Source organism: Euleptes europaea, chromosome 6 (genome assembly GCF_029931775.1).
Source record: "Euleptes europaea isolate rEulEur1 chromosome 6, rEulEur1.hap1, whole genome shotgun sequence".
Classification (NCBI taxonomy): Eukaryota; Metazoa; Chordata; class Lepidosauria; order Squamata; family Sphaerodactylidae; genus Euleptes; species Euleptes europaea.
The window spans coordinates 102,610,743-102,665,099 of NC_079317.1; the positions used below are offsets into that span (position 1 = coordinate 102,610,743).

Genomic DNA, 54,357 nt, shown 5'->3' on the forward strand with positions numbered 1-54,357 from the left:
AGGGTCTTTTGTCCGGCCTCTGGTCTGGCTTCTCCCAGTACAGAAGGCGTCCCAGATGGAGCCACCCATTGTTTTCCGGTCATTTCATTTGCGACCCGTGCGGTTTCCACTCCCAGCTTGATCCCGGGAGAGTATTTGCAACATGGACCCTTTTGGCAAGGCCTCATCCACTGGTCCCCCACCGGGGGTCCACGGACCCCCAGGGGTCCGCGAGAACTAAATTAAGGTCCGCGAAACAAAGGTATATATTTTTTTTGAAAATTTTATTGGTTTTTATAATATACATTTTCCATGTTAACAAACAACAATAAAAGTAATATAAAAAACTAAATCATAAGTAATGTTGTTATAGTTATTTAAGTGCTAAATAAAAATAAAAAATAAAGGAAAATTTATTGACTTCCCCATCACCTCCGTCCGCCTCTTAATAAAGTATTCTATCCCATCGTGATAGGGTCTGATCTCGCGAAACAAAGTTATAAACCCATAATAAATTAATGTTTTCAATTAAAAGTTCTCTATTATAAAAATGTATATTCAAATATTATTCTAAGTTTAATGTTTAACTCACAGTTCTGATTCAAGTTTATTTTCAAATTCTCGGGATTTTTATTTTGAACCTTGGGGTCCCTGCACCGAACAAAAAAGTCCTAGTGGTCCCTGGTCAAAAAAAGGTTGGGAACCACTGGCCTAATCTGTAGTGGCGCATACCCCAGGTGTCTGTTTCTTTGCTCAGACAATTTAAAAGAAGCCAGGCTAGCAAGCTACCCCCAAACCTGCCTCTACAGCACTTCCCCCCTCTTTAGCTCAAAACAGCTAATGCTAAAGTTGTGTGGTGGAAAGAGTCCCAGACTAGACTCTAGGAAGCCTGGGGATCGATCCTAGATAGGCCTACTCAGAAGGAAATCCCATATTATTCAATGAGGTTTACTCCCAGGAAAGGGATATTAAGATTGCAGCCTACGATTCTAATCTCTACTTTGCTACAGAAACTCACTGGGTGACCACAGACTCTCAGCCTAGCTGACCTTGACAGGGTGGTCATATGAGGATAAAGTGAAGGATGGGAGAATGATGCAAGCTACTTTAGGTCCCCGTTGGAGAGGAAAATGGGGTATAAATACTAAAATAAATATATAAATGTTCTGTGTAATTCTAAAGCTTGGTTGACTAAAAGACATTGTTGCACATTCCTCTGGGAGGAATAAAAATAAGCTCTAACTATATACTTCAAGGTTGTCTGTGTGGTGCTCCTTACTATACAGATACAACCACACAATGTCTGCTACTTCAGAAACTATCCCTACAGATAAATGATGTGTCCCATTATCTCTAATCTACTCTTTCTTGGCAAATTGATTGAGAGAGCGGTAGCAGTCCAACTCCAAGGTCAGTTATACATGGCCAGTTTGTCTTGCGATTCTCCTGCAAAAGTCCTGATTCTCTGTGAGGATTATGCACGACGTTCCTCTCCCTTGGGACTCAGCTCGCTTCTACATTGCGATTTCCCTGGGTTTTCCAATCCATGTTTTTATCCCGACATTAAGTTTACTTCTGTGTCATTCGCGATTCTTTTGTAGGTGCATAGTTCGGCCATGGGTCGATCTTTCCTTGGCCCAACACACCCTCATTCTAGTTTCCCCCCCCTCCTCTTCTTTCTCCCATTTCCCCTCCTTCCATGATCTTGAAAAAAATTCCGCCATATTCCCCCATTACTCGCCCACCATGTCCGGTTTCAAATTTGTTTTTAATTCCGTTGGTATATTGTATTTCAACCCTTCGTTGGGATAAGAGATCCTTTCTTGCTCTCCCGCCCCCGCCACTCCAGCGTTCATCTAAAACACCAAATAACGCACAAAAGTATCAACTATCCGGTCACTCATGCCCCCCTTTTCCTTAGTTCCATCCTTGCTATTCCGATCACCTATTCTTAATGTGAGCATTTACAGCTGTTATGACAGACTTGTCAGCAAAACAATTCTGTTCTGTTGTGCTGTTTTTGGAGAATTGTATACAATTCATCAGAGCGTAAACACAATTGGTGTGAACTGTAAGTACGTCTCTGGTGCTTTCATTTTGTGCTTTCACTGTTAAATTTCATGGTTTAGGGGGCAAGGGTAGCCAGATTTTGATTTTTAGTCAGCCTTTTTTTCCCTCCTGAAATGGTGTCCGAGAGCACTGCCATTTTTTGAGCCTTCACACGCCTGGAACGCCATCGGTATCTGTGCCATGGAAACAGCCATGGGCCTTCTTGTGGACAGTCTTGCTTGAGATTCTTGGCTCAGCCTTGCTCTGTGCGTAGTGAAAATGGATGCTTGGTAAATATAAAATAAAATCAAAGATTCCTGCTGTAATGCTCATGGGGATGGCCTGTGACAACACTCAAATTACACAGAACGGTGTAGCCAATCTAATCCAATCTGTTGAGTCAAGGGTCACTGCAGAGATGGCGATAATTCAGCTATTTTTCATTTTCAAGTTTTTTTAGTGAAATTATAATGCAACAGCATTGCAGTATACCAACAAGCAGGGAAAAAATAGAAAAAAACCAAAAACCCGGTGTACCCGCTTGGCATTTAGCCCACCCTGTCACCAACAACAGCCAATAACAATGGGGAGACAAAAAAGGTGGGGGTGGGCAAAAGGCCAACCATTCCCAGCCTAACTCGTGAGGACATTTCTCCCTGTTCCATTGCGTGATTAAAGCAGGAAAGGGATCACCATGCATAAGGTTTTCAGATATCGGGATATAATCATGTGAGCCATGAGAGGGATGAACCAGGGACATCCAACCCATGCATCAGCAGCTCAAGCCTTCTTGGATAACTCGTCTGCTAGACCCTTTTCACTCTGGCTTCAGGCCAGGCTATGGGACAGAGACAGGTCTGCTAACTTTAGCTGACAACCTGCATCTATGTGTAGACAAAGGCCATTCCTTTTTGTTGCCATTGGATTTATCTGCAGCCTTTTATACAGTAGATCATGCCATCTTGTTGAGGCACCTGAAGGCAGAAGTAGGTATCACATGACGTGCATTGAAACTGTTCAAATCATTCCTCATGGATCAGACACAAAGGGCTGCTGTGGGAGACCAGTTCTCATCAGATGCAACCATCAGTGCAATCCTATCCCCATGCTTTTCTACACTGAGGGAGGAGTACATCTTCATCAGCGGGTTTTGTCGTTCCTATGCTCAGGGAGGCAGGATCCAAAAAACCTTTGCTTCCTGTCACATGTGCTAGGACCGCCCTCTGATATCCAGTTCGAGGACTTCCATAGCAGAATTTTTAAAAACAGAAAGACAGACATGCACCCAAAAGAACAAGGAGCAGCCACTACAAAAAACACAGCTTAAAACCAAATACTTTATTCTACTTCCCCTTATTTATTATTCCTATATATAACGTATTGTTTTCCCATTTTTAAAAAAAAATTAAATTCAGCTTTATCTGGACATGTGACATTCTTCATCTTGATCCATTCTTCACCCTGGGCGGGCAAGATGTACTCCTCCCTCAGTATAGAAGGAACCTTCACAGGTAAGCCAAGGTTCCGTTCTCCCACTGAGTTCGGAGTACATCTTCATCAGCGGGATCTTCAAAAGCTGATGTTCACTGGGAGGGAGTCTTCATTGATCATTTGATACATTCTGGAGGACTCTCCTGCCGAATGCCGCGTCGGATGAAGAATACGCATTTATCTTGTAGTGTCTTATGAACGTAGAAGGGCTTGACCAGGTCGCATCCTTACAGATTTCTTCCATGGATGCATGGCCATCAAATGCTGCTGAAGTAGCGGCGCTGCGGACTGAGTAATTCCTAATGGCACTGGTATGTTGCTAAGTTGATAGCACAGCTGGTTACACTGTTTGATGCACTTGCTGATAGCTGCCTTTGACATTTTGCAACCTTTATTGGGTGATGAAATAAAAATGAATAAAGACTCTGAGCGCCGGAAAGGTTCCGTCCTTCTCAAAAGATGCATAAAGCTCTTTTCACGTCCAGAGTGTGCCAGTTCTTCTCCTTTGGATGAGAAGGGTGAGGGCAAAAGGATGGAAGATGGAGTTCCTGTTGCCTATGGAACTTAGAATTTACCTTTGGGATAAAGGCCAGATCTGGACATAGTACTACTTTATCTGCGTGGAAGACGCAGAGGCTTTTTCTAGATGACAAAACCGCCAGTTCCGATACCCTTTTAGCTGACGTAACAGTAGTGAGGAAGAGAACTTTCATCCTAAGGTGACCCAGGGAAGCCTCCCATAAGGGTTCAAATGGGTGTCGAGTCAGAGCCTGGAGTACCATGTGAAGTCTCCAAGTCGGAAATCTATGAATTGTCGGAGGAGAGATGGCCGAGGCTCCTTCCAAGAAAGTGACTATGTGGGGATGCCTTGACGTTGGGTAGCCATCCAGTTGGGGAACAACCGTCGCTATCGCCGTCACCTGTCGTTTGAGAGTAGATGCCTTCAGCCCTTGAGCTAATCCCTCCTGGAGAAAGTAAAGCAAGTTGCCAGTGGAAATGGTCACTGGATCAGTATGTTTTCTCCCGCACCATCTAGCGAAGGCCTTCCAGTAAAAATCGTATAAGCACCTGGTAGTTTGTTTCCTGGCTTCCAACATGGTGTCGATGATCTCTGAAGTCATCTAGCAACCTTGACCTTTCAAGAGCCAGGTGGTCAGCTTTAACCAGGCCGGATCTGGGTGTACTAAGGGGCCCTGTTGGAGAAGGTCCTGGACTGGAGGTAGGGACCATGGCTCCTGGATCGATAGCTCTCTCAGTGTCGCGAACCAAGGTCGTCAGGGCCATCGAGGGGCTATGAAGATGACCAGTCCCCTCTCTTGTCTGATTTTTCGTACAGCTTTGGAGATCACTGGTAGAGGTGGAAATGCATAAAGTAGACCCCGTGGCCATGGGGACAACAGTGCATCTATTCCCTCTGCCCTTGGATGCATAAATCTTGACAGGAACCTTGGGAGCTGGTGATTTTTGCCTGTTGCGATGAGGTCCATGATGGGTCTTCCGAATTTCTCCTTTATTTGAAAGAAGGTCTCTCTCTTCAAGGACCACTCCCCCTCGTCCACCTGCTGTCGTCTGAGCCAATCTGCCTGTTTGTTTAGTACTCCTTTTATATGCTCTGCCCTGATGGATGCCAAGTGAGCCTCTGCCCAATTCAGAATTGTTATGGCTTCTGTGCGAAGGGAGGAGGAACGAGACCCGCCTTGCTTGTTTATGTAAGCTTTTGCTGAGACATTGTCCGTTCTCAGCAGGACGTGACTGTTCTCGATTCTTGGCTGAAACTCTATCAAGGCTTTCCGGATTTACTGCAACTCCAGCCGATTTATGTGGAGGTGACTGCTGCAGAATCGCCCCCCAGCCTTCCAAGCTGGCATCTGTGAAAATCTAGATTGGGAGATAGTTCTGGCCCTTGGCTAGGTTGTGGGACCTGGTCCACCACCTTAAGCTGTCCTTCACTTGTCTCGGGACGGTGAGGCGTGGGTTCCTTTTTTGAAATGCAGTTGAAATGGCTTAAGAAACCATTGCAGGTCCCTCATGTGGAGGCGAGCCCATGGCACAATCCCTATGCATGCCACCATTTTCCCCTGCAGTCTGACTAAGGACGACAGGCTGGAGGATTTGGAAAGAATCACTGTCCTTGTCAACTTGACAATGGAGGAAATCTTGTCTGGCAGAAGGAAGACTGCATTCTGGTTCGTGTCTATGAACACCTCCAGGTGATGGATGAACTGGGACGGAGAGAGGGTGCTCTTGATTTGGTTTACCAGGAAACCGTGGAGTTCTAGAGCCCAGAGGACGGTCTCTGTGTGCTGTAAGGACGGTTGTTCTGAAGGAGCGCTCATCAGGATATCGTCTAAATATGGGAAGACGTGGATCCTTACCTCTCTTAGGTGAGCCACCAATGTCACCAGGACCTTGGTAAGACCCTCGGGGCCAATGAGAGACCAAATGGGAGGGCCCAAAACTGATAGGGATCGAGGTTGTACACAAAGCGGAGAAACGTTCGGTGCTCGGGGTACATGGGGATGTGTAAATACGCTTCCATCAGGTCTGTCAACATCAGAAACACTTGGAGACAGACAGAGTGGTAAAGAAAATGGAGTATACCCCGGAGCACCGTTCTGTCTGGGGGACTGGTTCGATTGCCCTGATTTGAAGCAGGTGGTCTATGGCTGCTTGATTGCGGGCTATCTTGTCTGGTTTGGAAGAGGAGGGGGAGAGAAAGAAGTGGTTTGGGGGGATTTGCATAGTTCTAGGCTGTATCTCTCGTGAATAATCTTCTGCACCCAAGTGTCTGGGTGAAGGGAGTCCCAGGTATTGGCAAAAAGCTGGAGTCTTCCCCCCACCAGACTGTCCCAGCAGTCATTGTTTCCTGGGTTTCTCACTAAATCTGTTGGACTTGTTCAAGTGTTGTTGTGGCTGGAATCCCTTGTTAAGCCTGGGGCCCTTGCGAAAGGATTCCCTTCCAGAATTCCAGTTGTCTGACGATGCAGTTCTCCTGTCCCGCACAAGAATTGGTTTGAAAAGGTCTTTGCAAACTTTTTCTGAGTACTGCTCTAGGGAAGGTCTTAAAATAAACCATTAAATCTAAGGTTATGATCTTCACTAAGAGGAGAAAAATACCTCTTTTTCGCTGGGTATTAGATGGCTTTGAGGTTGACCAAGTCAAGGAGTTTGTTTACCTTGGCATTCTGTTTCCCCATAACCTAAATTGGAATGCCCATCAAAAAGCAGTGTCCAACAAAATTAAACCTGGGGTTGGTGCTATTGTCAACTTTTTTCACACCAAAGGTGGCAAATATATTCCAGGGGCTATTCCGGTTTCTAACCTGAAAATTACCCCAATTATCCTCTTTGGTGTTGCCATCTGGATAACAGTCATCAATGAATCTATAGATCGTCCACTGCTTCAGTTCTTACGAAAACTCCTAAATGCCCCTCGATGTGTTGCTGGCGTTACTCTTCGTTCCGAGTTTGGCCAAATGTCACTTGAAGCTAGGGCGTGGTTGGCTGCCTTTAAACTACACCTTAAACTGTGCTTTAGCACTGAGGGGTTCCTAGCTTCTCTGAAGCATGACCCTTTTAAATCCTCAGGACAAAAAATCTTAGATGAGAAACTGTCGTTGTTGGGCTTCTCGCAGGATAGGTTTTTAGATCTTGGGGAAACTGAAGCTTTTACCAAAATTAAAAAGCGCATTAAAGAGCTCGATTATAACAGCATTACTTTTCGTGTTCGTCGCGTCTGTTCATCCCAGTTCTTCGGAATACCCCCTCCACGTGGTCTGCCTGCCTATACATATTATCTATAAACTGGAGGTGTACTGATATAAGGTTAATAAATCCCTAAGGAAATAATCTCAGTACACAGCCACTAATTTTCTTTAACATATGCACCTTTACTGATATACTACTGCAATATGCACACTGTATATGCTTAACACTATATAACTAAGTTCTAAACTACAAACAGCCTGAAATCAATGTCAAATAATATACATATTATCTGACAACTCCTCGTCTCTGTAGAGCTTTTTGCTTGGCTAGATTGAATGCTAACACTTCTATGGTAATGCAGGGCAGAATTCTGAATATACCATACTCAGACAGGATCGGCCCTTGCTCTTCTGGCTCTATTGACTCATTAGCCCATGCCCTTTTGGAATGCCGCTTTTATGAGGAACTTCGATCGCACTATATTTCCCCCCTTTTAATATACAAATCCAATGTCTCTGTGACTGACATAATGCCTTTTTTACTAAGCGATAGGGACCCCAAGGCTACACTGTCAGTGGCAAGATTTGTTTCAATCCTTATATCCCTCCAACACTAGATATATGCTGCTCAAGATCAATTGATCAAGGAGCTTCTAAGGGATAAAAGGAAAGAATTCCAGTTGTTCCTTCTGTTGTCTGCTGCGCCCCTTGCCAGGGTGTGAGAGGTTCGGAAGGGACTAAAGGAAGAAGAGTAAGAGGTCTTCTTTCCTTATGTATTTTGGCAAGGCCTTTTTCTTGTCTTTCGTCTCGACTAGTATGTCCTCTAGTTTAGAGCTGAAGAGCCGATCACCCTCGAATGGGTATCCCAACAAGATGGATTTGGAACCAAAGTCAGCTGACCAGGACCGGAGCCAAAGTGCCCTCCTAGAAATAGAGGAAACTGCCAGTGCCCTGGCCAACATAGTCATGGAATCAAGAGTGGCATCTGCCATAAAATTTACTGCTTTCAGAACTCTGTTAAGATCACTCAGCACCCTTTTATTGTCTTGCGAGTCAGGTCAATTATTTTTCTGATCCACATGATGGATGCCCGAGCCACCAATGCTGCCGTAGCCGATGCTTGTATGGATACGGCCGAAACCTCATGGGCCTTTTTGATAGCATAACCAGCTTTTCTATCTAGAGGGTCCCTGACGTTGCCAGCCCCTTTCTCAGAAAGTAAGCTGGTAGATTGCAGAGTGACGACTGGTGCTTCAACTAAGGGAACCTGAAGGTTAGAAGATCGGGACTCTAGATTATACATTCTTCTAACAGCAGTGGGGAGCTGTCTGTTAAGAGAGGCTTCTCCCATTCATTTTTCAGAAATCCTCAAAGTATTCAGGAAAAGGCACAGCCCGGGTATGGGTCCTTAGTCTGGTGAAGAATTCCTTCATGCCTCTAAACTTAGCCTTACTTTTGGAGGCCTCTGAGTCCTCATCCTCATGAAGATCTAAGGCTGCCAATACCTTGCTCAGGAACGCCTGATAATCTTCCCCGGCAAATAATCGGGATCGTTGTTCCTGATTTTGAGTCTCCTTCCCCTCCTCGTCTTCTCCTGAGGAGAACTCGCCCTCTTCTCTATCGCTAGAAGAGGGAGAAGGGGACCTGTTCCTGCTGGAAGAGAACAATGGTGCCTTCCTTGCTGTCTTAGTTGGCCAGGAATGGCGCATGTCGCTGGAGCATTCCCCACGTTCTGACTCAGTGGATGGAAGCCCTGGAACCCGGGGATGAGGCTCTGGATCTTGTGATGTCCCACAAGATTGGTCGCTAATTTGGGCAAACTCCTCTCTCAATGCCTGTTGCGTTAAATTTATCAGACTTAAGTTGCCCTTCCCCCCTTCCGCAATTAAAAAATGAACCTTTTCAACATTACCCGGGGTAGTCCCAGTTGCATGAACTCCAGAGGAGCCAGCATCACTGGGATCAAGTTCGCCCTCGTAACCTCTAGAGGCTGAACGGGGAGTTGCGGCAGCCATCTTGTCCTTGCGCGTCTTTTTCACACCGTTTTGAATGTCTCCCGGCTGGAGGCTCCGTTTTGTGCCGCCGCCTGCAATCAGGCTGATTCGCCCGTTTTTCCCCTTCGTGGCTCTTGGACGCCACTAGGGAAAGCTGTCGGGGGGGAAGGAGTCCTTCAACTTGCTCCTTATCTCCTGCCATTAATTCCTCTGAAGCCCTATCTCCACTCTCAGACCAGTGCCGGATTTACATATAAGCTAAACAAGCTATAGCTTAGGGTCCCACTTTCTTGGGCCCCCCAAAAAAATTTAAAGGAAAAAAAAACTGGATGTACATTTCCAAAATATAAGATAAAAAACAAATAAAATAAAACCTACATACAGCAACAGTGTTTTGTGTTGTGTAGGCTCCTATGATGTAAGTAATGGGCCCCGCCTGCTAGCCTGCTCCCTAAAATATCACTGGTTTGCTCATTTCTTATACATAAATTACCATATAGCATATATTCAACACAAAAAACAGCGACAATTAGGACTAAGAAAAAACACAGAAATAAAGTTAAACAGGAATAATTATTGAAGTGCAAAGGCTAGGAAAGAAGGTTTGCTACAGAGCTAACCACAAATGCTGCTTCTCCCTCTAAGGCAGGAAGAGAACTGGATATCAGAGGGAGGTCCTAGTACATGTGACAGGAAGCAAAGGTTTTTTGGATCCTGCCTTCCTGAGCATAGGAACGACAAAACCCGCTGATGAAGATGTACTCCGAACTCAGTGGGAGAACAAGCCCTTCATGGCCTTGGACCTTCCTATCTGCGAGACCACCTCTCCCCCTATTCTCTGCCACAACAGCTTAGCTCATCAGAGTGGGGTATTCTGCAGGTGCCAACCTGCAAACAGGCAAAATCAACAACAGCCTGTACATGTACTTTCTCCACTGTTACCCCACCTCATGGAACAGCCAGCCTGGGGAGGTCAGGAAGGCTCCCACACTCATGGCTTTCCACAAACAATGCAAAATTGAATGATTCAAGAGGGCTTTTCTATGCAGGCAATAGAGTTGCACAATATTAAATGAGACAAAAAGTTACTTCAAAAAATTATTAGGGACTGTAGTCTATACTACTGTGTATAGCTTGCTGAAACTAAGATCCTATTATGGAATTTTGCATCATTTAATGAGTTGAGTTAATACTTATGCTTTGCCTCAGTTACGTTTTTAGACTTCTGGTTGGCTCTGCAACCCTAATCCTATTGCATTGTTTATTAATGTCCCATCCATCAATTGTATAGACACACTCACTGTAATCCACCTGGAGTCTAAGTGTGAAAGGCGGACTATAAACATAGTAATTAGTTTTCACTAACTTTGTGATGAAACCAGAAGGTCCCTGTATCCCAACTACCTTAAAAATCACTCTATTGACCAACATTTTGAGTACAAACCAAGAAAGGATGCTATGACAGGATCTTCAGTAGCTAAGACCCCAATTCAACATCTACTGTTTTTGTTAATTAAGATGTCAGTCTGTTACAAACTGGTCATTCTGCCCTCACCCCATATGAGAGGATACTGAGCAGGGTGCTACTACCCTCACATATCCTTTCTCATACACTCAGCAGCAGGAATGTGGTATCTTCCTTCAGCCTTGAACATTCTTGCCCAGCTTTAAAAAGCTGCGCAGGTATAGGTAAATTCACTTCAGGCTCTTGGTTTCTGAAGTTGCAGGGTGAAACAATGTAGGAAGTCAACAGCAGTGTGAGTAGATTCTTATTTTTGGTTGAATAAATGTTACGTGTATTGCCGCTAAGGTTTTGCTGGCAGAATCAGAACTACGGTGACCAGTCCAGCCTAATTTGTGTCACTGGTTAAAACATTTCATGAAATACCTGGGGTCTAGAAAGGCAGGTTTGTATGTGTGTGTGCCGTCAAGTCACTGCTGAGTTATGGCAACCCCATAGAGCTTTCAAGGCAAAAGACGTTCAGAGGTGGTTTGCCATTGCCTGCCTCCAAGTCATGCCCCTGATATTCCTTGGAGCCAGGTGTGGTGGCGTGCGCCTGTAATCCCGGCTGCCAGGGAAACTGAGGCTGGGCTGCAGCGGGCTACACCGATCGAGTGTCATGCCCTTGGTATTCCTGGGTGGCTGCCAATCCAAACACTAACCAGGGCCGACTCTGCTTAGCTTCTGAGATTTGACGAGATCAGGCCAGTCTAGAGCTATCCAATTCAGGAAGGCAGAATACCTAACATATTTGGATCACTTTTGTAAGAGAGAACAGCCATTCAAGTTGCAAAATTACGCATATTCTTAATCACATCTGAACAGTTAATGATTTATGCTTACCGAAACATTTTTATTCTATTGCCAACTCCCAATCCTCTTCTCTTATCACAGAATTCATGTCATTCTCATTCTTCTTTGAAACCAATTTGCTTTGATAAAGCATGTATTTGAAACAGTAGACTATCGTCAGTTGGATCTTATGAACTGCAATCTTTCTTTATCTTTCTTTCTTACAGGAGTACCAATACCCTGAAAAGTCAATAATAGGGAACAGGAAAACATCACGGACAAAATGTCCATGAAGTACAAAAATTCCAGTGAGAAGGGTAGTCAGAAAAAATGTTCCCACCCTACTACTGGGTGCATAGTGATTCAAGATTTCCACTGATGCAAAATGACGATTTTGGCCAATCTCCCCTTCCAAACACTGTAGTCCCTGTGCCTCATGGCATTTTTTCCATGAGGCTCCCACAACCTCCAGCTTTGGCTTTTAGGTGGTCTTGAAGGACTGGTAGGGAAAGATAAGGAACAACAAATGCTTTTTGCATACAGTTCATATGACCAAACACACTGGGCTCCAATTTGATTAATCCAGATCACATGAAGCTGCCTTATACAACTCAGACCATTGGTCTACCAAAGACAGTTATCTTCTCTAACTGGCAACAGCTCTCCATGGTTTCAGGCAGAGGTTTTTCACATCACCTACAACTTGATCCTTTTATGTGAAGATGGAGATTGAACCTGGGACCTTCTGCATGCAAAGAAGATGTTCCATCACTGAGCCATGGCACCTCCCTCCAACTGTATACAGAAACAAGTGTGGAGTAATGGTTAGTGTTGGATGGGAGATCCAGCTTCAAATCCCCTCTCTGACACAAAGCCTGCTGGTTGACTTTGGTCAGTCATTCTCGTTCAACCTAACCTACCTCATAGGGCTGTTGTGAAGACAAAGTGGAGGAGACCCTTGTATACCATCCTGAGCTCCTTAGAGGAAGGGTGGGATGAAAAAGTACTAGGCAGATAGATGACATAACATTTTGCCGCCACTGAATATTTTACATGTCTTAACTAGTTTAAGAAAGACAAGAGATGAAAAACAGAGTATCCCTTTTTATTATTTTATTTATTTCTGTATACACAACCCTTTATCAACATGGACTTAACACGGCCCTTCCCCCCCAGCTCCCCTCCCCAGGTATCCACCATCACTGTGTGGAAAACTGTATGCAACAAGGCTTTTAAGCAATCAAAGACTTGTCAATTCCACCATCCCTTTGCTTTACACTAAAAAATAGGGGTGTGCCACAATGCAACACAGCTCTGTTGCCACCCAGTGGCTACTACTTCAGGTAGTTCTGCTATCAATCGCAAATCCTGGCCCCTATCCTCTGGTAGGATTCACAATGCAAGTGCAGTTTGCCCCTAGTTCTTCACCATCACCTTGGAAAGTGCTACCAAGGATTTAAAAAATCTCCCCTTTTCCTTCCCACAGTCTTCAGTGTTGTGCCATTTTTCAAAAACCACAGCAGTGAAGCATCTAAATCAGATGGACCATTCTTCATACATTATGCTAGCCTTTGCAAAACTCCTGAGATTCCTGTTCTCACCAATTCTGTTCTATTGCCATTTGGGTGAAATGCTGGAGAGAATCCCCATTCATCCAAATAAGAAACAAGCTTGTCTCTGCTCGTTAAAAAGGGGATGCACACCTTCTCTAACACGAACAGGAAAGGGATCAAATGTTTACCATTCGAAGAGTTTACAGATAAGACAAGACTATGGAACTGCATTTGCAGTGGGTGAGTGTCAGATTAGTTACTGGAAACTACCCCATATTGAAGGAAAGAGATTATATAGCTTCAGCTCCCAGCACCATGCTTCCTTCCCAGAGGAAAAAAGCTTAATAGAAGAAAATACAAATAACTTATTGCAATTACAATAATTAATTGAAGCAAAACTGCATGCGTATGGTGGGAGACACATACAGTGGAAACTGTAAGAAAGTTTTGTATCAGGAACCAATTGGTTCAGTTCATAAATCCAGAGTGGAAGCTGTAATGGTCTTATCTACACTGGAGTGCAAGGGGCTGTTCTTATTAAATACAAACAAGACCGTTACTTTCATACATACACCCACAGGAAAGCAACAGAATTGTCTAGAAAGGGCAGCTAAGAGACTGATGGGTAACTCAAGCAGAGCGAGGAAGTATTTCAAATGGATCACCTACGAACCATCTGCAGCATCTGTCTCCTGTAAAGCTTCTGCAAGCTGAAAACACTTTACATGGTGATTTCTCTTGGTTACAGTGTACTGACAGTCTTCCTCAGCAGTGCACAAGACAAGCTTTCAACCTACCTTTCCGGTGTTAACTTTATGAGAGAATGCATGTCAGCCTGTGCAACAAGCAGCTGCAAGGCTGCATGCAGTACATCACAGAAGAGGTTTATAAAGCCTCTGGTCGTGCTGCATATGAGCAGGGTAAGCTAAAACCCCTGCTATGCTGCAGCACATGTGCAGGACTGACCCTGGCTGACTCACTTTAGCGCTTCGCGTAATACCCTGGTGATGCTTAGCTTCCAACTAGCTATAAGAAACAGCATTGAGGCTCTTCTCCAGATAACAAGGCCTACAAAAAGGTGTGGCTAGAGATGAGTAGGTATCGCCAGGGAGGTGCTACAACGGGGTTTAGAGCCATGTGAGGTAGAGTGCTAGACCAAAGGCCATTTTGTCTCTTAAGTATCAAAACACTGCTCTAACACAAATGGGCAACACAACTGTTTGATTATAATAATGCTCAAGACAAATCCTCAGCTCAGTCCTTGGACTTGTGAACACACTGTTATTTTAAAAAACCTCTAGAACTGCAAAAAATATTGTGCCACAAGCTCTTAGATAACAGTCAAGAACTGCCACGAATGATATCTTAAGAAACGTTTAATGTCACAGTTGCCTTTCTAATTTCCCCACACAATACTAAACTCATTTCATTCTCTGGTGCTACTCCGCTAAGTTTCACAGAAACAAAAAGATGTGCATCTAAGTGAGAAGACTGGGGCCTTTTATACCTGGCTGTTTCCCTCACGGTCACCTCTCCAACGACTTCAGGTCTTTGTTTTGATTAGGCGTACCGTTTCCAAGCATTAGGGATCACCTCGCTCTCCCCCTGCGTTTTGCGTTTTTAAATTCGAGATAAAACGGGTTTCTGATAACACAGGCAAAACGCGTGAAAACACAGAGGGAAAGCGAGGCAACCTCTGATTGTTGGAAACGGCATGCATAATCAAAACAAAGACCTGAAGTCATCAGAGGGGTGACAGCAAGGGAATGAGCCATACATAAAAGGCCTAGATGTATGGCTGAGGAAAGATGGAGATTCCACCACCCGTTGTTAGTTTTGATTCAAAATAGATTTGAGAAGACAGGGGTCAAAATGTCTAAGAGGGAGAGTATGTTAGAAGACTAGCCACAAAGCTGTCCAGCAGTTAGTACAACCTCAAGACAAGCCTTACTGCTCTTCCTGGTATTTGCCCATCCAAGCTACAGGGAAAGTCAAAGCAAACAATGCCACATAGTGAGGAGGTTAAGGAAGTTGAAAGGATTAATGACTACAGTGCCATGAAGCAGCCATTGCTCCTCCTCAACCAGATCCTTCCCCCTCTACAAACAATGTTGAAGCAAACAGGCTCCTTACTCTTTACCAGAACGGGCAATGAGACCTACTCGGTGACACAAGCACTTTTTCCCCTTAGGAAAAAGGAACAATCCCTAAACACGGTTTGCTGCTTCCGCTGTATATCACTTAAAAGGGATTTGAGTTTTGGAAGGAAAAAAGCTTCCCTCAACAGCAACTAAAACAGCCCTTAAAAAAACAATAAATAAGGAATCTTGTTATTCCCAACTTAAAAAACAAAACAAAACCAAGACATGTTCAAAGTGCAAATTTACTTTTACCAGCCTAGCACACATTCTCACTGCCTCTCCCACACACACTGTTGCAGCCAGAGCAATTGTACAAAAAGGATGGCACCCCTCAATAAGAAAGCAGGCACCATCAGAGTGCTGGTATCCCCTCTTTCCTTACAGAAGCAGAAGGGAAGGATGAGAGAAAGAGATATTTGCTGTTTTACAGTTCATCCTGCCGAGGGGGTCCTAAAGTGCCAAGCTATATTCCCAAACCCTAGAAGGAAAAGTAACAGCCTGCAAGGGCCAAAGTGTAATAATGCATAGACCAGGATGAGTGACTGCAAAAACAAAAGAGGATTCCAAGATTCAGATACTTGTCCACAGCACAAACACCTTCAAACTTGCAACGTGGTCAAGAAGCAGGAAGTTTGCTTACTTTGAGAGGGCAGGGAGAGGGATAGGCTCTGGCTGCTTCCCTTCACTGCATTGTAAGAATTCCTTTGTCAGACTGTCTGGGTAAAGGCAACATTCCTCTCCAAGGGACTCTGAAAGAATGTGCAGTGATCCACTCAGGAGGGGGTGGGTGAGAGGGGGAGCAGGCCCTTTTGTTATTTGACTAGTAATTTTAATTTGTTTAGCTTCTCTATGTTGAATAATGTTTTTTTCCTTTTATTCTTTTAAATACAAGTTCGAGTTGTCCCAACACCCATGTGCTCTTTTCCCACTAAGGTCCCGTAGAATCAGAATCTTCAATTAGAACTTCAGTGGTGGCTCCAAGGATCTCTGTGTTCATGACCAGTCCTTCCGTACTCTCACTGCTACTGCCGCCCACAAAGATTTTTCCATCTGCCATCAAACTGACACGGTCACCCCCACTGCAGTATGCCTTAGGCATCTCATCAGGGTTCAGCAGCAGACACTCTCCAGGAGTGGCGTTTCCAAGGGGATCTGGAAGAAGGGGAAGGCCCTGGCCATCTGTGGCCGGGGCAATTGACTCTGCATTGGTGCCCAAGATGTCAGTGCTGGTGATGAGGGCGCCTGCATTGGCCGCCAGCGCTTCAGCAATAAGCACCTCTGGGTGGCTCTTTGCCTTATGTGCTACAACGCTGTCCTTTTTCTCAAACTTCTTTCCACAGATATTGCATGAGAACTGGTAAAAGGTATCCGCATCATGCTTTTTCATGTGCCAGTTCAATGACGCCTTCTGCCGGCAGGTGAATCCACATATCTCACATCTAGAGAAAATGGGGGGGGGGGGTAGGTTATAGTTTTCAAGGTAAAATCTGCTGTTCACAGAAGGAATACAACTAGAATATGAAGAGGCAGCCTAAGAGAATAAGCAGCCATTACAAAGACAACACTTGGAGCAATCCCACAGGAAAACAGTGAGCAAGGCAACATGACACTACTCACTGTAGTGGCTTCTCGCCCGTGTGGATCATTCGGTGAACTGCCAGATTATGAGAACTCTTGAAAGCACGAGCACAATATTCACAGATATAATCCCTTTGATCTGTAAAACAGCACACAGTACCTTAGATTGAGGTTTGCTTCTCAAACAGATCCACATTTCTCCATTTGGAAATGGCCTTGTGCCCCCTTCACAATACTACTAAAGCTTTCACATATTTTCCCTTTAAGAATGAGATTTCCCCTCCCCCCCCCAAAAAAATGATGGGGAACTATTTCTCACTTGCTAATTTAAATGCATGTAGGAGCAGATAAAGTGTAAATACCCCATCCTCATTCACACAAAATGCATTTATCCATTCCAATTTAATTCTCTTATACAAAGGCTCCAGTAAAGGATGTAGGCAGTCAAAGTCCAACACTGGGGATGTGAAAGATCTGCACTATTCCTTTCTGTGCAGATTGCAGGCAGAGAAGATTCTTTGCATTGGGTAATATTCCCCAGTGGTGATGCTTATGGCTGGCATGCCACCACCCTCTCTACCATATATTAACAGACACAGAGGCATATATGTACAAACTCCTTCAGAAACTTCATCTCTAGCTACCTAGAGAGGTGATTTGGGTTAGACCAAAAGCAAGGCAAAGCAGTATTTCACAGAGAAGGCATTGGAAAGGGCAGGGGAGGGGGAGGTCTGATAATGCTGAAAAGGTCAGAGACACTCCCCCTTTGGCTTAGACAGAACCGATTTCTCCAAATCAAAACTCTTAACGGAATAGTGATGATTAGCAAAAGTTATTCAGATTAAATTACAGGTTTGTGCCTACTATCCTGTTTTTCCTTATTCACACAATTTGCGAACTCCAAGTGTTACATAATGGCTCTCATTATGGTATAAAGGTCAGTATAAAAGACAATGTAATTTGACTTCTTACTCTTTCAGACAGAAGAGGCTATGGTAAGGGAAAAAAGCACAATATTTTACAGCCTCCTAACTTTAATTGCATCCCTCAACATATAATGTGTGCGTGTGTATATATAATGAATTTTCTGCTCTCAGCACAACTCTAGTGCAAGTAGAAAAAGGCAAACTTTAAACTTGTATGTTGCAGTGAATAAAATTTGGAAAATGTCAGAATCTACATGTGAATGCTGACAATCTTAAGAAAAATTCTGTGAATGTTCAAAAGTGTACATACATACACCACTGAACATAAACTGGTCTAAACATGATTACCAGTGTTCACTGATGTATGCTTGAAAAATAGAGAACCTATTCAGATGTTCAGAAAATATGTCTGGGAATGTCAATATTTGCATGTGAACACAAATATTTACCAATTTTTGAGTATAAACTAGCTAAGTATACAATTCCACATTTTGTTGATTAACACTGGTATATTTGGGCATGTGGGCTGGTGAAATTCTGTAGGCTGGTAAATTCTGAAGATTCATTTTAAAACTGGTTGAGAGTACAACTCATCAGTGCAGTCCTGGCCAAAGCCCTGCAGGAAACAGGTGTGGACAAAGGAATTGACTAAATGCCCTTCTAACAGGACTGAAAACAGCAGACTACATAGTGTATCTGGAAGGCAAAGCAATAACCCATACACAGAACTGATTACACTACATGGAGAGCATGGATTTGCAACAAGAAAATATTGAAAGTGGCTTAAAAAAAGCTGCAGGCTTTGAACACTGAAGCCTTTACTATATTTCAAAATGCACTCTGATTTGTCACCAATACACATATACTCCACACTCTCTGCTTTAAACAGAACACTAGAATAATAGGACACATGAAAACCACATAAAAAATATTTTCTGACAAAAGCCCTAATCCTGGTATATTGCCACTGTAAACTGGAAAGAAATGTGAACAGGGATCTTAAAATGTAACACCAGAGTGACCCTTACAAACAGAGCAACTTTAAGCTGGTGTCTGAGATTTTCTTCTCCCATGCTCTATAACAAATATTTCCATGCTTGGATTAAAGTTTCTCATGCTCAAGAAGAAGACTGACACTTTTCTATCTTTGCTAAGTTGCAAAGGATAATTGTGGCCTCATTACCTGTGTGGTGTTTGGCATGCCGCAAAAGTTGCTTCTGGAGTCGAAAGAGCCGCCCACAGGAGGGATGGGGACAGACATATTTCTTTTTCAGCAAGTGCTGATACTTGATGTGATGCTGAGGTCAAGGGAAATTTTAAAGGTTTATCAGCAATAGGGAAAAACGTCAAACAAAGTGTTCTACATATGGGTAACTAGTCTTGATATTTCACTATAGATGACTGAAGGCCAATAATGGTAATATTATCCACTGCCAGTTTTTGGCAGTCTTAAGTTTCAAAAAAACAGCATTCATGATGAAAACCTTGGACTGAAGGATGACAGAGGCAGAGCCTGGGACTTGAAGTACTTCAATATTTATGCTATCCCTCAGTTTTCTGGCTTTTGCAGTACTGATAAGTTGGCATCAAAACATTTCTTGCTACTCACAAGTAGCAAGGTACTCTGGAGTTCTTCAAAAGAGCTAATTACATATAACCATGCCGTACACCAATCCAGAAACTCCAGCTGGTACAGAATGCGGCAGCTCGGTTATTGTCAGGAGTAAGACAAGGCACGCACATTACATGCATTCTGCAGTCACTCCATTGGCTGCCCATCAGCTAAAGGGATCAATTCAAGATGCTGATCATATGGACCTTCATATCTGCAGGACTGCCTCTTCTCCCATGTTCTGCCTTGACAGCTCTGCTCATGGCTTTCTGAATGAGACATCCTGCATACAGGCAACAATGGATCATACATGTGCTTTCGCAGTTGTGGCCCCCACCTTGTGAAATGGCTGCCAGAGGTGCAGCCTTGAGCCTGTTATTCCACAAACTATGTAAAACTTAGTTGTTCAGGAGGTCTTCTATAACGGTAATAGAGCTATACTATAACAGAATAGTTCAGTAAAGTGCTTTATAAAGGGAAAGGAGATATGGATGATACCACTGAATATAGGATGTAGTGTCAGTTTGCTGATCACATTATCCTGTTGTCGTATTATTGTTTTCAACTGATGCATTTTCCCCCTTCATTATGTTCACACATTGTATCATGCCTAATAATCTATGGTCATTAAATTTGGTAATTCTAGTCCATTGTTCATTAGACCTCCTCATACTGACTATATATCAACCTACACTGTGCTTATTAGATGCCTCTTCGTATGGACTGTTACACTGTGTAAACTGCTTTGAGTCTCACAGAAAAAGGCTGAATATAAATACAGTAAATAAAACCATTTTGAGAAAAGGTTAATTAAGTAGAGCAACAGTGGGAGAAACAGGTATATGCACACGTTTGAAATCCCTTGGGGTGGCGGAGAAGGGGAGAACGAATTGGAGATAAGATGGAGATGCTGTTGGTCACTGGCAAAGCTGCTTGAAGACTGAGGAGTCAGCCTGTGCTGGAGGAGGGGTCACACTCTCCGTGACGGAGTAGCGTTTGTGACTTAGGGGTTCTGCAGGATCCTGTCCTACAGTTGCAGGCTCAGGTCTTCTCTGTGATAAGCAGTGCCTTTTATTATCCATTTTGATTGAAACGTCAGCTGGTCCAAAATATAGCAGCCAGACTATTGTGAGGGGCAGGGATACAAGGACCCCTGCGCTGAAAGATCTACACCATCGGTGTCACACATAAGGACCAAGGGCCATATCAGGCCCTCTGAGGGCTCTTATTTGGCCCGCGAGGCAGTGAGGCAGCCCCTCCCCCGATTTGGGTTGGCAAGTCCACTGCAGGTTCGCCAGCCAAGGCAGCCACCTCCGCCAGTCCCGAAGTGTCAATTATCAAAGACTGTTAAATAAAAGAACACTGTAAGAGTGTTATTGTTTTAAGCATGTTCATATTTTAATTAAAAAATAATATCATTAATCACAGGCTTTGCCTGTGCCTTCTATAAAGTTTGTTTCTCTGATACCAGGCATTAAATGTTATGGTACATATTGTCCGGCCCAACCAAATGACATTTATGTCATACCCGGCTCTTGTAACAAATGAGTTTGACACCCCTGATCTACACTGTTTTCCCATCTGTTTCAATTTAATGTGGTGGTTCTTATCTTTAAGGCCCTACATGACTTGGGGCTAAGGTACCAGAAGGATCACCACCTTCTGTATTGTCCAGTCTGCCAAATAAGATTATTTCCACAAGCCCTGCTCTCTATGCACCTGCCTGCAGAAATAAGCCAAGTAGCAAGCAGTGACAGGGCTTTTTCAGTGGTAGCACATTTGTGAGAGATCCCCCTCTCTGAGTTTGCTTCTCCAAATCAGTTGCTCAGACGTTGATACAGAAACAATCGATTTATTGAAGCCTTCAGGAGATGAGACAGGCACAGGTAGAAAGTTGCAAGTGAGGGGCTATACGGGTTTACAGAATATATTGACTCCAGGGCACTGGGGCACTGGGGTTCACACTTATTGTTATGGGAAGTTACAAGCTTGGCATAATACAAAACATCAGACAGATCCCAGGAAGTCTGGGCGGCTATCACACTTCCAAGGCCGCATCGGCCTGAGGGAGTACTGGCAGGAAGAACAGCGGGGGGGGGAAGATACATGGGCCATCAGGCCTGGCGCCTGAGACCAGAAGGTGTGAACTGCTTTTACGAGTTCACTGATAACACAGCAGGTGATGGAAAGCAGAGACACAAAGACAGAGACCCTCACATTCTGCCCCCCTTAAGGCCCCCCCCCGGGGTCCCCGAGAGGACGAGGCTTATCGGGATAAGCAAGGTGGAATTCCCGGACTAAGCGAGGAGCCGCCATGTGGGGTGCGGCCACCCATTCGTCATGAGCGGAGCCAAGGTTTTTCCAGCGAACAAAGTAAAACAGTTTCCCTTTCTTCCATTTGGAGTCTAAAACCTTGGATATTTCCAAATGGGTGTCCCCTCCTACTACGGTAGGAATCTCGTGTGCGGGAGGGGGGTGGAACTGGGGGGCTGCCACATAGGGTTTGAGGAGGCTTATATGAAAGACTGGATGGACTCCTTTCAGAGTTTTTGGGAGGTCCAGTTCCACAGTAACCTCGTTGATTACTCTGGTAATGGGGAAAGGTCCCACATAACGGTCGCTCAGTTTTTTGCAGGGGCGAAGAGAGCGGAGGTTTTTGGTGGACAGATAGACTTGCTCCCCCACCTTGAGTTCCCATCCCGGAGACCGGTGTTTGTCTGCTTGTTCCTTGTACTTGCTTTTTGCCCTTTCCAGATTTTTGAGCAACCATGGCCAGGTGGATTTAACCACCTGAATCCACTCCTGAAGGTCAGGGGTAGACTGGAGCTCTGGCGAGACGGGGGCAGAACCGAAAGGGCCGAAATCCGTCCCGTATATAACTTGGAAGGGACTAAAGCCGGTAGAGGAATGAGGCGCATTGTTATACGCATATTCGGCAAATGGCAGCAGGTCGACCCAGTCGTCCTGGTGGAAATTTACATAGCAACGCAAATAACATTCTACCACCGCATTTACTCGTTCTGTTTGACCATCCGTTTGGGGGTGATAGGCGGAAGAAAGGCCCTGCTCTTCCACTCCCATTAACTTTAGGAAGGCCCGCCAGAATTTGGCAACAAACTGGACCCCCCTGTCGGAGAGGACCTTCCTCGGGATCGAGTGTAGCCTGAGGACGTGTGTGATGAACAGTTTAGCTAAGCCCTGGGCTGAAGGAAGGCCTGCACATGGAACGAAGTGAACCTGTTTGGAAAAGAGGTCTGTGATAACCCAAAGAACCGTTTTTCCCCGACTCGGAGGTAGGTCGGTGATAAAATCCATGGCGATGACTTCCCAGGGACGGGAGGGGCTCTCAAGCGGTTTGAGAAGCCCTGGGGGTTTTCCCATCCGTTTCTTGGCTGTGGCGCAGGTGGGGCAGCTGCGCACATACAACTCTACATCAGATCTCATACCGGGCCACCAGAATTGTCTTCGAACCAGGTGAAGCGTTTTTATGAAACCAAAATGACCCGCTAGCCTGGCACCATGTACAAGTCCCAATACTTCCTTGCGAAGAGAGGAGGGGACGTACAGTTTCCCCCCTTGCACCCACCAAGTGTTGGTACGTTCCAGACCAGTGGGGAGGAGATGATGCTCCTCCTCCTGCAAGGAGGCGTCCCGGAGTCGCTGTTGGAAGGCTTCCGGGATGCCTTTGAGTGTAGGGGGGGTCTCCGGTGGTCGGGCTTGGGACCGGGTGGTGACGGCTAAGCTAGGAACTTCCCCTCGCTGCTCGGGAGTGAACAGGGAGTCGACTGGGCGATCGAAATCGTTGCGATACTGGGGAAGTCGTGACAAAGCGTCGGCTAGGGCATTTTCTTTGCCAGGGACATGTCTGAGAGTGAACCGGAACTTAGCGAAAAATTGGGCCCACCGAACCTGTTTGGCATTGAGTTTTCTAGCCCCCTTGAGGGCCTCAAGATTCTTGTGATCGGTACACACTTCGAATGGCAGTTCGGCCCCTTCCAAGAAGTGTCGCCATATGGTAAGGGCATGTTTGACCGCTGCTGCCTCCTTCTCCCAAATGGCCCAGTTGATTTCAGACTGGGAAAACTTCTTGGAGAAGTAGGCGCATGGTCTCAACCGTCCCCCCTCATCCCTCTGCAATAGGGCCCCGCCCATGGCTACATCCGAGGCATCCACTTGCACCACAAAAGGCTTGGTGCAATCTGGGTGAGCCAAAACGGGTTCGGATGAAAAAAGTAGCTTCAAACGTTCAAAAGCTAGCTGGCACTGGGGGGACCATTGCAAACGGGCTGAGGGAAGCGCGGCGCTAGCCCCCTTGTCCTTGGTACGCAACAGGGCAGTGAGGGGAAGCGCAACTTGGGCAAAGTTAGGAATGAAGTTCCGGTAAAAATTGGCAAACCCCAAAAACTGCTGAAGTTGGCGGCGGGTAGTGGGGGGTTCCCAGTCCCGCACTGCCTGGACCTTGGCGGGGTCCATTTCCAACCCTTGGTGGGAGATCACATACCCCAGAAATGTAATGGAGGGTTGGTGGAATTCACATTTGGACACCTTAGCATACAGTTTGTGCTCCCGCAGCCGCTGGAGCACCTCTCGCACTAGGCGCACATGGTCTTCCATGGTTTCAGAGTAAATAAGGATGTCATCGAGAAATACCACCACCCCCCGAAACAGTAAATCATGCAAAACCTCATTAATTAATTGCATAAAGACACTCGGAGCCCCCGAAAGTCCGAACGGCATGACTAGGTACTCAAACATCCCAAAACAACTGGAAAAGGCCGTTTTGGGTTCATCTCCTTCTTTGATGCGAATGCGGTGGTAGGCTTCTACCAAGTCCAGTTTGGTGAAGATTCGGCCCTCCTTTAATTGTGCTAGAAGGTCAGGAATAAGAGGGAGGGGGTAAGCATTAGACTGGGTGACTGCGTTCAGTCTGCGAAAGTCAATACACAGTCTTAAATCTCCCGTCTTTTTCTTTACAAAGAAAGCTGGGGCTGAATAAGGAGCCTTGGAGGGGCGTATGAAACCCCTCGCCAGATTGACATCCAGATAGTCTCGCAACACTGTCTTTTCACTAGGGCTCATGGGGTAAACCTTTCCCTTAGACAGTTTGCCTTCCCCTACAATCTCGATGGCACAGTCCGTTTCTCTGTGGGGAGGCAGTTCGTCGCACTCTCTAACATCAAAAACATCAGTAAATTGCGAGTACTCAGAGGGTAATTGAGGAGAGACTGGGGCGGGGGACCCTACCAGTGCGGCGGCTGGAGTCCTGAGTACCCGTTCCTTGTCATGCAACCCACAGGGGTTTTCGGGGAAGGAAAGCACCCGTTTAACCCAATCAATGGAGGGATTGTGCCCCCTTAACCAGTTCATCCCTAACACCACAGGGGTTACAATAGGGGCGATAGTGAAATACAACCGTTCCCAATGTTCCCCCACGGACATAATCACGGCTGCAGTTCTGTGGGTCACCGGGCCCCGTTTAAAGTCACTCCCGTCCATTTGGGAAAAACGGAGGGGTCCCGGAAGCCGCTTGCGCCGGACACCCAACTTCTTGGCAGTTTCCTCATTTATCATGGTGCGGGCACACCCCGAGTCGACCAACGCGGGGACCTCTAACGGGGGACCCCCTTTGGGTAGGGACAAATGGACACGCACAAATACATTGTCCTCTTGGGCGCTTACCATCGGTGGAGCTCCTTGCACAACGATAGGGACGGTCTGCTGCGGAGCCCCCTCTACAGCAGACCGACGGCGTTTTTTGCCGGCTGTTCCCACTCTTCCTCCTCGCTGGAAGAGGGGGACGGGGTAGTGGCCTCCGGGGAGCCGTCCGAATCAAAGACGGTATTTGTAATCCGGGACCCCGATGGGACCGTAGAGTCGGATGCCCCATCCTGGGGACGTGCGTGGAGAGCGGAGGGTGCGCCGGAGCGCCGGCTCAGTGGTCCACTTCTGCGGCGAGGCTGGCTGTCGGCGGCCGGTTTCGTCGGCTCGGCCTGGGTTTGGCGGGGAGGGGTCGGACGGCCTGAGCGAGAGGGGCATTGCGATGCAAAGTGACCCTTTCCCCCGCAGATCAGGCAGACGCCGGCCTCGAACCGCTTGCGGCGTTCCGCGGCCGAGAGGACCCCGCCACCCCCTTGCCGGAGTTCCCGGCCACGGTCACCCCGGGGCCTGGGGTCTCGCCCAATCCGTTGCTTGGACAAGTTCAGGAGTTGTTTGCGATTCTCGATGTCAGCAGCATGGCGAACCCAACCTTCCACATCCGGGGGGTTCCCTTGCATGAAGGCCCAATGTTGGAGGTCTGGGTTGAGACCCTCCCTGAAACATTGTACCAAGGTAGCCTCACTCCAGTCCAGAATTCGGCTAGCCAGTGACTGGAACTCACTTGCATACTGCGCCACCGACTTAGTCCCTTGGCGCAGTTGCATCAGGGAGGCTTTAGCCCGCTCACCTAGAGTCGGGTCCTCAAAACGGTTTCGGAGTGCTACCATGAACTCGTCCAGGGTTCGCAGCACCGGCGAGCGGAGTTCATACTGCAACACCATCCAGGCAGCCGCCTCCCCTTGCAGTAAGGAAGCCACGTACTGCACCCGGGACTCCTCAGAAACGAAGGTTCGGCCTTGTTCCCGCATAAAAATGTCTACTTGGACCATAAAAAAGGTCAACTGGTCTCCCGACCCGTCATACGTGACTTTCAGGTCCCGACGGGCCGGGGGGGCAGGGGTTGCGGGCGGAACTACTGGCGCCCCGTCTGGGGGAGCACCGGCTGGAGGTTGCAATTTCAGCGCATCTAGGGTCGTGGCCATCTCACCCATTACGCGTTGCATGATCTCCATCTGCTCCTGCATAGCCCGGCGGTCTTCCTGCCACTGTTTTCGTTCTTCCTCCATGAGGGCCTCTTTGCGGGCCGGGTCCCCTTCGAGTCCCGTGCTGGGGAAGGCCAACCGGCGATCCTTCGCCGCAGTCCGCGAGAGCGACCAGCCCTTGGGAGAGTCCAGCCAATAAGTGAGCCCCCGGGGACGTCCGTCCCGATCTTGGTCGGGGGCGCGACCCTTCGGTTTCTTTGGCTTGGCTCCCTCCTCTTTAGGGTCCGGCTTCTCCGGCTCGTCCGGTTCCTTGGGGGCATCGGGGTTAGGGGTGGTGTCCTCGTCGGCTGACATTCTGTCCAAAGCGGTACAGCTGCAGTCCGAGAGGCAAGGACTTGCAACTTAATGTGAGAGATCCCCCTCTCTGAGTTTGCTTCTCCAAATCAGTTGCTCAGACGTTGATACAGAAACAATCGATTTATTGAAGCCTTCAGGAGATGAGACAGGCACAGGTAGAAAGTTGCAAGTGAGGGGCTATACGGGTTTACAGAATATATTGACTCCAGGGCACTGGGGCACTGGGGTTCACACTTATTGTTATGGGAAGTTACAAGCTTGGCATAATACAAAACATCAGACAGATCCCAGGAAGTCTGGGCGGCTATCACACTTCCAAGGCCGCATCGGCCTGAGGGAGTACTGGCAGGAAGAACAGCGGGGGGGGGAAGATACATGGGCCATCAGGCCTGGCGCCTGAGACCAGAAGGTGTGAACTGCTTTTACGAGTTCACTGATAACACAGCAGGTGATGGAAAGCAGAGACACAAAGACAGAGACCCTCACATTCTGCCCCCCTTAAGGCCCCCCCCCGGGGTCCCCGAGAGGACGAGGCTTATCGGGATAAGCAAGGTGGAATTCCCGGACTAAGCGAGGAGCCGCCATGTGGGGTGCGGCCACCCATTCGTCATGAGCGGAGCCAAGGTTTTTCCAGCGAACAAAGTAAAACAGTTTCCCTTTCTTCCATTTGGAGTCTAAAACCTTGGATATTTCCAAATGGGTGTCCCCTCCTACTACGGTAGGAATCTCGTGTGCGGGAGGGGGGTGGAACTGGGGGGCTGCCACATAGGGTTTGAGGAGGCTTATATGAAAGACTGGATGGACTCCTTTCAGAGTTTTTGGGAGGTCCAGTTCCACAGTAACCTCGTTGATTACTCTGGTAATGGGGAAAGGTCCCACATAACGGTCGCTCAGTTTTTTGCAGGGGCGAAGAGAGCGGAGGTTTTTGGTGGACAGATAGACTTGCTCCCCCACCTTGAGTTCCCATCCCGGAGACCGGTGTTTGTCTGCTTGTTCCTTGTACTTGCTTTTTGCCCTTTCCAGATTTTTGAGCAACCATGGCCAGGTGGATTTAACCACCTGAATCCACTCCTGAAGGTCAGGGGTAGACTGGAGCTCTGGCGAGACGGGGGCAGAACCGAAAGGGCCGAAATCCGTCCCGTATATAACTTGGAAGGGACTAAAGCCGGTAGAGGAATGAGGCGCATTGTTATACGCATATTCGGCAAATGGCAGCAGGTCGACCCAGTCGTCCTGGTGGAAATTTACATAGCAACGCAAATAACATTCTACCACCGCATTTACTCGTTCTGTTTGACCATCCGTTTGGGGGTGATAGGCGGAAGAAAGGCCCTGCTCTTCCACTCCCATTAACTTTAGGAAGGCCCGCCAGAATTTGGCAACAAACTGGACCCCCCTGTCGGAGAGGACCTTCCTCGGGATCGAGTGTAGCCTGAGGACGTGTGTGATGAACAGTTTAGCTAAGCCCTGGGCTGAAGGAAGGCCTGCACATGGAACGAAGTGAACCTGTTTGGAAAAGAGGTCTGTGATAACCCAAAGAACCGTTTTTCCCCGACTCGGAGGTAGGTCGGTGATAAAATCCATGGCGATGACTTCCCAGGGACGGGAGGGGCTCTCAAGCGGTTTGAGAAGCCCTGGGGGTTTTCCCATCCGTTTCTTGGCTGTGGCGCAGGTGGGGCAGCTGCGCACATACAACTCTACATCAGATCTCATACCGGGCCACCAGAATTGTCTTCGAACCAGGTGAAGCGTTTTTATGAAACCAAAATGACCCGCTAGCCTGGCACCATGTACAAGTCCCAATACTTCCTTGCGAAGAGAGGAGGGGACGTACAGTTTCCCCCCTTGCACCCACCAAGTGTTGGTACGTTCCAGACCAGTGGGGAGGAGATGATGCTCCTCCTCCTGCAAGGAGGCGTCCCGGAGTCGCTGTTGGAAGGCTTCCGGGATGCCTTTGAGTGTAGGGGGGGTCTCCGGTGGTCGGGCTTGGGACCGGGTGGTGACGGCTAAGCTAGGAACTTCCCCTCGCTGCTCGGGAGTGAACAGGGAGTCGACTGGGCGATCGAAATCGTTGCGATACTGGGGAAGTCGTGACAAAGCGTCGGCTAGGGCATTTTCTTTGCCAGGGACATGTCTGAGAGTGAACCGGAACTTAGCGAAAAATTGGGCCCACCGAACCTGTTTGGCATTGAGTTTTCTAGCCCCCTTGAGGGCCTCAAGATTCTTGTGATCGGTACACACTTCGAATGGCAGTTCGGCCCCTTCCAAGAAGTGTCGCCATATGGTAAGGGCATGTTTGACCGCTGCTGCCTCCTTCTCCCAAATGGCCCAGTTGATTTCAGACTGGGAAAACTTCTTGGAGAAGTAGGCGCATGGTCTCAACCGTCCCCCCTCATCCCTCTGCAATAGGGCCCCGCCCATGGCTACATCCGAGGCATCCACTTGCACCACAAAAGGCTTGGTGCAATCTGGGTGAGCCAAAACGGGTTCGGATGAAAAAAGTAGCTTCAAACGTTCAAAAGCTAGCTGGCACTGGGGGGACCATTGCAAACGGGCTGAGGGAAGCGCGGCGCTAGCCCCCTTGTCCTTGGTACGCAACAGGGCAGTGAGGGGAAGCGCAACTTGGGCAAAGTTAGGAATGAAGTTCCGGTAAAAATTGGCAAACCCCAAAAACTGCTGAAGTTGGCGGCGGGTAGTGGGGGGTTCCCAGTCCCGCACTGCCTGGACCTTGGCGGGGTCCATTTCCAACCCTTGGTGGGAGATCACATACCCCAGAAATGTAATGGAGGGTTGGTGGAATTCACATTTGGACACCTTAGCATACAGTTTGTGCTCCCGCAGCCGCTGGAGCACCTCTCGCACTAGGCGCACATGGTCTTCCATGGTTTCAGAGTAAATAAGGATGTCATCGAGAAATACCACCACCCCCCGAAACAGTAAATCATGCAAAACCTCATTAATTAATTGCATAAAGACACTCGGAGCCCCCGAAAGTCCGAACGGCATGACTAGGTACTCAAACATCCCAAAACAACTGGAAAAGGCCGTTTTGGGTTCATCTCCTTCTTTGATGCGAATGCGGTGGTAGGCTTCTACCAAGTCCAGTTTGGTGAAGATTCGGCCCTCCTTTAATTGTGCTAGAAGGTCAGGAATAAGAGGGAGGGGGTAAGCATTAGACTGGGTGACTGCGTTCAGTCTGCGAAAGTCAATACACAGTCTTAAATCTCCCGTCTTTTTCTTTACAAAGAAAGCTGGGGCTGAATAAGGAGCCTTGGAGGGGCGTATGAAACCCCTCGCCAGATTGACATCCAGATAGTCTCGCAACACTGTCTTTTCACTAGGGCTCATGGGGTAAACCTTTCCCTTAGACAGTTTGCCTTCCCCTACAATCTCGATGGCACAGTCCGTTTCTCTGTGGGGAGGCAGTTCGTCGCACTCTCTAACATCAAAAACATCAGTAAATTGCGAGTACTCAGAGGGTAATTGAGGAGAGACTGGGGCGGGGGACCCTACCAGTGCGGCGGCTGGAGTCCTGAGTACCCGTTCCTTGTCATGCAACCCACAGGGGTTTTCGGGGAAGGAAAGCACCCGTTTAACCCAATCAATGGAGGGATTGTGCCCCCTTAACCAGTTCATCCCTAACACCACAGGGGTTACAATAGGGGCGATAGTGAAATACAACCGTTCCCAATGTTCCCCCACGGACATAATCACGGCTGCAGTTCTGTGGGTCACCGGGCCCCGTTTAAAGTCACTCCCGTCCATTTGGGAAAAACGGAGGGGTCCCGGAAGCCGCTTGCGCCGGACACCCAACTTCTTGGCAGTTTCCTCATTTATCATGGTGCGGGCACACCCCGAGTCGACCAACGCGGGGACCTCTAACGGGGGACCCCCTTTGGGTAGGGACAAATGGACACGCACAAATACATTGTCCTCTTGGGCGCTTACCATCGGTGGAGCTCCTTGCACAACGATAGGGACGGTCTGCTGCGGAGCCCCCTCTACAGCAGACCGACGGCGTTTTTTGCCGGCTGTTCCCACTCTTCCTCCTCGCTGGAAGAGGGGGACGGGGTAGTGGCCTCCGGGGAGCCGTCCGAATCAAAGACGGTATTTGTAATCCGGGACCCCGATGGGACCGTAGAGTCGGATGCCCCATCCTGGGGACGTGCGTGGAGAGCGGAGGGTGCGCCGGAGCGCCGGCTCAGTGGTCCACTTCTGCGGCGAGGCTGGCTGTCGGCGGCCGGTTTCGTCGGCTCGGCCTGGGTTTGGCGGGGAGGGGTCGGACGGCCTGAGCGAGAGGGGCATTGCGATGCAAAGTGACCCTTTCCCCCGCAGATCAGGCAGACGCCGGCCTCGAACCGCTTGCGGCGTTCCGCGGCCGAGAGGACCCCGCCACCCCCTTGCCGGAGTTCCCGGCCACGGTCACCCCGGGGCCTGGGGTCTCGCCCAATCCGTTGCTTGGACAAGTTCAGGAGTTGTTTGCGATTCTCGATGTCAGCAGCATGGCGAACCCAACCTTCCACATCCGGGGGGTTCCCTTGCATGAAGGCCCAATGTTGGAGGTCTGGGTTGAGACCCTCCCTGAAACATTGTACCAAGGTAGCCTCACTCCAGTCCAGAATTCGGCTAGCCAGTGACTGGAACTCACTTGCATACTGCGCCACCGACTTAGTCCCTTGGCGCAGTTGCATCAGGGAGGCTTTAGCCCGCTCACCTAGAGTCGGGTCCTCAAAACGGTTTCGGAGTGCTACCATGAACTCGTCCAGGGTTCGCAGCACCGGCGAGCGGAGTTCATACTGCAACACCATCCAGGCAGCCGCCTCCCCTTGCAGTAAGGAAGCCACGTACTGCACCCGGGACTCCTCAGAAACGAAGGTTCGGCCTTGTTCCCGCATAAAAATGTCTACTTGGACCATAAAAAAGGTCAACTGGTTCGAAGACAATTCTGGTGGCCCGGTATGAGATCTGATGTAGAGTTGTATGTGCGCAGCTGCCCCACCTGCGCCACAGCCAAGAAACGGATGGGAACTGTACTGTACAGTTTACTGTACAGACTTCCATTTGGAGTCTAAAACCTTGGATATTTCCAAATGGGTGTCCCCTCCTACTACGGTAGGAATCTCGTGTGCGGGAGGGGGGTGGAACTGGGGGGCTGCCACATAGGGTTTGAGGAGGCTTATATGAAAGACTGGATGGACTCCTTTCAGAGTTTTTGGGAGGTCCAGTTCCACAGTAACCTCGTTGATTACTCTGGTAATGGGGAAAGGTCCCACATAACGGTCGCTCAGTTTTTTGCAGGGGCGAAGAGAGCGGAGGTTTTTGGTGGACAGATAGACTTGCTCCCCCACCTTGAGTTCCCATCCCGGAGACCGGTGTTTGTCTGCTTGTTCCTTGTACTTGCTTTTTGCCCTTTCCAGATTTTTGAGCAACCATGGCCAGGTGGATTTAACCACCTGAATCCACTCCTGAAGGTCAGGGGTAGACTGGAGCTCTGGCGAGACGGGGGCAGAACCGAAAGGGCCGAAATCCGTCCCGTATATAACTTGGAAGGGACTAAAGCCGGTAGAGGAATGAGGCGCATTGTTATACGCATATTCGGCAAATGGCAGCAGGTCGACCCAGTCGGAATGCCCTTCTCCTTGAGGCTCACCTTTTAGGTGCCAGGCCAAAATCTTTCTCTTTTTTTTTTACCCAGAATTTTAATTTAGGGGTCTGCTTCTAGCCTGAGAACTTAATGAGAATTATTTTAGAGCTGGGTTTTTGAAGTTTAATTTGTAACTATTGTTATGCTGTTTTATTATTTCATCGTGTTTTATTTTGTAAGCTGCCTCAAGAAGGTTCTCTGAAGAGGCAGCACAAACATTTTCCAAATAAAATAAATGCCATTTGCAGCAAGGAAATGGTGGCAGGGAAATGTGTTAAGTGCTTGCATGAGTGTGCACATGTGCACACACAATAGAGCTCTGAATTCCCTTCTTCCAAAGACTAGTTTGCTGGTCAATAATAAACAAACATCTGAGAACTGTATTGTATGTTAGCATGCAATAGCCCAATAACAGGAATTGAGCACTTAGAGGCATCTGGTAAAATAGCCCTACCCACTTTGGCAGAAAATCTTTTCCACTGCACATAACTTTTACTGCAGAAATAGCACCAGTCCACTGTCCATGAAGGACACTTCAAGTGCATTTTGTTAAAAGGAACAGCAAATGTAAATGGAAACAAAGAAGCCTATACAGTGAACAGTAGCAGTGTATTGCCCTCAAATGGCTACAAACAAGTAGTACAACTGTTCTTACCTGTAGATACCGAGGGTGAGCAAGAACTGTACCACATCCTTCCATCTCACAGCGAACATACTGTATTGGAGGCTTCTTCCTAAGAAAACACAATCAAAGAGGAAAAGGTATAGGAAGCAATAGGTTAATATTTTAGGGTGGTTTTTTAAAATACAGTACAGTTTACTTCTCTAATAGAGACACTGGTAAGGACTGTCCCATATACGCCTGTCTCTTATGAGAAGCAGAGTTTCAGTGCACTCCTAACCGTAATTAAACCCTTCTTAGCTAATTAATTACTGACTTTAAAGGGTGTAACTGTGCATAGGATTGCACTTTCAGTTTACTGATCTGTTATCAGAAGTTCCACTGAAAACATGTGTATTGTTGCAGCAGTACTGCCCACCCCCATCAATACTTGTTATTCCAAGACACTGAAATACTGGACAATTCTACCAACTATTTTGTCAGATTGCACAGAGAAGCCATTGAAATTCATAAACATCAGCACAACTTTAACAGAAAAGAGAGTTTAAGAATGAATAAGGCTTGGCTTCCTGTCCTGAAAACCTCCAGACTAACAAAGACTACAGTCCACAATAGCCATGCGGATTAGCTTTGGATTCCACATGTTAACAGATCACTTCAGGATACAATGGTTCCACATTAACATACCACACCCTCATTAGCACATTATCTTGATACTTACAGGACAATGATTTGCACATTACCTTTAATACTTTGCAGGACAATGACTCAGCTCAAACCCAACCCCCTTCTGACTATATATTACTCTTCCTACACACTTGACACTGAGACACTGTCCTTCAGTGTTACTCCTCTGAAGATGCCTGCCACAGCTGCGGGCGAAACGTCAGAAAAGAAAATACCAAGACCACGGTTACACAGCCCGGATAACCTACAAGAACCAATGAACTCTGACCGTGAAAGCCTTCGACAATATTCAGAAGAGACTGTTTAGCACACTGAGTATCCAGAAAGTAGAACCATATACAAGATAATGTCATTATCCCCTTAAAAGGGATTGTTTAGTTGTAAATATGAGGTTTTGTTTAGCTATCTGTCCAGTGCTTTAAAAATAAACATTACAAAGTAGATTTTGTCATCAAGTTTCATAATGAATCTAATCACAGTGACAAATTAAATATAGGAAAAGGACTATACAAAAAAGAAGTGAACCCAGGCTTGCAACTTAATAACTGTAGTGAAAGAGTAGAAAAGAGCAAGAGTCCAGTGGCACCTTAAAGACTAACAAAAATATTTTCTGGAAGGGTATGTAGTGAAAGAGTAACTTAAAGATCCTCCTCAAGAGATTACTGTGTAAGCCTAATTCTTCAGTTTATTTAGACACCAGGAGCATATCCTAGGAGACTTCTGCACAGAGATGGGATATTGTGGTTTCCCTGTTACTGGTGTGGCTCCAGATTAAATGCAGCAGCAGCAACAGGACTTCCACATGATAGGTTTCCCAACAGTTCCCCTCCCTGAATCCCCCAGAAATGGCCATCCCCACCCTGGCCAACAGGGCTTTTGCAATTTTTAAAAAACTGGCACTAGAATACCGTTATATCACTATACTGTTGTAGTTGGTGTACTAGTTTCTCTGAATTTCCAACTTTAATTTTTTTAAAAGTAAGTCTCTATCCCCCTCCTTTGCAAAAATATGCCGTTATCTTCTTACCTCTGCAAGGGAAAGGGCTACAAACTTAGTTTTGTAGGGAAAAATGAAAGCTGGGAATTCAGAGAATTTGCTGCATCTATCAGTACAATGGTATTTCAATATAACCAACTTTATATATATGGTATTTCAATATAACCAACTTTATGCCAACTTAAAAAAACAACATAAAAGCCTCCTTGTGGTGGGGGAGGAAATGGCAGTCGCAGGGATAGAATCAGGGGAAATGGCTGCCATGAGCCAGAACATCCAAATCCCCTGCCCCCACATACACACACAGTAGCATCCACAATGCTGTGGGGAAGCAAGAAAAAACCTGCTTCCCGAAAGAAATGAACTTGGGGCAGATAACTTGTGAGGAAGACATCCTAATTACTGCTTCCTGCTGTCAGCAGCAGAGAAACTACATCCAGATGGCACATTCTGTCCTCCCAGTTCTGCTAGCATTCACTAAAAATAGGGTTACCAGCTTCGGGTGAGCAAATACCTGGAGATTTTGGGGGTGGAGCCTGAGGAGGGCAGGGTTTGGGGAGGGACTTCAACAGGGTATAATGTCATAAGAGTCCACCTTCCAAAGTGGCCATTTTCTCCAGGTGAACTGACCTGTCACCTGGAGATCAGTTGGAATAATTGGAGATCTCCAGCTACCACCTGGAGGTTGGCAACCCTAACTAAAATCAGACTCCTTCCATTTTTCATATGTGAAGCAAATGACACAGGAGGGGTCTTTTTGAACAGCATCTTTGGATAACCAGTGGCAAATTAACTAGGATTGTATTTTTACTCTAGTAAAACAGAGCTTTGGGGTGCCTTGAAGGGCAGTAGCAATAGTTAGTCCTGTATATATCCCAAGAATTGTTCTATTTTGTACTGGCTGTTTGCTTTATAGTTTTTTTGCTGGTATTTTATTTCGTTGATCAATCTCAGGTCCGACCATGTCAGAGAAAGGAATTAAAAAGTAAAACAGAGAAAACAAAGATAATTAACCTCCTTTTGGGTAGTCTTGGGCTCTTGTCATCTTTTCTCCGTCTTCCTCTCCTAAGACAAGAACATAAAGACAAAAAAATTTAAATCTACATGAAGACAGAACAGGAAAACACATCTGTAGATGTGTGAATAAAGGGAAGCATGCTCCAGGTAGCCAGTCAGTTAATAAAATACTCGCACTTAAAAGCACAGCAGAACAACTAGTGTCTGTACTGCATGATGAAAGTCAATGAACGGTTCCACTAGATGAGCCCAACTGACGACTCATTTTAATTCAAACTGCCATGCAAAGCCCTCAGGACTTGAGACACAGTGGATTGTATCCGAGGACTCAAAAGCAGAGCTCAGCTTATGGAATTCAACCTTCTTGCTCCCCATGCTGTCCACAGGGTTCAGTAGAGCTCTAGGAACAGAACTGGACACAATTATAAGAGTGTGAAGGTGTTTTGGAGGGGAAGACCTGGAAAACATACCCCCAGAAGAGTTTTTCTTCTGGTAGAAAATGAACATGGTTATTCAACCCATCATCCATCCAAACCTTTATTGGCATAGAGACAATATTAGCAATCATAAACAAGGATTCATATTTACAGACGACACATAAAATCAGATAGATACCATTAGGAAAGTATATAAATAAATAAAGCCGGCCCATCCACTAAGGGGAGGTCCAGACAATGTTCAAAAATTTAGGACAGTTCCAAGAAATCTGGCAACCTCCTCTGCGAGCTAAAATCATTCATCAAATGGCGGACTGTCCCCTCATCAGTTCCAGTAGTGAGTTTCTTCAAAAGCGGCTCAATAAATTGCTCACGAGGGTGGAATCCAAATTCACAGTGGAATTATAGGAATCAGCTTTTTTGGGGGGGAGGGGAGGAATTCTATTTGTTAAGGGATGCCTCCAAGGATATATACATTTTGGCATTGCTTACTAGTCAAGCCATTATTTGTGGTTGCTAACTCTTCCCCTCTCCAAGCCTTGCAGCATATATAGGGAACTTGGGGATGAAGGAGGTCTGCCCTTGTGGTGGGCTTTTGCCAAAGGCTCAAGCACTGCCTCAACGGCTCCAGGTGCCTTATATGAAAATCCAGTGGAAAGGGTGAGATACCACTACCTCTCTTATGTTCATGGATAACTCAGTAAGGAAAGGAGGAGCTGTTTCTCTCTTCTCTTCCCGCCAAAGCCTGGCACACAAAAGAGAAACCATCCCTCTCTACTACACATTTGCTGTGAAGGAAAAGGAGGGGTTGCTTCTCTCCCAGGAGCTGGGCTTTGTTTAATACTAAAGGAAGCTCACTAATCACAAGCACACATATCAATTTTTAGTTTATTTTAGGAATTTCTATACTGGTTTCCCATTAGAATAACCTATATCTTAGAGCCAACTATACAGTAGGTTGGGAAAGTGAATGAGATCAGTTTTCCTGAGCAGATTCACTTTCACCACAGCCACACAGCAGCCGTTGCTTTTAACATCATCATTTATATGCCAAGTGAGTCCATCCGTCTTAACATCCGAACTTTCCTATCTTCCTAAGTTCTTAAGATCATTCCTAAATGGCCTGGGATGATAGACTTTACATGTTAATGGAAGATCTTTGAATTGGGCTCAGCAGCAAATTGAAAACCTATTTCTACATAGAGAATTTCCAATCCATTATTAAAGGCTACACTCACAGCCCTAAGAACTGGATAAGGAGATATTATCAAAGAGAATGGACTGAGCACCCTTCCACTTGTATGATTTCTGATCAGAGAATACACTGACACATGCATTTCCCTTACTAGAGTGGGCATGTAACTTAAAGGGTTAGGGAAAGGACTTGAATGGACTTGCAGAAATACAAAGATGTTCTTTAGGATTTTTAATTAACTGAACATATAGTATGTTAAATATAGCTTAGGCAATTGTTTCTACAATAAAAACAACCTTCTAATCCACAATTAGCTGTAATAACAGGTATTTATCAGACCCTACTTGCTGCATCATTCTGACAAAACTGAAGTTTTTATACAACTGCAAGCACAATGGGGTTCAAATTGTATCCTTCTTAGTCTAATCATTTTTATAAAAAAGTATATTGACAGTGTAGCTAATTATTTCAGTAACAAGATGACAGGCACAAACCAATAATTTATTATTAATCTTAAAAGAAATGGGGTGGGGAAAGGATACAGGCGCACAATACTTTCACATATCTTCAAAACTTTTAATTTGTATTATATGTTTCTAGTACATAATCACAGGATCTGGTATCCCAATTTTTTGGCTTTATTTTTAATGCAGGTATCTAACTTTTTTTTATGACAGACAAAACTTGAGAACAATAGGCACTTATTTATTCAAATAACACTGATAAATGAACAGAACTACCCAGGAGAATGGATCAAGTCTGTCTTGTTCCCTGCCTTCTATGCACTGGCTTCTGCCCTCACTGCTTTGTACTACTCCCATTGCAATGTCAGGCCTTCATGCTTCTTCCTCACCATAGTTTTTGGAGACCCACCACTTTTTCATTTCTTCCAACCCCTTCAACTAAAACAGAAGGCTCAAAATTTCTGGATTCCCAAATATAAGATGGGAACTGTGAATACAGCTCTGCTCACAAAATGGGCCTTTGCCACCTCCCCTTTCACACTGCAGTACCTTGAGCAGTCCCAAACACTGCTTGAGTATGTGGTGTGCATGTGGTGGTGGGGGGGGGGGGCTGCAGGAGAAAGAATTGGCATAAGTAATACACCAACCCCTTTATGAGAGCGAAGTACCCTTCTACTCATGAATTCAAGCTTGAATCCAACCCATACGTTTCAATACGAAAGTTGTCATAAATATGACATCTCTAATCACAAATGGTCCTTCATTATTTGCAGTCTTTACATCAGAGCCTTGCTTAAATTTTTTTACTAGCCTGTCCATACCTACTGCGGTTGTGGCACCGAAATAATTGAATTCCCTCTCTGGGGATATTTGTCTGCCCCCTGTCATTGCTGGATCAGAAGAATGCTATAGACATAGTTTATCTTTATTTCAGTAAGGCTTTTGATAAGGTTCCACATAATATTCTTGCTGACAAATTGGGAAAATATGGTTTAGAGCCTATTACTGTTAGGTGGATCTGTAATTAGTTAACAGATCCCACCCAAAGAGTGCTTGTTAATGGTTCCTCATCCACTTGGAGAGGAGTGACTAGTGGAGTGCCTCAGGGATCTGTCCTGGGCCCTGTGTTGTTCAACATTTTTATAAATGATTCAGATGAAGGAAAAAAAGGCATGCTTATTAAATTTGCAGATGATACTAAATTGGGAGGGTCAGCAAATACGGTAGAAGACAGAGCCAGGATACAAGATGATAATGACAGGCTGGAGAATTGGGTTAAAAGTAATAAAATGCATTTCAAGAGAGATAAATGTAAAGATGGTGAGGGGTCTGGAGACCATGTCGTATGAGGAAAAGCTAAAAAAGCTGGGTATGTTTAGCCTGGAGAGAAGACTGAGAGGTGGTATGATAGCTCTTCAAATACTTGAAGGTTATTATCACATAGAGGATGGTACTGAGTTGTTTTCTGTTGCCCCAAAAGGTCGGACCAGAACCAATGGGTTGAAATTAAATCAGAGTTTCTGGCAAAACATTAGGTTTTTAAGCAGAGGCTAGATGGCCATCTGTCAGCAATGCTGATTCTATGACCTTAGGCAGATCATGAGAGGGAGGGCAGGAAGATTTTCATCAGTGTTTGGCTCTCATGGACCTTTCTTGCATGCCCAGGTAGTGCCGACCGCGATGGGGCCAGGAAGCAATTTTCCTCCAGGCCAGAGATCTTGGATAGTTTTTTTGCTATCTTCTGGGCTTGGAGTAGGGGTCACTGGGGGTGTGGGGGGAGGTAGTTGTGAATTTCCTGCATTGTGCAGGGGGTTAGACTAAATGACCCTGGTGGTCCCTTCCAACTCTATGATTCTATTATTGTCTTCTGCCAGCAGGTGAAGACTTTTCTGTTTGGTTGGCATTCCCTCACTGACCTCCTTCCAGTTTACGGGTTTTGGTTTTTGTGTGTGTATGTGTTTTAAAGTTTTAATGTTTTTGATTTTTGAATGCCTTGAGGTCCCTAAGTTGGGTTGGTAGCATACAAATGTTTTAAATAAATCAATATTAGTGTGGGAACTGAGCCAGCAGCACACTTCTCATTTGGAAACAAATTACTTGTGCTGTGCAATGATAGGTGAAAGCAGCAAATTTGTTACTACTTGATATCCTGTAACACTGCAGTTGCAGAACAAAGACTTTACCTGGGCAAGCCCAACTGGACACTTTAGTGATATGGAAATATAATTACTAGAAGAGAATTTGATTTCTATGTTTGGTTTTCAGCACTGACATGGTCTTGGTTTCATCAGGAGTTGAAAACAGTATAAGAACAAGCAGGCATAAACACAATGGTACAGAATCTCTTACTTCCTGGGTGGCTCCTCATCTTCCCGAAATTCACTTTCTTCTTTGACTTCTACCTCTACTTTAATTTCTTTCGGTTTCTCTTTTTCTTCTTTTCCCTTCCCTGATTTTTTCCTTTGTTTTGGAATTTCCCTGCAGGTATAGACATAACATCTTTTTACAAAGCTTTCTTTAAATAAGCTCAGTACATTAATTGAGCATTGCAGCTTTTGGACAATTCATCAATATGGACCTTGAGAAGTTCCAGTCTTTCTTACCTTTCATCCCTGGAAATAATTAATCAGCACATGATTTTGATTACTTTTTCAAAGCAGATACCAATAATACAGAAATGGTTGGCTTGAGTCCTAATTGACAGACATTCTCTCAACAGATCAGACTAACAGCATATAATCCTTCTGTCTAGATAACAGAATACAAAGCACCTGTCTAAATGGGGTTTATAGGTTTCATCTCTTGGATCATCTCTGAAGGGAACTTCTTCTTCACTGATGAGCATTTCTTCTTCATCACTGTTGATGGAAAAAAGGAATTGTTGGAATTTTTTATTCACATGTGCAATAAATTTTTTAACAGAGCAAATAACAGAAATAGGCAGTCTTATGAGTTTTATGTCAGCTGTAGTACATATTGCATATGCTGTATGGAAGCAATATGGAGAAGAATCCTATGAAGGATGGAACAACCATGTGCAAATGTGTGGTGGAGGAGCCTGTATCTCATCTACTCACTTGTTTCAAGATGGAATCAATAGCTCTAATTATCCAATGACAGCAGTCAGTTCATTGCACATGTTTGCAAAGGTAAGCAGAACTAACAGGATCTACACCGTTTTACCTATTTTCCTACAATATCCTTTTAACTTTCCAGCTGACATTTTTTGTCTCTTTATCAATCAATAAGAAATTTAAATTTCAGAGGAAAGAAAGGCAAGCATACAAAAAGTTGCCAGCTCAAATAAAGAGTGAATGAATGTTCCTTTATATGCAAAATCAGATAGTAACATTAGAGTAGCTCTGATACCTCAAGCCACTGTGGGCTCTAGCAACTGACACCATTAAACCACAGATCAAAAAGAGAATAGAACAGTAATTCCAAAGCTTCCCACAATTGAGTGACATCTCCCCGGATTAAGACAGAATGCAAGAAGTCTGACAATGATTTCAGAAAAGTATGTTGAGTAAGGACCATAAAACCTGCCAAATACAGAACACAGGTCTCTTTCAATTCTGCTGGCGCCTTAAGGACTCATTTCTGACATCAGGAAAGAATTATCAACACAACATTTACATACATTGTAACTCCATCCTCCATGTGTTTTTCCACATGGGACTATTAGCAAGGAACCATACAACAGACAGCTTTCTGATATAAACCATAGGGACATCTTGGGATGTATGTTTCCAGTTCATTTCCCTAACAGGTTAAATTCCTGAATTGGAATGGAGAGTAATGTTCAGGTTAAGTGAGTGGGCAGGCCCATCTTGTAGCAAACTCAGGACTCTTTGCCCTAAAGATCTAGCACATGAACCATTTAATGCCATTTATCAACATCTTACTGCCATTTGTTTTATCTGTATTCCTCCTGTATTGAAATGCCACTTTAGCCTCACAGCCACCTCAGCTGAACTGGTGTTTCTACATTCAAGTAAGTAATTTAGCCAACACCCTAGGTGGGGAAGAAGAGTCCAATAAAAACTTCTTACCTGGTTCCAGATGGAGAAGGATGCTCTTCTGTGACTTCTAAAAAAGAGTAAGCAATACACATTAGATGAATAGGGATCAGTATTTGCAGTATCTTTAGCAGTACAATGTATGTGCAAATAATGTAACATGCTGAAGTTCCACAACATAACCCAGGGAAGTGCTCCTTCCAGTCAATGATGTGGGCCAGAAATTTTTCTATAATGGAATTTTCCTGCATAATCTTTTCCATTTCTAAAAATGAACTGTTTCAAAATCAGTAACATAATGAACACAATTTCAGTCAGATTGGACAACTGAAAATCTGAAAGACATCAGTGAACACAGCTGTTTTTGTGTTCTCAAATTAGGATGTTAAAGCCTTTTTCTTCTTAAAATGTAAAGCGCATAAGGCAATGGTTTCCTACTTTGGGGTGGGGACACAGAGGTGGGTCATCTGTTGTAGGTTGGCTTCAAGGCCAGCAAGGGGCGGGGGAGAGAAACAGGGTGAGCTGGGAGAGGAGGCTCAATGGCAAGTTTGAGTTTGTCTCCACATAATGTGCAGAAACACCATGAAATTCAGCCTGTTGTCCTGGAACACTGTATCCTTAGAAATATACATGTAGCAAATATTAACTGATGTTAAATTCCTACGCTTTAAGCTCGGGAGGGTAAAGTAGCATGGAGTTACTTTGCAGTTGTGTCCTGAGAACAGCCTATTCCTGAGGGGAAGGGCTGCGCCAGTGACTGTAGGCGGTGCAGCTGCGCTGCCTCCAAAGGAGGCTTTGCCCTCCCCCCACTGAGGCTGAAACCTTCCCCTTCCCTCAAAAACCCGTGCAACTGCTCCATAGGGTTGCATGGGGATACACCACCTAAAAAGGTGAACTAAAAAGGTGGCATATCTCAAGAAAAGGGAAAGGGGGCGTTCCCGGGCCGAAAGGCCTTAGGAGGCTGTCTAAAGGCAGCTCCGCCCCTGGACCTGTGTGGGAACACCCCAGCTACGTTGTCTGGATGCCGGTGCAAGGCTGTACTGGCATCCCTGAGCAATGCTGCCACGGCAGCACCGGGAGGATGGCAACCAGGCCCCCCTGCCAGCATCTGTGCCACCCTGGGTGGTGGTAAGTGGCACAGGCGCCTGTGCAGGCCCTTCCTGGCATAGACTTTCTTCCTTTAGGCTCAGGAATGGGCTTAAATCCTGTAACCCTTGACTATCGGGAAATCTTAGAAGAAATTAATATCACAGCATGTAAAAGTAACATGGCATGAGTTTTTAAACAAAATTTTAGGAGTCAAACAAATATGCCAGACTAGATCTCAATAGATACAGGGCACTGGAACTTTTTCCTATTTCCAAATTTTCTGAAAAATCTACATAACTTAACCCACAGTTACCACCAACATTTTATTTGCCATCTCCCTGACTTCCCCTGACCACCATTCAAAAATAGCCCCAAGTTTTTTAAAAATGCATACATTACATTAAATAAAGGCTGTATTCAACGATTTAAAACTACACAAATACTGAAATGCAAAAACATTTAAGAGCTTCAATATGAACTTCTTTAAATGTTGATTGTTAACTGAATACACCTGTTTTGAAAATGCACTAAAAATTACAAAGAAGGAATTTAATTAACATAACAAATGACAAAATATTAACAAATGACAAAATATCTTTGTTCTTGTTTTAAAACTACACTAAAAACTATATAAAATAAATTTCAATGGATATTCTTAAATGGCTTAATTGAAGCCACAGCATGAAACTTAAGTTGTGAAATCGCAATTAAAAATTAAGTTAGAAATTAGAGAAAAACCATACTTTTTAAAAGGTTAAACAATATACAGCTATCACTTTTATGGTTTTCCCTTTTTGTTTTGCAGTATCCTTAGTTTATGAACAATTGTTTCTTCCATTTTGGCTTCTTTTCTAAGTCTTTGGTAGGCAGCCATACTAGTTTGTGAAGCAGATAGTTCTTTGCATTTTTCATCACCCTTAACATGTTTTTCAGTGTTTGAGCTTCTCTCTTCCTCCTGTGTTTTTACTACCTGAACTTGTACTTAGTTTTGAACCAAAATAAATAGAAAGACTGCTGACTTGACAATTTTCAGGTTCTTTTGGTGTAATGGTCCTTGTGCATGAGACTGCACAACTCTATTTCCCATATTATGTAGCTCAAACGTTTTGTAGCACACTTTACAATAACACTGTATTTGTCTCCAGCAACTGATGATAGCCGTGGAATGAACTCTGCATGAAGTTTGACATCCAGCCACTGCATGATAAAAACTGCCTTCTTAAAAGCCATCTTCAAAATGTAGAAGCACTTGACTGCCTACCTGGCAAGTATGAGCTTTCTGGGGCTGGAACTTTCTGGATTCTAGAATTTGTAACCAGCATCAACGAGGTGGAACTTGAATGCTTGCAGACCACTTCTGTAATCTAGCAGAAGCAGACAAGCCCATCTACAAACTTTATGTTTGGGAGGGGTTAACGGAGGCAGAGTAAAAGCTTGTTCTCTGTAACTTTCAGCAGGAGTAGACAAATCTCATTGACAAACTTTACTTTGCATAGCGCACTGTGAAAAGTACTTGTTTTCTGTGAAATCCAAAAGCAGCAAAATTTATTTGCGAGCTTTTCATTTAACTGAGCTGTAGGCTTAGCAGAGGCAATGACAGACTTCCTATACATCATTCCCTTCACAACCCTAACTCATTGAGCTGTGTATTTAGTGTAGAGGGCTAGGAAATTGTCAGTTAACACATGCTTAACACTTAACTTAAAAAACTTGTATGTTTAGTAAATGCAGTATTTGCAGGAATGTTCTAATAATTTGAAGGTTGCATGTAATTATGTAACTGTCTTATGCTGCAGCTAGTGGGTGCTTTTAATCACTCCCAAACAGGTTGACTGTCAGCTAAGGCGCCACCCTGAATCTATTCCTTTGGGTCCCAAACAGCTTCCTGTAGTCCTAATTTTGCCCATTTGTTTGGTCATTGCCATTAAAAAACACACATTTTACCACAGTTTGTGCTAATTGTTGAGGCTTATACCACAGATATTTCAGTGCATGTCTGGTCACTTTTAAAAAAGGTAAAGGTCCTCTGTGCAAGCACCGGGTCATTCCTGACCTATGGGGTGACATCACATCCCGACGTTTACTAGGCAGACTTTGTTTATGGGGTGGTTTGCCAGTGCCTTCCCCAGTCATCTTCCCTTTACCCCCAGCAAGCTGGGTACTCATTTCACCAACCTTGGAAGGATGGAAGGCTGAGTCAACCTTGAGCTGGCTACCTGAAACCAACTTCTGTCGGGATCGAATTCAGGTCGTGAGCAGAGCTTGGACTGCAGTACTGCAACTTACCACTTTGTGCCACGGGGCTCCTATCCTGGTCACTTTTACATAGACATGAAATCATGCTTAGATACAATATTCAATGAACTGGAAATTATTGCTTCCTTGAATGTCATGGAAAACTAGCTTGATACATTTCTTCTGTTGACCATTTTTTGTCATTCACTTTACATAAAGATGACATCTAATGGTTTTGTGACAGAAATGTTGCAATTTCCTTTGTGTAAAGAGATCTCTATGCTAAACAATATATTATAAAGCATCTACATTATTATAAAAATTAACATTTTAAAATAAGGTCTGATTTCTTACGCGACTTCAGCCGCCAGAATCGTATATGCCAGATAATGGAAATCTAATACAATTCCCAATATCAAAGAGTGGAACAACAAACTAGCTGATTTTACACGATTGGACTCCACAGTGGGCTAGAAGAAACAATGCAGAATTTGCTGACCTGTCAAAACATTCCCATCTTCAAATCAACTGAAGCTAAATCCAGTTTAGTTGCAAGAAGCATAAATTAATGCTATTATTTAAAATGAAAACTTATTTCATTTATCATTTAAAATGAAAACTTATTTCATTTTATTCTGCTTCACTGTTGACAACCATCAGCCAATAAACATTTTCAAAATCATAGTCAAATTATAGAATGTGCGTGCATCATTATCACTTGTATTCTGCCACTTCTCTACTTCAACAACCACAAGTGCAGACTGTCGTTTTGCAGCAGCACAGTACAATGTAATCACATTTTTCCGGACTTCCGACCAATTTCCCTGACTTTCCAGAAAATGGCAAACCTGTATCTGTTTTACATCAGAGAAACAACCAGAATGACTTGCCACAGGTGTCTCAGTGGCGTGGATATATGCCATCCTAGTAGACAGTTTGCTTTTAAACTATTAAACTACACCTTTACCCACCTCTGTGGCATGTGCCTACCTGAGATAATCCATTTGAAGTAACAATAACTTATAAGGCACAATGCTGAAGAACATAAATTGTGGCTTTAACATCATCTTATAAATCATAAATTTTACGTTAGTGCAATGACAGTTCCAAAATTTTCATTTCCAAGTGATTTAATGAAACAAGTACCAAATTCTAGCTGGTCTGTGTTTGGTTCCGACTTGCAGATGAGTTGCAGGGATCCAGTCTTGGATCTAGAACTGCGTGAATTCTCTGCTTCACACTGGCGAACCGCAGGAGCTGCCCTGTTGCTACGCCAACCTCGGGTGGGCCTGGCTGTATTGACTGGGATACCAGGAGCAATAATATTTGTGACTTCTTCCTCTTCCTTTTCTTCTTTGGGATCTGTGAAATAAACATGTTAAGACATATCTAAATCAAGAAAGGAAACTCATCTCTACTTTTAGGATTATTGAGTTGGAAAAGATAAAAGAAACTCTATTCCTCCCCTAATTCTCAGCAAGTAGAGACTATTAATCAGCCCACAAAGATCAATGCCAAATTGAGAGCTGATAAGATTACAGAAAGGTGTTTCCAGAATGTTTAGTTTAGAAAAATTGACATCAATTCTAAAGAGACAGACTTTTAATCTAATTAACTTTCTATTCTAGCACTTATACATTGTTCTTTTGCATGTTTCAGCCTGAATTCTTTTGGACACAGCATACAAAGCTATAAGCACAACAAATACAGTAGTCTACCAATACTTCCTTAACAATCCAATAACTGAATAGCTAGCTACTTCCCATCTCCCTTTCCCTGAGTACACCCTTTATGTAGAATCAATGTATGTTGATCTAGAACAGGGGTCTGCAAACTGCGGCTCCCGAGCCGCATGCGGCTCTTTGGCTCGTTGAGTGCGGCTCTCCAAACTTGGTTTGGAGCCCCTGCTCTCGCGCCCGATAGAGCCGGCGCGCCTGAGAGAGCGAGAGAGAGAGCAGGCGAGCGGGCGCGCTGTCTCTCTACCCCCCCCCCACCTGCCATGGAGAGTGGCCAGGTCCCCCTTTCCCTTGCCCTAAAGACTCCCCTCCCCTCTAGCCGCGCGATTGCTGGGCGGGCGGCTCGGCGGTTCCTGCCCCCCCCCGCCTATCAGCTGTAGGGCAGCGCGGGCTTCCTTTGGTAGACCTGGCCTCCGGCTGAGTCCCATTGGGAGGCCATGTCTACCCACTGGCTTTCTTGGCGGTAGACCTGGACTCCGAGGAGGGGGAAAAGTCCCCCTTCAGAGGCCAGGTCTGCCAATTGGCTTCTATGGGCCTCCAGAGGCCAGGACTACTGCCAAGAAAGCCAATGGGTAGGCCTGGCTCCCAATGGGACTCAGCCGGAGGCCAGGTCTACCAATAGGCTTTTATGGCGGTAGACCAGGCCTCCAGACGAGGAGTCCAGACGGGGAGGGGGAAATGGCAGGGACTTACAATTTAATTTTTATCAATAAATAAGATCACTATTAAGTATGATATCAAGTTTTATTCAGTGTACCTATAGTCTAATTAAGACTTAAAACTTTAATTAAAGTTTATTAAGTTAATAAACAGTATACCTACCTATATAGTTTAAGTTTAAGAAATTTGGCTCTCAAAAGAAATCTCAATCATTGTACTGTTGATATTTGGCTCTTTTGACTAATGAGTTTGCCGACCCCTGATCTAGAATAACAGGCATCTAGAAAACAAGACTCACAACGTTCCTTACAAGTATCTTCTTCATCCATATATTTTTCTCCAATGGCTGCTTAAATGGTTTGGTTTCATAACAATACTACCTTACTTACAAAGCATGAATGGTAAAAGGCAATAATTTCCTAGAAAAAGTGATTTAACTATTATATGCGGGCTTTAAAAAGTCTTTGTTTGAAAGTTATGAACAAAAGCCACTGCCAAGTCAGTTTTCAGACATCCCTCAATGCCATACTCAGCAAAAAATTGTCTTTATATATTCTTCAAAACCATCTGGAAAATAAACACAATACAGAGACACTCAGTCTTTTTGGTGAGCCCTATTCAAAACGGAAATGACTTTCCAACAGTGCAATCCTAAGAAGAGTTATGTTCTTCTAAATCCCTTGAAGTCAATAGCCTTACGGGGATGTAACTTTGTTTAGGATTGCACTACAAACCTAGCTTAGGAATTAGACCCTGTTCTCCTTTTAAGCCCAAAAATAAGCAGATCAGCAAAATCAGAGGGGGAGGACCTGCAGCAAGCAACAGGATGGCGTTACCAGGCTCTGCTTTATACATGCCAGATTTCAAGACGCCTTAATATAAAGGTGCAAGTTTAATTGAATCATGTTTAATTGAATTTTTAAAGTAGCTACCACCTAACTTTATTAATGAGAGATCATTACAAAAGTCAGAGGATGTATAAGCTGATAACTTTGATAAAGCAAAGCAAGAAAGCAGTGAGAGACAGTGGGGCTATTGGATAACAGAAGTGCCAAGAAAACATACGAAAGGAAATAAAATTGCAGACAGTTATTTGCTTTTGATTTATATGAAGATGCTAGACAGTTAAATCTACACATCTTCCAGCAACATATCTGAACAACCACATCAAATATTAATGATGTCAAAAAATTTGTAAAAATAATTGGCAAATAAAGCAACAGCAAAATAGCCAATCAAAATGACTGACAGTAAGTTCAGAATCAACAGAAAGAAGTACTTCACACAACACCAAATTAGCTCATGAAATGCATTACCACCAGATGTTTTAGATGGATTTTTTTAAAGGATAAGAAATTCACAGATCAACCAACAACTATTACATAAACAGATATAACATTCAAAAGCAATTTATCTCTGTCTACTAAATTGTCAGTTTCTTAGGGGCTAGTGAGTGGATCTAAAACAGACTAAACTAAGTTTTAGAGAAGCATGTGAATGTTACCTTTCACAGCAGCTTTTTCCAGGTACCTGAAATAAACAAAATTTAAACACAAGTGGTGAATTTCTGCTATAACCATTAAACGCTCAATATCCTGAAAGATGATAATCATTCAGAATACTGTAACTGTTTCAGTAAAATTAGTTTCCTTCCTGCCATAAGTCAAATCCAAGAGCTTATCTAACAGGTTTAGGAAAAATTTAACAACTCCATGAGAGAACATTTCATGACAATAAGCATTTACAAATATCCTAGAACTCAATGGATTCTTTCCTGATTTTACACACATTACTACTTTCGCCCACTAGCTCTGGATTAACTTGCTTCAATTCTTGCAACTCCATTCAATTATATCAGTGGGCTTATGGGGTTGTTTGAAAACCTTAATTTTTACTATGAATACAGTTTAGTGATCACGTAAAAGTCATCCCTATTATACCACCCCGAGATGTTTTCCCCATATAACAAGTAAAGCATTAGTATGCTAGTCCCACTTGTTAGTTCTTGAACACAAATCATCACAGCGCTACTATAAGGACCAGCAAGGATTTGGATCCAGTTCTGTTCAGTTTTGATAGCATTCAGTGCAATTGTATGCATGTTTACTTGAAAACAAGTTCCACAATGATCAATAATACTTTCAATTAAACATACATACAGCCGTGTAGAATGTTGACTACTGCCTACTCCCACACTACTATAATTCTACAGAATGGATAGAACAGAAATGTTTAGAAGGGCTTTGTTAAAAGTGATATAATGAAATTGTGCAGGCCACATTTATAGAGAAAGAATTTAAATCAACTGCACTGTTACTAGACTATCTTTTACTTTTGTAATCTATTTCCTGCACTTTTACAGTATATCAGGTCTTAAACGTTTTGAAATCTGTATTGTTCTCTAAATTTGTAATACTAGTCCTATTGCTATTTACTGGATGTCCTAGACTGTCCAAGTGTATTGCTTTTATATTTTGTAACCCACCTACAGTGTCAGTGAGAAAGTAGGCCATAAATAAATAAACTGTCCTCCAACCATAGTATATAACTGAAATAATGCCCCAAAGTTACATAGTTTTCTCAAATAGTTTCATATACTAACTTAATGCTGTGCCCCCCGCCCCGCAAGATAAAACCATTTCAGTGAGAACATTTAAGTGCCTCATGGGGGGGGGGGAGCAGATGGCACCTGCAAAGCTATAAGAGGTTTCACCTGTGAAAGGTGAGTAGAAGCAGTAAAACTAACGAGTAACATGTCCTGAGGTCAAACAATAAGCATGGGAGCCATATACAGCCCAGCATAAAAACTTAAAACAATCTCACCAGATGTTGGTGTAATTGGTAATATACACAACCTATTCCTTTTCCTTTTATCCCTTAGAAGCTCCTTGATCAATTGATCTTGAGCAGCATATATCTAGTGTTGGAGGGATATAAGGACTGAAACAAATCTTGCCACTGACAATGTAGCCTTGGGGTCCCTGTCGCTTAGTAAAAAAGGCATTGTGTCAGTCACAGAGGCATTGGATTTGGATATTAAAAGGGGGGGAAATATAGTGCGATCGAAGTTCCTCGTAAAAGCGGCATTCCAAAAGGGCATGGGCTATTACATGCCTGGTCTGTTTTATATTGCCTGTGTGTGTGTGTGTAAAGTGCCTTCAAGTCGCAGCCGACTTATGGCGACCCCTTATGGGGTTTTCAAGGCAAGAGACTAACAGAGGTGGTTTGCCGGTGCCTTCCTCTGCACAGCAACCCTGGACTTCCTTGGTGGTCTCCCATCCAAATACTAACCAGGGCTGACCCTGCTTAGCTTCTGAGATCTGACGAGATCAGGCTAGCCTGGGCCATACTGCCTGTAATGGAAATATATTTGTAATACGTGTGCACGTTTTACGTGGGTCTCAAACAGACCACCGAGGAAGGCCACACAGGCCAAAACGCGTTTGGCACGAGGTGACAGATATCAAGTTTAGGAAACGCCATTGTGCGGTTTTAACTTTTTAAAAAAATAATAATAATAATAATTTTAATCCTGACACAGCGCTTCTAATAAATTATATATTTCCATTATTTATGTTTGTTTTCCTCCCACCCAACCTCGGGGACCCCACTTCTGTTGTATTCACACTGCTGGCGAGTTGTCCAGGTGCACCTCGCCGCAGGGGCGGACAGACGGGCTTCGGCCTGCTCTTACCAAGGCATCCGTCGCCCCCACCGTGCAACTCCCTCGGGAGGGCACGGGTGAAGAAGCACCCCTCCTCCTCCCCCCCCCCAGCTGTGAAGGAGGATACTCACGCGCCGCGGGGAGTCGCCTTCCTGCAGGCGGCCCCAAGAGGGGGGGCGGTTGGCGGCGGTTCTCCTTCAGGGCCGGGCGGCGGTTCCTCGGGATCTTGGTCGTGCCTGGCGGCGGGGCTGCTGCGGCGGCGGCGGGGGTACTCGGCCTTCCTTCGCCGTGAGGCGGCGGCGGCGGCGGCTGCGGCGGCGGCCCGGCCCCGCTCGCGGCCCCCCCGGAGCACCCGACTGCCGCCAGACTCCTCCTCCTCTTGGTCGACGGGGACACTGGAAGGGGGTGGGGGCCGCCGGCGGCCGCCGGGAGGCAGAGCGCGCCCCTCTTCCCCGTCCGGCTGCGGAGGCTCTTCTTTCTGCGTCTCCGGCTGCCCGGACGCTCCCGGCATCGGAGCAGCTGGCGCAGGGGGGGCCCCGACGGACGGCGGCTCCCCCTCCTGCTCCTGACAGCGGAGCTCCCCGCTCAGCCCGCCTCAGTCCGGCAGCCTCCTCCCCCTCGCTGGCCAGCACGCCAATGAAGGGCAGGGTCGGAGTTCAATCAGGACGCAAGATCCTCCGACGGCGGCCAATCAAGAGAAGAGATGCAGGACCGACCCCCGCCCACCCCGCTGCCGAGCTGGCCAATCAGAGCAATAAGCCGGGCTGGCTCGCTGCGGGCCAATCAGCGCGGCGAAACGCGGCGAAGGGAGGGGGGCGCGCGCGCTGCCCACCGCCGAGCCGTTAAACTGTAACGCCCCTCGCGCCAAGTTCAACGTCCCTTTCCCCGCGCGCCTGGTCCCCAGTTGCCAGGCAACAGGCGTTGCCCGCAAGCGCCGACACGGTTCCTAGGAAGCCGTTAGTCCTGTTGTAGCCCTCACCATCACCTTGCGGGTTGGGCCCAGCTTGGAATCCCCAAGCCTCCGTTTTCAAGAACTGAAACGAAATGGAAGCCGGTACCTTCGGGAAATCTGTTTTCTGGTTTTCACGTCGTCTTCTTTTTTCGAAGTTCCGTATTTGGAGAGCTTAAAAAAAAAAAAAAACACTGCAGCTTCTCCTTTAAGAAAAAAAGTACGCTCGTATGGCGGGTGAGAGTCGGTGACAAAATGGCGTCTGACGAGAGGAGGCGGGATTGGTGGAAGCCTCGCCCATTTCTGCTCTGGAGGCTGAAACTGCGCATGCGCTCACAGTTGGGTTATGGGAGTTGTAGTTTTTGGTATTCTCTAGTTCACTGGTTTCCAACCAGGGGTCCATGGAGCCTCAGGGGTCCACGAGAACTAAATTAAGGTCCGCGAAACAAAGCTATAAACCCATAATAAATTAATATTTTCAATTAAAAGTTCTCTATTATAAAATATATATATTCAAATATAATTCTAAGTTTAATGTTTAACTAACAGTTATGATTAAAGTTTATTTTCAAATTCTCTGAATTTTTATTTTGAACCTTGGGGTCCCTGCACCGAACAAAAAAGTCCTAGTGGTCCCTGGTCAAAAAAAGGTTGGGAACCACTGCTCTAGTTCTTTATTGCCACCCCTCTGAAATGACTGTGTGGTAAGAATCCTCTACGTTTGGGACTACAGAGGAGGAAAAAATCTAGAAAATAAAAGCACACAAACGCAGAGCTCGTATGCTTCAAGACTTGCATTCTTTGCAGTGCTTTAGAATTGCCATGTTTCCTACTCAAAAAGGCACAAAGGAAGTTAGGTCGCCTGTCTTTTTTTTCCTTGCAGAGATTTCTGTTCCTGACAGGGCTTCCGTGTTTGCAAATGCCTCTTGGGCAAGCAGAAATATATGGAGATTGAGTGAGGAGAGTTTCTACCAGATGTCTAAGTTTTAAAAACAGGAATTTAAGGATACAGTGTTTATCTTGCTGCTGTGCTCTAAAAGCATAATCTCTACCTAAAAGTTAAAAAACAAACTACAGAAGGTTAACAGGTATGGGGAGGGGGCTGCTGTATTGATACATTTGTTGTTCTATCTTTCCCTGAAGGAATTCAAGAGTGGTGTGGATGGGTTTCCCTCCTGTGGGCAGATATCTGGCCTGGTCAGTTTACTTGCATACTTATTTATTATATTTATACCCCACCCTCCCACTACTGAGTCAGGGCTCAGGGTGGTATATAACATGAGTATAAACACAGTTATGTGACAACTGACAGTACGAATAATAGTAAAAACATACTGCATGACAAAGTGGTGATTACGTAGACTGAGAAGAAGCTGGCGAACTGAGTTTCCAAAATGTTTATTTATAAACAAACTATGCTCACACATGAAGGGCCTGCTTTGTATTGTCTGCCTCCCCCTTTCCCACACTTGCCCAGCTTCCTTAAACAAGCAACCAAGTCAAAGATTCTATACCTGTGGGCAAAAGAATAGTGAGCATGGTTATTGCAAAACAAGGAAACGAGCATCATTTATTATTTACAGTTTTTACTTGTTTACTCCACTTGTACTCCACTTTTTCTCCCAATGGGATCCAAAGTGGCTTACATGGTTCTCCTTTCCTCCATTGTATCCTCACAACAACCCTCTCAGGTACGTTAGGCTGAGAGACAGTGACTGGCACCCAGCAAGCTTCTATGGCAGAGTGGGGATTTGAACCTGGGTCTCCCAGATCCAGGTCAACAATCTAACCACTGTAGGGTTGCCAGGTTCCTCTAGCCTCCGACCGAGGTGGTGGTGGGGGGTTTACCAGCTTCAGGTTGGGAAACTCCTGAAGATTTGTTGGTGCTGCCTGAGGAGGACAGGGTCAATGAGTCTACCCTCCCAAGCATCCTTTTTTTCCAGAGGGAGTGATTTCTGTAGTCTGGAGATTAACTATAATTCCGGGGGTTCCCCAGGTCCCACCTGGATAGGGTTGCCAGGTCCCTCTTCACTACCTGTGGGAGGTTTTTGGGGCAGAGCCTGAGGAGGGCGGGATTTGGGGAGGGGAAGGACTTCAATGCCATAGAGTTATGGTTGCTAACCTCCAGGTACTAGCTGGAGATCTTCTGCTATTACAACTGATCTCCAGCCGATAGAGATCAGTTCACCTGGAGAAAATGGCCACTTTGACAATTGGACTCTATGGCATTGAAGTCCCTCCCCAAACCCTGCCCTGCTCAGGCTCTGCCCCAAAAACCTCCCACCGGTGGCGGTCCTGGCAAACCTACATAGAGTCCAGTTGGCAAAGTGGCCATTTGCTCCAGGTGAACTAATCTCTATCGGCTGGAGATCAGTTGTAATAGCGGGAGATCTCCAGCTAGTACCTGGAAGTTGGCAACCCTACACCTGGAGGCTGGCATTCCTAAACCACTGTGCCACACT

General features: G+C 45.3%; 1 protein-coding gene across 1 annotated transcript; it reads right to left on the reverse strand.

Moving 5' to 3' along the window:
• Positions 1 to 15,417: 15,417 nt before the first annotated feature.
• On the reverse strand, positions 15,418 to 51,457 carry ZFP91 (ZFP91 zinc finger protein, atypical E3 ubiquitin ligase). Its single transcript, XM_056851647.1, has 11 exons — positions 51,078 to 51,457; positions 48,787 to 48,812; positions 46,033 to 46,248; positions 41,596 to 41,632; positions 40,315 to 40,401; positions 39,893 to 40,021; positions 35,445 to 35,495; positions 32,780 to 32,858; positions 18,895 to 19,009; positions 16,825 to 16,924; positions 15,418 to 16,646 (listed from the first exon to the last, which is right to left on the reverse strand). Exons 1-11 carry the CDS (start codon positions 51,455 to 51,457, stop codon positions 16,136 to 16,138), a joined length of 1,731 nt encoding a protein of 576 aa, XP_056707625.1. The 3' UTR covers positions 15,418 to 16,135.
• Positions 51,458 to 54,357: the final 2,900 nt, after the last annotated feature.

Coding starts and splice junctions, on each gene's coding strand:
- ZFP91 (XM_056851647.1), bottom strand. CDS start 51,457: ATGCCGGGAGCGTCCGGGCAGCCGGAGACGCAGAAAGAAGAGCCTCCG. Junction 48,813..51,077: donor AAGGCGACTCCCCGCGGCGC/GTGAGTATCCTC, acceptor TGTTTATTTCAG/GTACCTGGAAAAAGCTGCTG. Junction 35,496..39,892: donor GATGAGGAGCCACCCAGGAA/GTAAGAGATTCT, acceptor TTCTTGTCTTAG/GAGAGGAAGACGGAGAAAAG.